We start from the raw sequence: 71,084 nt of genomic DNA, 5'->3' as shown, positions 1-71,084 counted from the left end.
TGTTTCAATTTGTATACTAAGGAGTTTCTATAGCTTTGTGCAGATTAGGTCATGTTTTGACAATGTAAATGTTTTAAGTTTTCGTATCAAATTAGTATATATTAGTATATATATATATATAGTATACAAATGACATTGTATACATTGCAGCAGCTTTTGGCTATAAGCAATAAACCTGACTTACAGACAGATATAGTCACACAGGAAAGCACACAAAATGTAGTTGCCCAGTATAGAAGAAGAGTTTTGGATTTGATACCCCGCCTTTCACTCCCTTTAAGGAGTCTCAAAGCGGCTAACATTCTCCTTTCCCTTCCTCCCCCACAACAAACACTCTGTGAGGTGAGTGGGGCTGAGAGACTTCAGAGAAGTGTGACTGGCCCAAGGTCACCCAGCAAGGACAGGTATGGTTAACATCAATAAAGCCGCTATTCACCTTATGTACTTCACGGGGTCACCATGGAGAGTTTGGCAGTTTCCTGGAAACACAAGCTAACTGGTGCGTTGGTACGTAAATCGGTCACAAGACAGGGAGGTTCAACAACTGTTAGTACAACGACACATTAGTGGGCAATTTTTAATGGGCATTTTCCAGGCGCCATAGGCCACACCAAGGTTTGATGGGCTGAGAAGATCTTGAGATCTTTAATGTAATGTGTAGTTTGTCCAAAAGACAAGAAGATGGCAACCGCCTGATCCATCTCAAATCTATTTGATATGTCCTATACCTGTTGCAGGACACACACACACCCCCATCATTCAGTTTGTACAAACATGACACACACATTCACACATGACATATGCGACGCTTCTGTTATAAATTCAAAGAAAATCACCCTGTGCTGGTCCAGGGGGGAGGTTACCGTGGGGCGAGGTCCTGGACCTGAGTTGAGGGTCGGCAGACAGTCCTCCACGGGCGAAGCGGGGTCCACAGTGAGAAGCCGGGCAAGGACAGGAACTCTGGGGAAACAGGACTGGATGCTGGCCGAAACAGCTCTTCAACGACGTTGCTCCCGCAACCTGGGACCGGGCTGACTGGCCTTTATCTTCTCTGAGGCCAGGGGTGGTCCCGGCCCCCAGGAGACCCGCCTCCCCTGGCCTTAAGGCGAGCACTCCTCCTGGGAGAAACCAGTTCCCTTCGCCTCTCTGCCCTGAGCCTCTGCAGTTCAGGAGAGGCTGAAGGGTTACTGGACCCAGGGGGAGACTCACCTGTAGGCACTGAGTCCTCAATCACCTCCGGAGCCAGAGTGGATTCACCTGGTGCCTGCTCCTGAGGACCCGGCACAGGTGCAGGCTCTTCAGAATCAAGGCCGTGCCCCAGTTCAGCTGGCCCTGGAGGCGGGGACTCCTGTGCAGGCTGGGATTCCTCCGGTTCAGCCTCTGAATCGGATTCCCAGGCAAGGTGATGGCTCTGCTTTTTGAGATGCTGTCTAGGTTTGTCATTGCTTTTCTCCCAAGAAGCAGGCGTCTTTTAATTTCGTGACTGCTGTCACCATCTGCTGCAATTTTCCAGTTCTGCTGTGCAGGGCCTGATCCGCAGGAAATGGCATACAGTTACTTGCCTGAAACTAGACAAGGAGCCAAAAAATTACTATGTGCAAGAGAAGGGAGTGCATGGGCCAAAGAACCAGGCAAAGCCCATGTCCTTAAGGCTACTTAAGGTAGGTGTGACGAACCTTTAGTCCTTCAGATGATGCTGAACTAGCTTCTCCTGGTACCCAACACCAATGTGTTGCTTTGATTGACTTCCAGTTGGACCTCTCACCATGGCATGCCCTCTCAACCAGGTGAATGGTCTCCTGGTAGCAATTTCCCACAAATATCCAGGAAAGGATGGAGATAAGAACACCCTCATTAAGAAGGGGTTGACGGACTTGGCCATTGCCATTTTTGAAGTGGAAAATCAAATCCACACCCTCGATCAGAAAGCAAATGATGGGTAATAATAATAATAATAATAATAATAATAATTTATTTGTACCCCGCCCATCTGGCTGGGTTTCCCCAGCCACTCTGGGCGGCTGCTTCCAACAAAGATTAAAAATACATTAAAATAATAAAATTTATATCTACGCACCAAAAGATATTTACTTTCTCAACTTCCCCATTTCCCGAGAAATTGAATGTTTGCACAACACCCTCCCTGACCACTTAGTAATGTTCAGTCACTTAAAAACCAGGAAAGAGAGGCATTTCCTTATTACCCAATATTTTTTTTACTTGATGACAATGCAAAATATTGTCATGTTGTCATGTTGCATGCTCATGGCAGTTTTATAATTACCCATTATAATGGTAAAAAAAAATCCTTTTTATATTATTCTTATTTTTATTATTAATCAGATTAATCTGATTTATCCCATGCATCACTTTGTGTACTTTGGTTAGAAGGGTGGTTTGGAAGACGCAGGAATTCAACCAATTATATTTATTACCATTTGCAAACCTTCCGTTTGACAATGAAACGGAGCCCGTTCCACTAGCAGCTCTTATTATCAGAAAGTTCTTCATGTTTAATCCGAATCTCCTTCACTGAAAATTGAACCCATTGGTTTGGGTCCTGCCCAAATATGGAGCAGGAGAAAAACAAGCTTCCTCCATCTTTAATAATAATAATAATAATAATAATAATAATAATAATTTTTATTTATATCCCGCCCTCCCCAGCCGAAGCTGGGCTCAGGGCGGCTAACAACAATCAAAATAATCCAGCATTCTAAAAACATTCATTATAAAATTAATTAAAATCAAATTGATGGCAACCATTGGGCTAGAGTTCTGTGCAGATTGCCAGAGGAGGGGGCCAGGCTGCGCCCTGACCAAAGGCCTGGTGGAACAGCTCTGTCTTGCAGGCTCTGCGGAAGGATGTCAGGTCCCGCAGGGCCCTAGTCTCTTGTGACAGAGCGTTCCACCAAGTCGGGGCCAGCACTGAAAAGGCCCTGGCTCTAGCTGAGACCAATCTAACCTCTCTGTGGCCTGGGATCTTCAGGATGTTTTTATTTGCATGTCTTTAGATGCCTGAATATGGCTAACATAGTCAGTCTCCGTCTCCTCTTTCCCAGGTTAAACATACCCAACTCAGCACGTAACGCAAAATTACAGTATACAGTGGTACCTCGGGTTAAGTACTTAATTCGTTCCGGAGGTCTGTTTTTAACCTGAAACTGTTCTTAACCTGAAGCACCACTTTAGCTAATGGGGCCTCCTGCTGCCGCCGCAACCACTGCTACGCGATTTCTGTTCTCATCCTGAAGCAAAGTTCTTAACCCGAGGTACTATTTATGGGTTAGCGGAGTCTGTAACCTGAACTGTATGTAACCTGAAGCATATGTAACCCGAGGTACCACTGTATAAGGGATAAAACGAGCTCAGTTTTCATACTGCCCAAGACAGGATCAAGACTGCTTGTTCTTCACTGCAGCCATAATTTCCTCTTCTACAATTTCCCTTTTTGTGTGTGCATGCCAAATGACCCAGCTAAGGTAGGCTGAGAAATTATTATTCATTTTATTATATATATAATTTTTAAAAAATTTCCCCATTTAATAATATACGTTTACATTTTGTACATTTTCCAATTCTAATTACGCTCATTACAAAACAACTCAAAATTTAAATAAACACCACCCTGCTAATGATGTTAATTGTTTACAATAATCTTTCAGATATCCTATAAATTTACTCCAGTCCTTTTGGAATATTTGATCTTGCTGGTTTTTTGGGGGGGGAATTATTATTCATTTTGATTTGTTTGTTGCCTCCTGCACGATCGGAGCGAGGCAATGCCCAAGAAATAAAATCAGTTACACACAGAACTCCGGTAGATAAAGCAAAATCTGGAGCCAGAATGAAAAACAGGCATTGATGAGGGGGATCAATTCACCCAGCTGGCAAAAAAAGGAAAGAGATAAAAAAATAAATCAAGGAATTATCTGTGGGATTAAGTGTAGGTATGTTTGAGCATTTTTAAGGATTGTATGAAATGTATGTTTGTATGCTTGTATATTTGCAATATGTGTGTATTAATGCTGAATTATTTTAATAATAAAAACTTTTCAAAAAACTAAAAAGCTAAAATAAAGCTCCCAGTTGGTTCCGCGGACAGCGACACCTGCTGCTTCCGAAGGGGAATTGCCCCTCGCAAGAACCGCTCCGTCGCATCTCTCACCCGACCAATGCCAAGGCGGTGCGCAGGGAAGGGGGCGGGACTCGTCCCTCAAGCGCCCCTCCGCGGCGGCGGCGGGGATCGCAGCAGCTAGGGACCATAAAAGACCGGCCGGCGCGATAGAGCAGCTCAGAGCGTCTCGGCGGCCGCTGCAGCATCACGTCGGGGATCTGAGCGCCTCCGCATCCGCTGCTGCAACAATGAATCCGTGCCGTCCAGTCCCCTGCGTGGCCGCCCTGCTGGTCTTCCTGCTGCTAGCCGGGAGCGCTTCGCACAGCCAGGGTATGTTAACCTCAGGTGCATCGACGGGGCGGTCCATTAGCATCCTTTCTGCGCCGATTTGCATTTCTGGGGGGTGGGCGATTGCATGCTGCGGGGCAGGTCCCGGGTTTTCCTGGAAGCTCTGCTAGGCTCCCAAATCCGTCCTTTTGGGCAGCCGTCAGGGGCCAGGAAACTCCGCAAGCTCCTGGAGGCACCGTCGGAGCCTCCGTTGCAAATTTAAAGCCGCATTCAGGGGAGGGGAACGAAACCAAAAAAGCCAGCTAGATGGTTGGTAGAGAGGCAGACTTCGCTGAAAGGTCCTAAACATGATTTTAAGATCTGCGACGGGTGGGACGCATCTTCTGAAACGCGAGGTGATGGGAGATAACAGATACCATGCTTTTTGGCTTGAAAATTTTGTAAACCCAGCTCCCAGTCCCCCCGTCGCCACTGTCTGTGGATTTGCTGTGTTTTGTGAGGCAGATGAACTCTGCTCATGCTCAGAGGAGCTCTTCACCTCTGGGCTGTTCACAATAAAGTTGCTTTTTTGCTGGATAAATGGGGGGCAGAGGGTTGAAGTTGTACCACTAAGGTGTGTCGTTTTAGGGGGTGAAACTTAGCTTTTGCAGATTTTTTGGGGGGGGAGGGTATTAAAAATATGCTTTCAGCTGTGAGGGATTCAAATCTGCTTTTTTGTGATTGGATAATATTTAGCTTGGTAGGACTCTGTTTGATGATGAACTGCTTTCAGAAACCCAAAGAATTTGTTATTTTACCTTCAGAAAATGTCAGGTCATCAGCATCATCGCTGCAAATAATTGGCTATCATTTGTTTATTATTCCTATGCAATTTTACATGCCTTTTTACTTGACGAGCAAAACTAAATTATATAGATTTCACCAAAATATCTTTTGCATTCCCAAGTCATGCTACAGCTTTTTAGAACCCTTGCGGTTTTTTTTAATTTGGAGAAGTTGAAAAATTTGACAGCCGCTGTCTCTGCTCCTGACTTCTGCGTATTTAGTAGCTAGTTAAGGCAAGTTGAGTGGGACGCGGGTGGCGCTGTGGGTAAAACCTCAGTGCCTAGGACTTGCCGATCGCATGGTCGGCGGTTCAAATCCCCACGGCGGGGTGCGCTCCCGTCGTTCGGTCCCAGCGCCTGCCAACCTAGCAGTTCGAAAGCACCCCCGGGTGCAAGTAGATAAATAGGGACCGCTTACCAGCGGGAAGGTAAACAGCGTTCCGTGTGGTGTGCTGGCTCGCCAGATGCAGCTTGTCACGCTGGCCACGTGACCCAGAAGTGTCTCCGGACAGCGCTGGCCCCCGGCCTCTAGAGTGAGATGGGCGCACAACCCTAGAGTCTGTCAAGACTGGCCCGTACGGGCAGGGGTACCTTTACCTTTACCTTTACTAAGGCAAGTTGATTGGATAGGCATGAAAGCTCGGATTTAGGCTATTTTCACACCATTATGAACACGTTGAGGTTGGGAGCAGAAGCCTCCCACCCCACTACCCATCCCCAGCGAATGTTTGAAGAGGGCTTTGCTAGACTTCTGCTCCAAGGCTGATTATGTAATGACCAGGTTCCAGAGACCTTCGGTCTTCATTGGTTGAAAATAACCATGCAGGGAACTTAGCTGTGCTAAAGCCCAAAGCTCTAAGACAGGGGTCAGCAACCTTTTTCAGCCATGGGCCGGTCCACCGTCCCTCAGACCATGTGGTGGGCCAGACTATATTTTGAAGAAGAAGAAAAATGAATGAATTCTTATGCCCCACAAATAACCCAGAGATGCATTTTAAATAGAAGCACAAATTATACTCATGTAAAAACACGCTGATTCCCAGACTGTTCGCGGGCTGGATTTAGAAGGCGAATGGGCTGGATTTGGGCCTTAGTTTGCCTATCCATGGGGACACGAGTGGTGCTGTGGGTTAAACCACAGAGCCTAGGACTTGCTGATCAGAAGGTCGTTGGTTATTTGAAAAAAATAATGAATGAATTCCTGTGCATTTTAAATAAAAGCACACATTCTACTCATGTAAAAACACCAGGCAGGCCCCACAAATAACCCAGAGATGCATTTTAAATAAAAGCACACATTCTACTCATGTAGAAACACGCTGATACCTGGACCGTCCGGGGGTCGGATTGAGAAGGCGATTGGGCTGCATCCGGCCCCCGGGCCTTAGGTTGCCTACCCCTGCTCTAAAACTAGGCATCTGAAATTCTAATACATGATCTAGCCAGAGCTGGGCATCTCAAGTCCAACAGCGGTGAAATTTTAAAAGCATCTATGATTGGATGGTGCCTATACTATTGAAAGGGACGCGGGTGGCGCTGTGGGTTAAACCAGAGCCTAGGACTTGCCGATCAGAAGGTCGTTGGTTCAAATCCCTGCCACGGGGTGAGCTCCCATTGCTTGGTCCCTGCTCCTGCCAACCTAGCAGTTTGAAAGCACATCAAAGTGCAAGTAGATAAATAGGTACCACTCCGGCGGGAAGGTAAAGGGCGTTTCCGTGCGCTGCTCTGGTTCACCTGAAGCGGCTTAGTCATGCTGGCCACACGACCCGGAAGCTGTAGGCCGGCTCCCTCGGTCAGTAAAGCAAGATGAGTGCTGCAACCCCAGAGTCTGTCACGACTGGACCTAACGGTCAGGGGTCCCTTTACCTTTACCTATAGCAGGGGTAGGCAACCTAAGGCCCGGGGGCTGACTGCGGCCCAATCTCCTTCTCAATCCGGCCCACGGACGGTCCAGGAATCAGCGTGTTTCTACATGAGTAGAATGTGCCCTTTTCTTTAAAATGCATCTCTAGGTTATTTGTGGGGCCTGCCTGGTGTTTTTACAAGAGTAGAATGTGTGCTTTTTAAAAAAATGCATCTCTGGGTTATTTGTGGGGCATAGGAATTCGTTCATTCCCCCCCTCCCCCAAAAAATATAGCCCAGCCCCCCACAAGGTCTGAGGGACAGTGGACCGGCCCCCTGCTGAAAAAGTTTGCTGATCCCTGTGTTAGAGGGAGGTTGGGTTAAGAGTTCGGTGTGGTTGCGTTAGGTATCTTTTCCTGGGCGGAAGCCGGGAAAAGGTACCTTTTGTCATTTGCTTCTCAGTAAATACACCTAGGGTTGCATTGTTAAGTTTCTGTGCTCTCCTTCCGCAGCTGCTCCTATGACCGGGGAGCTACGGTGCCAATGCATCCAAACAGTCTCCCGTGCGATTCCACGCAAGCAAATTGCTTCCGTCATTCTCCTTCCCGAGGGACCTCACTGCGTCGTTCCTGAAGTCATGTAAGTGTCCTGGCCTGGGCCCATGACCTCCTTTGTGACTGTGTGCTGTGCAAAAACCCCCTTCGCTCACCAGCTCAATTCTCTGCCTTCTCTCCCCTCCTTTGAACAGAGCCACCCTGAACAACGGAAGGAAAGTCTGCCTGGACCCCCAAGCGCCGTGGGTCAAGCTGATTGTCAACAAGATCATGGCAATGGTAACTACAGAAAAGTGCTGGGAAGGATGCGGCGTTTACAATATCATTTGGGATCCATGGTGGAAATCTCAGGGCTCGTCTCAGGGTTTCCTTTTTGGGCTACATTTCTAGGTGCAGGTCAGCGTTTTAAGCTGTGTGTCTGAGAACCTCCCCCCCCCTTTTATTGCTGAAAACAATTATGTGAGAAACCCTAATTAATGGCACCATTAATGGTACTCCCATATTATAAAAGGTATCAAGGTGAAATAATAATAATAATAATAATAATAATAATAATAATAATAATAATAATTTATTTATACCCCGCCCTTCCCAGTTCAGAAAACTGGGCTTTAAACAACAAATTTAAAACACTTAATTGATACAACAATAGACAGCATAAAAATGTGAATACAGTGGTGCCTCGCAAGACGAAATTAATTCGTTCTGCGAGTTTTTTCGTCTTGTGAATTTTTTCGTCTTGCGAAGCACCACTGTGTATTGACGGTTTCCCATAGGAATGCATTGGCGGTTTTAAAAAAAAGGCGTCTTGCGAAGCAAGCCCATAGGGAAATTCGTCTTGTGAAGCAACTTAGAAAACGAAAAACTCTTTCGTCTTGCGAGTTTTTCGTCTTGCGAGGCATTCTTCTTGCGAGGTACCACTGTAACAATAAATTCAGAATTCAAAAATCAATTGAGGGGGGAAATCCATCCAATAAACATTAGATGATCACCAGGGCTAGCTGGTTAAATTAGTCCTATTTGGGCCAGCAAGGAGACCAGGGGAGAATTAGCTGTGGGATCCCAGAGCGGGTAATCTTTATAAAAAGCGGAGGGGGGAGGGAAGGAAGGGGAATAAAAGATTAGGCTAAGTTCAAATTGAAAGCCAGGCGGAATAGCTCTGTGTTACAGGCCCTGCGGAAGGAAGTTAAATCCTGCTGGGCCCTGGTCTCGTGGGACAGAGCATTCCACCAGGTCGGAGCCATCACTGAAAAGGCCCTGGCCCTGGTGGAGGATAATTTGACTTAGGGCCCAGGACCTCTATGCTATGATTATTCATGGACCTTAAGGTCCTCTGCGGGGCATACCAGGAGAGACGGTCCTGTAAATACAGCCTCATTTGAAATTAAATAAGATAAATTAAATAAGAAATTAAATTAAATCATTCAGGCAGCTGACAATATGCAGCTCATGATGACATATACCTATTGGGTCTCAGCTTGAAGTGCTTTCAGAAGGTTAGGTGAGGCAACAAGCTTTGCAGTTTCTCACGTTCTCATTTGCATAAATATATTTCTTCCTTTTTCTGGTTTCAGCCCTAACATGACAAGCTGCGAAAAATGCTTTGGGCATGTTGTACGGAGCGGCTGTTAGAGAAGCTGGATGTTGAGCACCTTAAGAACTGAACCACTTTACAACTATCCACTCGTATTTATTATCGAAACTGATCGGAATGTATTTATTGCTACCTGTAGCTATAGCCGGCCGCCTAATGGATTCAGCACGCTAGATGCCACTGCTATGTATTCTGCGAAGCCAACTGAATATACACTGAGCACTGTTTCTGCAACGGGAGGGGGGTTAGAAATATTCTCTATTAAGTACAGTGGTACCTCGGGTTACATACGCTTCAGGTTACAGACGCTTCAGGTCACAGACTCCGCTTACCCAGAAATAATACCTCGGGTTAAGAACTCTGCTTCAGGATGAGAACAGAAATCGTGCAGCGGCAGCGGGAGGCCCCATTAGCTAAAATGGTGCCTCAGGTTAAGAACAGTTTCAGGTTAAGAACGGACCTCCAGAACGAATTAACCTAAGGTACCACTGTATATCGATAAAATGCCAAAGAGTGCCATTCAGCTAATAGTATTCTAGGCAGCCCCTGCTGAAATGAATGGGAGTAGCACAAGAGCCCTGGCACATTTTTGATTACACGTATATTCATAGAATTGTGGAGTTGGAAGGGACCCCGTGGGTCATCTAGTCCAGCCCGCTGGAATTCAGGAATCTTGCCCACAGCTGTCCATGGGTGGGCTTGAACCACTAACCTTCTGGTTTATAGCCAGACACACTGGCCCATTGCTGTGAAGGTACAACGCACGGATATTATTCTGTTATTATTGCTGAAAACCTGGCTATGAACCTATGGAATGAATTTTGCTTCATGAACTTTGCTTAATGAGTATATTTAAATAAGGATTTTTTATTTATTTAAAAAACCCTTGTAAAGAACAGTGATGTTCTATATACACTTGGATATTTCATGTCTTCAATGTATGGCATACTGCCATGTTTTTTTTTTAGGGAATGAGCATTTTAGCATTGTGTCTCTGGATTATAAATTCCTTTTCTTATCTGTTTAACTGTGGAATGCCACGCGTTCTGTATAAAAATAAATAAAATGGTTTTTTTTCTAATTATAGTGCATTGAACTACATTTTTCTTTCAGAGTCTGTTGTTGAATTTTTATTTATTTATATACTACCAATTAACTCAAAAGTTAAAACAAACAGGAAAAGTAAATTTTTTTTAAAAATGCAGTTGATAACCCTAAGAGCACTATTAATTCCTGACCTTAAGGAAACACAGGAAAAGATTGAGAGCACACATGTTTTTAACAAACACCAAAATAGAACCAAAGTTGGAGCTTATTAAAGTTCTGAGGAGAGGCTGCTTCATTAAGCAAGGGGCCACCACAGAAAAGCCTCTGCCCGGTTTCTGCTAACTTAAACAACATCCAAACCAAGAAAGCCTTCAGGGCTGAGCTCAATGCTCAGACCGAAAACACATTTATTTTTATTCTGGTCTGCCTTATGGCCTGTTTATATATAATGGAAATTAAAATTTTACATGGTAGCAGCAGACAATATAAAATAAGGAGATAAAAATGTTACAGTACAGCAAAAGTACCCTCCCGTTAAAAAAACAAAACAACCTCAGCACACACTACCTCCTACCTGAAAGGCTTTCTGAAATACAAAAGCCTTCACAAGCTTACCTAAAGGCCAAAAGGTCTGGCCTAGACTACTTCACGCAGCACAGTCATCAAGTTTATAACACTATGACGGCTTCATCCTGTGGCGTTTGGTAGCATTTTGCCTTGATAGGGCTGCAGTTTTTAACCTTGCTGTTTATGTACCGTATTTTTCGCTCTGTAGGACTCACTAGACAATAAGACACACCTAGTTTGGGGGGGTGGAAACAAGAAAAAAAAATTCTGAATCTCAGAAGCCAGAACAGCAAGAGGGATCTGGGATCTGGCTTCTGGGATAGCCTCTTGCTGTTCTGGCTTTTGGGATAGCCACTGAAGCCTCTCCTGGGCAGCAGGATGAAGGCTCCCCCTGCCTGGAAGAGGCTGTGCGCGGGTAAGCTGCCCCCTGTACCTTCCCCCATCTCCTGCAAGAACCGTGCGCTCTTTAAAGGGAGTGCGGTTCTTGGGGGGCTTTTCTGGGAGGTGGGGGAAGGGACGGAGCCCCCCACTTCCCACAAGAGCTGCGCAAAGCCTCCACAGGGCAGCGGGGAGCCTTTGTCCCGCTGCCCTACGGAGGCTTCGTGGGGGCTATCCAAAAGCCAGAATAGCTAGAGGGAGCGCTGCGCAGCGGTCCCTCTAGCTCGTCTAGCTTTGCGCGAAGCCTCCACAGGGCACAGGGAGCCTTCATCCCCATGTCCAACAGAGGCTTCTGGGATAGCCCGCAAAGCCTCTGCAGGGCAGCGAGGTGCCTTCATCCTGCACAGTGCTCCCTCTCCCTGTTCCGGCTTTTGAGAGCCAGTGTGGTGTAGTGGTTAAGAGCGGTAGTCTTGTAATCTGGGGAACCGGGTTCGATTCCCCGCACCTCCACCTGCAGCTGCTGGGTGACCTTGGGCCAGTCACGCTTCTCTGAAGTCTCTCAGCCCCACTCACCTCACAGAGTGTTTGTTGTGGGGGAGGAAGGGAAAGGAGAATGTTAGCCGCTTTGAGACTCCTGAAGGGGAGTGAAAGGCGGGATATCAAATCCAAACTCTTCTTCTTCTTCTTCTTCTTCTTAGCCGTGCAGCCTGCATTCGCCCCATAAGAAACACACACATTTCCCCTTACTTTTTAGGAGGGGAAAAGTGTGTCTTATAGAGCGAAAAATACGGTATATGGGAATGGGTACAAGGTGCAATTTTGTCCTTTGCCTTGGGAAACAAATTACCGTATTTTTCGCCCTATAAGACGCACTTTTCCCCCTCCAAAAATGAAGCGGAAATCTGGGTGCGTCCTATGGGGCGAATGCAGGCTTTCGCTGAAGCGTGGAGAGCGAGAGCGGTCGGTGCGCACCAACCCCTCTCGCTCTCCAGGCTTCAGGAAGACATCCGCAGCCTAGGCAGCCCTGTGGGAGGTCCCGCAGGGATGTCTAGGCTGCGGATAGCAGCCTGCCGCCCGGCGGGTGGGGCGCCCTGAAGCAGAGCGCCCCTCGCGCCGGGCAGACACCCGCAGCGTGGGGAGCCCTCCAGGAATTCCCTGCAGCGCTCCCCACGCTGCGGATAGCAGCCTGCTGCCTGGTGCGAGGGGCGCTCTGCTTCAGGGCGCCCCTCGCGCCAGGCAGACACCCGCAGCGTGGGGAGCCCTCCAGGAGTTCCCTGCAGCGCTCCCCACGCTGCGGATAGCAGCCTGCTGCCTGGTGCGAGGGGCGCTCTGCTTCAGGGCGCCCCTCACGCCAGGCAGACACCCGCAGCGTGGGGAGCCTTCCAGGAGCTCCCAGCAGCGCTCCCCACACTGCGAATAGCAGCCTGCCGCCTGGCGCGAGGGGCGCCCTGAAGCAGAGCGCCCCTCGCGCCAGGCAGACATCCGCAGCGTCGGGAGCCTTCCAGGAGCTCCCAGCAGCGCTCCCCACGCTGCGGATAGCAGCCTGCCGCCCGGCGGGCGGGGCGCCCTGGAGCAGAGCGCCCCTCGCGCCGGGCATACATCTGCAGCATGGGGAACGCTGCAGGAGGTCCCAGCAGCGCTCCCCACGCTGCGGATAGCAGCCTGCTGCCTGGCGCGAGGGGCGCTCTGCTTCAGGGCGCCCCTCACGCCAGGCAGACACCCGCAGCGTGGGGAGCCCTCCAGGAGTTCCCTGCAGCGCTCCCCACGCTGCAGATAGCAGCCTGCTGCCTGGCGCGAGGGGCGCTCTGCTTCAGGGCGCCCCTCACGCCAGGCAGACACCGGCAGCGTGGGGAGCCCTCCAGGAGCTCCCAGCAGCGCTCCCCACGCTGCAGATAGCAGCCTGCTGCCTGGCGCGAGGGGCGCTCTGCTTCAGGGCGCCCCTCACGCCAGGCAGACACCCGCAGCGTGGGGAGCCCTCCAGGAGCTCCCCGCAGCGCTCCCCACGCTGCAGATAGCAGCCTGCTGCCTGGCGCGAGGGGCGCTCTGCTTCAGGGCGCCCCTCACGCCAGGCAGACACCGGCAGCGTGGGGAGCCCTCCAGGAGTTCCCCGCAGCGCTCCCCACGCTGCGGATAGCAGCCTGCTGCCTGGCGCGAGGGGCGCTCTGCTTCAGGGCGCCCCTCACGCCGGGCAGACATTGGCCAGCCCCACAAGCTTGGGGGACAGCAGGGAGGCGCAGCGCCGCCACCCCGCTGTTCCTCGACCTGGTTGGGTTTCCCGGACCTGCTTTTGGGGGGAAAATAAAGGAAAAAATTTTTTCCTTTATTTCCCCCCCAAAAAACTAGGTGCGTCCTATGGGACGGAGCGTCCTATGGGACGAAAAATACGGTATCTGTTTGTTCCTCAGTCACATCTACACGATGTTTTGCAGTGCTGCTATAGTTATGTGGGGAGAAATTTGAGGAAGATTCACAAAGATCCCGATCCCTTTGCGTGTTTATTCAGGAAAAAAAGTCCTGTTTGCCTGGTTTGCACACAAAGCTAAGCCATAGTTTGTTTAACAAACAATAAGCTGTCTCGCTGATAATCAAGCACAGCATGGTTTTTCTCCAAAGTTTTTGTTTTCTTGCTGTTCCTGTCTTGTGCCTTTGTGGCTTAGAGAGTTTCGGGTGCAGCATGGCTGAACAAACTGTGGTAACTCCAATCCATAGTTGAGCCAAACCAAGGTTTCTAAGAAGCAACAAACCATGGCTTCAGATAATGGTTTCTTGGTTAAGTCACTGGGCAAGTTCATGCTATGGCATGATTTATTAAATGAGGAGTGAGATACAGAAACCACTGATGAGGTAAAGGGAAGAGAGCATGTAGGATGCAGCAGGAAAAAGCAGGGCATTTTTGATGGAAAATGTGTTTAAAAATAAAGACAGCACAATCTTTTGCATGTCTACTCACTAATCAAAAGTAAATCTGATTCAATCCAATGGGACTTTCTTCTAGGTATACGTGTATAGGATTGCAGCCTTAGATTAGCAAAAATATAAATGTGGCTGTTAAGAGTGATGAATTTTGCACTCCCTTTCTGTACTTTCTGAAGCATTCCCTCTAGTTTCAGCTATGATAGGAGCAGTGGCGTAGCGTGGGTTGTCAGCACCCGGGGCAAGGCAAGTAATTTGCGCCCCCCCCCCCGCTGCACTGTCCCTCCCCCAGATAGTCCCTCGCTCTCTCTCCGCACCGCACCGCATGCCTGGCACCCTCCCCTCCACAGTGGGCGGCGACCCGGCGGCTCGGATCGGATTCGCACAGCCAGCACTGCAGTGAGAGAGAGTGAGTGAGCCAGGTAGGGGCAGAGAGCTGCGAGTGCGAACGCGCGCCCCCCCCAGATGTTGCGCCCGGTGCGGCCGCCCCCCCCTGCACCCCCCACGCTACGCCACTGGATAGGAGAAGGGGAAGATTTCCTCGGCAGCTCTTACCGGATTTCCTCTACAGCTGTTGATAATGATTTGTCAAAAGTCTCCAGAGTAACAAAGCAAGGCTGCAATGCCAACCATGTCTACTCAGAAGGAAGTTCTATCAAATTCAATGGGGAGCACGCCCATATAATGGGGTGAGAATTGGAGTCATTCTTACTGTCAGGATACATCTGAGTCAGCTGACTAAATCCATATCCAGGTTGTGGTTAGGAATTGCATAATTTAAAAACAGGACCTGCATCAAAGTGTTGCAGTGTGGCAGTGGCGTAGCGTGGGGGGTGCAGGGGGGCCAGCCGCACCGGGCGCAACATCTGGGGGCGCGCGCGCTCACACTCACAGCTCTCTGCCCCTACCTGGCTCACTCTCTCTCTCTCTCACTGCAGTGCTGGCTGTGCGGATCCGATCCGAGCTGCTGGGTCGCCGCCCACTGTGGAAGGGAGGGTGCCAGGCGTGCGGTGCGGTGCGGAGAGAGAGAGAGGGACTATCTGGGGGAGGGACAGTGCAGCGGGGGGGGGGGCAAATTACTTGCCTTGCCCCGGGTTAGGGGGCGCAAATTACTTGCCTTGCCCCGGGTGCTGACAACCCACGCTACGCCACTGCAGTGTGGGTTGCTTCTGTTCAGGATACCAGCCAATCAGTCATGCCTACCACAATACCTGGTTTTCCATTCCCTGACACACACACACATCCCAGTTAGCATTTTATGGCCACTGAACACTTTTAATTCTCCTTGGGGACTGTTACTCAGGTTTTACTCCTGCAACAAAGAAGCTCTTTAGCGTCATTATGAGTTCTGTGAATGCAAGATGTTCAGAGGCTCTTTTTAAAACAATTCTAATTCACAGCATGACGTTCCTGATCAGTAAGTCATTGTGGGCTCTGAGAGATTGAAAACAGAGCACTCATGGGCTGAATCACCGCTGTTTGATCAAGCCACAACTCTTTGGCAATACTGGGAATTACACACTCAAAACAAAAGCCCAGGATATCAGTAGCTCAACCATGTTTTTAAAAAACGGGGGGGGGGGGGGGAGAGGCATAGCAATGACATAGACGTCTAAAATAGTCGCATTCCATTTCCTGAATTTTTGAACGTTGAGCAAATAAATGGATTTGGCACGTGTCATGATTTGTTCTATTTATTTTAATTCATCCTTTTAAACTTATTTTGCCAAAATGAGGTGTAATGGTTCTAGGGGCTGCTCGTGCGTAAATCGGCGCCACACCTGGGTGGGTTGCCTGAGTGAACCCTTTCTGTCTGGACAGCCACTCGCCCGTGCCTGTCTCAATCGCTGGCAGAATCCGTCAGTGGGCGTTTCTTGAACTTCTTCCAGCATAAAAGTTCTTTGACGCCTAGTCTCCGCCTACTCTCCCTGCGCGGAAGCCTTCTGCGCAGGGAGGGTGTGGGCATCGGAGGACCCGTGCTCTCCCCGCTGGTCCCCGGCGAAGAGTCTTGGAGCCACCTCGCCGATTCCCCCATCTGCCCCCCTCCTCCACTGGTGCTGCGCTGATTTCCTTCCCCAGAAGATGTGCTGCTTCTCTCCCTCCCGGGACGCTCTCCGGAATCCCTCTGGAGCCCTCCCACTCCCTCTGGCTCCGATGGCAGTTCCCTGACATGAGGCATGCAATGAGATAAGGTGAATCGTTTTTATTGCGTTAATGACATTTCAATCCTGCATTTTCTCGAAAGAGTTCAAGGTGCCGCACACGATTCTCTTCCCCACCGCCATTTTTGTCCTCCCAACAATCTGTAAAGGTAAAGTTACCTGCAAGGTGTGTTTGGCTGAGAGGTGGTGAGCTTCGTAGCCCCATGAGCTCCATAGCCAAGTAAAGGTTTGAATTTTTGGCTTTCCCTCCTGGCATTAGTCCAACACTCTTCACTACACCACACTGTGGACGAGGCAGAGCTTAACATGAAAAGCTGAACTCCATCAATTTTTATAGCTTAACGTCAGAATCACAGTAAGGAACATTGGGAGCTGCTTTATACTGGTATGTCCAGTATTCCGGTATGTCCCACTCAAATTGGGACCAGTGATGTAGTGTGGGGGGGGGGGTTGCCCCAGGTACAAAATTGTTAGGGGCGCAAAATTTCAACACCCGGTGCTGCCTCAATACAGCTCTGTGGGCCCCATTAAAAATGACTTCTCCATGCAAACCAGGAAGTGACTTCTCCAGATAACGGAACGACTCTTATTTTCTTATCTCTGAGGCTGTGATCTCCTGGGTGATGGAGATGCCGTTAGGCGGTTGAATGTGCATTCTTACTCCGTCCGTTACCCACCCACCCCCTTCGCACGGCCCCGGGCACTGGCAACCCGTGCTACATCACTGATAGGGAGGGTTGAGGGGTATGCTATAGCCCAGGGGTAGGCAACCTAACACCCAGGGCCTGGATGTGGCCCAATCGCCTTCTCAATCCGGCCTGCGAATGCTCCGGGAATCAGCGTGTTTTTACATGAGTAGAATGTGTCCTTTTATTTAAAATATTGAAATACTTTATTGTCACTTGCACAACTTGTATACAGTGAATATACACGGTGAAGTATTGGGAGCTCAGAGCCACAGTGCAGGAACGTGCCGCCATCTTGGAACTCATACATCTCTAGGTTATTTGTGGGGCCTGCCTGGTGTTTTTACATGAGTAGAATGTGTGCTTTTATTTGAAATCCATCACTGGGTTATTTGTGGGGCATAGGAATTCATTATTTATTTATTTATTTTCAAAATACACCCTGACCCCCCCCCCACAAGGTCTGAGGGACAGTGGACCCTGCTGAAAAAGGTTGCTAACCCCTGCTATAAAGGTAAAGGGACCCCTGACCATTAGGTCCAGTCGTGGCCGACTCTGGGGTTACGGCGCTCATCTCGCTTTATTGGCCAATGGAGCCAGCGTACAGCTTCCTGGTCATGTGGCCAGCATGACTAAGCCGCTTCTGGCAAACCAGAGCAGCGCACGGAAATGCCGTTTACCTTCCCGCCGGAGTCGTACCTATTTATCTACTTGCACTTTGACGTGCTTTTGAACTGCTAAGTTGGCAGGAGCAGGGACCGAGCAACGGGAGCTCACTCCGTCGCAGGGATTCGAACTGCCGACCTTCTACCGGCAAGCCCTAGGCTCTGTGGTTTAGACCAGAGCACCACCCGCGTCCCTGACCCCTGCTATAGCCTATCCTAAATTGCTTGGGCAGACCAGCTACATGAAATCACGCAAGGAGAAAGCCTACCCCTGGCCCGAGCTGCCTGGGGTTGATGGGAACTAGAGTCCACCAGCAAAGGAAGGTGCTATATCTAGCCAGACCCTTGGTCCATCTTGCACAGTCTACTGACCGACAACATCTCTCCAGGCAGGGGACATTCCATACCTATCTGAAGATTGAAACTGGCACTTTCTGCATGCAAGGCAAATGCTTTATCATGGAGCTATGGCTCTTCCGCAGTCTGGAAGCTCACTCCTTCCCCACAAGTTACCTTGCTGAGAAGCTTTTTATTGTGGCACTTTGGTGGCTGACGGACAAAGGAATTACCCATCACAATCAGCCTTTCTGAAGTTAGTATTTGCCCTGTTTAAAAAAAACGAGGACAGAGAGGGAATTATGGGGGGAGATTTCTGAAGCTTCTTAAAAATTACAAATACCTGTGTCTTAGATCCCAGGTTTCGCCATTCTGCCTAGGCTAGATGAGTAGTTAGCATTCGGATTTCAGCAAATTTATTCAGTGTTTGAGTGCACTGAGGAAACGCCTGTGTCTGAAGCAAAACAAATAAGTGCCAATTAGCCACAGGCTGCAGCAAACAATCCAAAGCCATCATTTTAAAAGCCTGCTAATAAATTAAATAAACACCTTGAATTATTGTATGAGCCCTCATCTCCATTTCCAGTCTTCTTGAAGGTCACAGAGGTCCTTCTGGAACTATCTGCGGCAGGGTTTGTGTAAGTGTCTCACGCTGACCCTCAAGAATTGTAGCAGCTGAAGCCAATTCAGACTAAATAGGGTTGTTGTCATGGCCTCGGACCCCAATCTCCTCCTTCTGCAGCACTGTCCCTGTTCCTCCAGGGCCAGGGACAACTGAGGCTTTTGTTGTTTAGTCATGTCCGACTCTTCGTGACCCCATGGACCAGAGCACACCAGGCACGCCTGTCTTCCACTGCCTCCCGCAGTTTGGTCAAACTCATGCTGGTACCTTCGAGAACAGTATCCAACCATCTCGTCCTCTGTCGTCCCCTTCTCTTTGTGCCCTCCATCTTTCCCAACATCAGGGTCTTTTCCAGGGAGTCTTCTCTTCTCATGAGGTGGCCAAAGTATTGGAGTCTCAGCTTCAGGATCTGTCCTTCCAGTGAGCACTCAGGGCTGATTTCCTTCAGAATGGAGAGGTTTGATCTTCTTGCAGTCCATGGGACTTTCAAGAGTCTCCTCCAGCACCATAATTCAAAACTGAGGCTATATACAGATTAATGGCCAGAAATGCAGTGCGGTTGTTCTCTCGCACCACCACCAACTGCATTTCAAGTCTCATTCTTATCTTGCTGTACAGACTGGAGAGGGGCAGGAATGTCTTCAACCGATGGCCATTACCTGATCTGTTTCCCAGCTTGGAACTCCAGTTCCCTGAAGCTTTCATCAGTGCAAACACGATGGCTGTCCGAAAAGTTGGTCTCAGGGACTGGCTGGTTGGCAAAGAGTGGTGGGAGGCTCCAGTTGAGGAACCCCCTAGGGAAGCCACAGAAGAAGAAGGCTTAGAGCTAGAGGAGTGGTGGTGGGACACAGAAGACAGATCAGAGAAGGGAGGAAGCTGGGAGGTGGAAGAACCAGAGGCAGGGAGCCCTCCAAGGACAGGGCTGGATGCAGAGGGACACACTATGGGCTCAGGATCTGAAGGAGAGGACAGGAAGGGGCCAGGCGTCAGCGACAGCTTCCCAGCAGCAGGTCGGTCCCTCTGCATTGAGTTCCCCTCCCACTTTGACTCCAAGGTCATGCAGAACTTTACACGTAGTTGAGCGGAAAGCTAGGAAAGCCCAAGGGAGGTGGGATGTCCTCCTCTCCAGAGCCAGTGTGGTGTAGTGGTTGAGAGCGGTAGTCTTGTAATCTGGTGAACCAGGTTTGATTCCCTGCTCCTCCACCTGCAGCTGCTGGGTGACCTTGGGCCAGTCACACTTCTCTGAAGTCTCTCAGCCCCACTCACCTCACAGAGTGTTTGTTGTGGGGGAGGAAGGGAAAGAGGAATGTTAGCCACTTTGAGACTCCTGAAGGGGAGTGATAAAGCAGGATATCAAATCCAAACTCCTCCTCCTCCTGTTCTTCTTCTTCTTCTTCTTCTTCTTCTTCTTCTTCTCCTTCTCCTTCTCCTTCTTCTTCTTCTCTGCCGGAGTTTGTGTCTGTTTGGAAGATCTCCAGAAGAGGATAGGTAGAAGGAAGAGGAGGTGTCAAGAGCCAGACTTGGCAAAGTCTTCATGGAGGCAACTGTGCCCAAGTGATCTCTGTTGTACAGTGGTACCTCGGGTTAAGTACTTCATTCGTTCCAGAGGTCCGTACTTAACCTGAAACTGTTCTTAACCTGAAGCACAACTTTAACTAATGGGGCCTCCTGCTGTTGCCGCGCCGCTGGAGCACAATTTCTGTTCTCATCCTGAAGCAAAGTTCTTAACCTAAAGCACTATTTCTGGGTTAGCAGAGTCTGTAACCTGAAGTGTATGTAACCTGAAGCATATGTAACCTGAGGTACCACTGTACTGTATACTAATTTCCTAAATAAAACAGCTGACTCTACTTCGAGTCTCCGAGTCTCCCTTCTGACCTGTTGATGAACCTGCTCCCTTGACAGTGGGCACCTCTTCCATTTTCAAACCCAGTTTAAGCTGGTCCACAGGGAAGCTAACTGAGCGGGGGCAGTGGCGTAGCGTGGGTTGTCAGCACACGGGGCAAGGCAAGTAATTTGCGCCCCCCCCCCCCGCTGCACTGTCCCTCCCCCAGATAGTCCCTCGCTCTCTCTCCGCACCGCACCGCACGCCTGGCACCCCCCCCCCTCTACAGTGGGCGGCGACCCGGCGGCTTGGATCGGATTCGCACAGCCAGCACTGCAGTGAGAGAGAGTGAGTGAGCCAGGTAGGGGCAGAGAGTTGCGAGTGTGAGCGCGCCCCTCCCAGATGTTGCGCCCGGTGCGGCCGGCCCCCCTGCACCCCCCACACTATGCCACTGAGCGGGGGTATTTCTCAAGAAGCCACAGGATCAAGAAGCCACAGGGTGCCTATGGATCATGTCCAATGTCATGCGTGCTTGGCTTCAGACACCAGCAGTCGGAGTGCACTGGAGCCACATCCAGTGGTGTTGTGTAGGCAGCCTAAGATTCTGAGTCACAACAGAAAGCTGTCGGCAAAGGGGTCATCTCTTATGACTAAACCAGGCCTTCTCTGATGGATTCTCCTGTCTGCCTACCACCCCCCTGAGCCTCCTTTTGGTCTTAGATGTTAAACCCAGACATGGCCTGTGCTGCATAGATCCTGGCCATTTTTGACATAACTATAGACAAGAAGAATTAGTATTTAAGTGGGGCCTGCAACAAAAATGTTGCAATGTGGAGTCTTCCAGCCAGCCACAACCCCTTCCAGGATACTGCATTCCAACCCCCCTCCAGCCTTGTTTTGTGCCCTGAGCAAAAGAAAGGTCCGCTACAATTCCATGGCAACTGAACACGCAGAATCCTCAGTGTATTGCTTTTGAGGTCTCTTTACCCTCTCCCAAGCTCCCAAAATATTAATTGGATTTAGGGTTCCCCCAAGTCTGCAGACTCCACCTTCTTGTGCGCAAGTGCTGCCTTTGGGGTTGTAGACACTTGGAAAATACAGATTTTCATTCACGGGGCATCCAGTGAAGCAGGATATTGGAAGACGGAGGTACAGAATGCCGTGGCCTGTTCTCAGCATATAATGTCACTTCTAAAGAAACTGCCAGTGGCATAGCGTGGGGGGTGCAGGGGGGGCCGGCCGCACCGGGCGCAACATCTGGGGGGGGGGGCGCTCGCACTCGCAGCTCTCTGCCCCTACCTGGCTCACTCACTCTCTCTCACTGCAGTGCTGGCTGTGCAAATCCGATCCGAGCCGCCGGGTCGCCGCCCACTGTGGAGGGGAGGGTGCCAGGCGTGCGGAGAGAGCGCGAGGGACTATCTGGGGGAGGGACAGTGCAGCGGGGGGGGGGGGCAAATTACTTGCCTTGCCCTGGGTGCTGACAACCCACGCTACGCCACTGGAAACTGCCAATATACAAAACAGGCTTAGTTTCAGGTCTCACTGGTAAAGACCTAAGCAACCTGGGACCAACCAATACTAATTTATAAGAATACTAATTTATTGTTTATACCCCACCCATCTGGCTAGGTTTTCCCAACTTGAAGGGCTATCTTATTCTCTATGTGCTTGCCCCAATCACTTTGGTCTTTGAAAGAAGCACATTTGACTGCACCACATGCCCATATCCCCCAACATTTCTCTGATGAAAATAGGGACATCCTATTCCATTATTATTATTATTATTATTATTATTATTATTATTATTACTACTACTACTACTACAGTGGTACCTTGGGTTACATACGCTTCAGGTTACATACATTTCAGGTTACAGACTCCGCGCTAACCCAGAAATAGTACCTCGGGTTAAGAACTTTGCTTCAGGATGAGAACGGAAATCATGTAGCAGCAGCGCGGCGGGAGTGGGAGGCCCCATTAGCTAAAGTGGTGCTTCAGGTTAAGAACAGTTTCAGGTTAAGAACAGACCTCTGGAACGAATTAAGTACTTAACCCGAGGTACCACTGTATACTATTTATACCCCACCCGTCTGACAGGATTTACCCAGCCACTCTGAGCAGCTTCCAACACATATAAAAACATAATTAAACATTTTTTAAAACTTCCCTATACAGGGCTGCCTTGAGATGTCTTCTAAAAGGTTGTACAGCTGCTTATCTCCTTGGCTCAGGGGTCGCTTAACTCCATAGCCTTCAACATTTTTCCGATGAAATTAGGGATCTCCTAAGGACGGCATTCCAGGACGGCTTCTGTAAATCCGGGGCTGATTTCATGTAATACATAATTTATTTATTTTGATTCTGTTATGGCTTTAGATACCGATTAGGTCCATAAATTACCATATAGCATCTATTCAACAAAATACAGCGACAATTTGCTGTTGACAAAGGACAGCTGGACATATAAAGGGCCCCATTACCTTCAGGAGCTTAAGGCCTCATCAAACCTAAATCCGGCCCTGCCAGTGGTGATGAAATCTGGAGTTCAGCAACATCTGGAAGGAATGCAGGAGAATACAGCCCTATCATACTGGAAGAGGACTTTGGATGCTAAGGGGACAATCCTCCCCCCCCCCCAGTGGCGTAGCGTGGGTTGTCAGCACCCGGGGCAAGGCAAGTAATTGGCGCCCCCTAACCCGGGGCAAGGCAAGTAATTTGCGCCCCCTAACCCGGGGCAAGGCAAGTAATTTGCGCCCCCCCCCCACTGCACTGTCCCTCCCCCAGATAGTCCCTCACTCTCTCTCCGCACCGCACCGCACGCCTGGCACCCTCCCCTCCACAGTGGGCGGCGACCCGGCGGCTCGGATCGGATTCACACAGCCAGCACTGCAGTGAGAGAGAGTGAGTGAGCCAGGTAGGGGCAGAGAGCTGCAAGTGCGAGCACGCCTCCCCCCCAGATGTTGCGCCCAGTGCGGCCAGCCCCCCCTGCACCCCCCACGCCACGCCACTGCTCCCCCCCCCTGCCAGATGATCTTTATTGAATTTTTAGTTCCAAACTGCACATACACATACATTATATTTCACATTTGTTCTTGCTCTCCCGAGCTGACTTCCCTCCTTCCTTCTTCTGGCTTTTTGGTGTCCTCTAATGACTTTTCGCATTGTCTTTGTCCATTTTCCACAAGATTGTTCTTCTTCATTTTTTCCATTAAATGTCCGTAAACAAATAAATCTTCCCATATATACAAATTCTTGCTGTCTGTCTATATTGATTTACAAATATTGTTCAATAATAATCCTAATATACATTTTTAATTCATTTTGATATTATTATCCAGTAAATTTCTTGTATTTTCCCGTTATGAGATATTATTTTAATTCTACTGGTTTCCCTATTTCACATCATCTTCTCTATATATAACATAAATTTCCCCCATTCTTTTTGATATGTTTCATCCCCCTGATGTCGAATTTTAATTTGGCTATTTCTGCATAGTCCAGGGATTAATTCAAGTCTTGTTGTTGAAATGTATGGGAGTTTTGCAAGAGCAGGGTATTGCTCTTAATTTGTGTCAGGGAAATTTCCTTGATCAATGAGACTTCAAAATTAGAGTTAGGCATCCTTTGACAGACATCTTCCTTTCGCTTCTTCCTCAACCATCCGCACCATGTTTCCACTTCCTTTCATTTGCATTCCGCCACATGTGAGGAGTCAAGCATTCCATTTCGCAACCATGGGGTTTTACCTTTTGGTCGGGAGTTGTGTACAGTTACTGGAAGACGCATTGTGTTTTCCTGAAAAGGCATGAACAAACAGCAGCCAGACATGCTTCAACCGGGCATGTCAGCAAAATAATCCATCTGGTGATGTTTGCAGCTTAGTAAATGATCAGGATGCTGTTTATCAGCAAAACAAGCAATTCTCCCCCTAGATAACGGCTGGAGTTTGTAAGCAAGATGATTATGTTTTGGGCAAAGAGAAGACTCCCTGGAAAAGACCCTGATGTTGGGAAAGATGGAGGGCACAAGGAGAAGGGGACGACAGAGGGTGAGATGGTTGGACACTGTTCTCGAAGCTACCAGCATGAGTTTGACCAAACTGCAGGAGGCAGTGGAAGACAGGAGTGCCTGGCATGCTCTGGTCCATGGGGTCACAAAGAGTCGGACACAACTAAACAACAACAACAACAATCTAGCTTAAGCTCACTTGCTCGGCATAGGCAGTCCTCTGCATGTGGTGGTGAATGAACGAACTTTATTACGGTCACAGACCAGGATAAAACAAACAAACAAAAAACCCCCATATAAATAAAATAACAGTTAGGATTTTTTTAAACTGATAAATGTTGGAGCAAAGAAGGACAAAGGGACAAGCATAGGATAAAACATCTGAATAAAATACAAGATTAAACACGGATAATGGATGGATAAAAACTAATAATTAAAACAGATAAAAACTAAAAACAAATAAAAACATGCAGTTAAATAACTGTAAGAGCGTAAGAACTAAAAGACTCGCAGTTAAAACAACTACAGTGGTACCTCGCAAGACGAATGCCTCAGAAGACGAAAAACTCGCAAGATGAAAGAGTTTTTCATTTTCTGAGTTGCTTCACAAGACGGATTTCCCTATGGGCTTGCTTCGCAAGATGAAACGTCTTGCGCCTTTTTTTTTAAAACCGCCAATGCATTCCTATGGGAAACCGTCAATACACAGTGGTGCTTCGCAAGACGAAAAAACTCACAGAACAAAAAAACTCGCAGAACGAATTAATTTCGTCTTGCGAGGCACCACTGTATAAGAGGATGCAGAGTAGAAACCTCTGAAATAGAGGACACTCGCAGCATTAGAAACTGATGTGCAAATATGGTTAAAACATACAATTAAAACAATGTACAACAATAAATTTAGAAACAATGTGCAACAGTAAACTATCCCAGGGAGTTGGTGGTGATGTGCATCTGAATGCAATGTAAGGCTCATCCAAGGCCTTTTCCATTGGCCGGAGGCATCTTTAGGTGTGAACAGAGATGCACATCTTCATCACTTGTTGCTAAAGGCAACTCACTGCCGTGTGGCTCCACCTGGATTGAGGCCAAAGGACAGGTACAAGGCAAGAGCATAGGATGGGTGAGGCTTGGCTTGGCAGCATTATATGTAAAAACGATCTAGGTATCTTGATGGATCACACACTGAGCCAGAATTGGGATGAGGCGGCTCAAAACCTTAAAGCTGCCATTGCAGAAGTATGGTGCTCATATCACAGGGCTTGAACAACAGAATCTCTCTCTGCCTCTCCACTGTGGCTTCGCTCTCCAGAGCGTTCTATGAGCATGCCTGATCTCGTGAAATAAAACGAATTTCTCTGGAAAGACACGGAATGCGTTTTATTTGCAGACTCCAGATCTCAGAGATATGCATGCAAATATGACAATCACCACACCCTCTGGCCTACTGCATAGCCAAAAGCATAGTTCCCAAAGAGTGCCACATTTTGGGAAACAACCGAATGGATTCATTAAAGGAAACATGAAGTGTATGGCCTACCCCGTTATTTATTTTAGTCACTGAGTAGTCATTCAGTTCAATCACTTTTCTGAAGAACTCATTGGCATAAAAGAAGCTAGGTGCAAGCTTTCATTGATATACGGTATCAAGCTAGTTGTCAATTCTCTCTGAGTGTTGAACATGTATCACTGAACTTAATAAATTCCTGTATAGCACTAGTGATCCACCTACCCAAGCTGCGACTCCTCAGGGTCTCAAATTGAGTGGGGGTCTTTTATAGCATTGCCACTTAAGGACCTTTTAACTAGAGATGCTGCAGACTGAGTTTAGTTTTGTATTCAGGTTATGGTCTCTGAGACTTGAATCCACCCGTTCCTTCTCCAAAAATCTCCTGAAAATACTGTGCGGTAAGCTAAGGCTTTGCTGGCTGCAGATATTGAGAGACTTGTTCTGTCACTTAAGATGATCAAGGCTGGAACCAAGCCCATTATTTTATGCATGCTCAGAGATCATCTTTTCTTTCTTAAAGCCTCAGTGGTTATGTCATGGATGGTGTTAAGTTGCGGGTGAACATATCAGACGACACAGCAATTCTTCAGACAGCTCTTGTTTATTCACAGGCCAGAACAGAACTGAACTGAAGGGTCCAGCCAACCTGCTTATATAGAGTTCAACTACAAAGCAACAGTAACAACTTTCTGTAACTATCCAATCACTGAACGTCACTTTCAATTCCTTATTTGCATATGCGGACCTGAGTGAAAACTATCTACAGTATCCCCCCGCTGGCCCAGGGTGAGAACTTCAGTACATAACAGATGGGTTGGAGACAGAGGAATGGAGACCAGCTGGGGAACCACCAAAGGAAGAAGGCTCAGAGCCCCTGATGGTGGAACTATGATGAGTGGTCAGAGGGAGGAGAGTGGTGTCGGAAGCTGAAGAGGTAGCAGGGTTTAGTGAGCAAGGAGAGTCTGTGGCAGACGGCAGTGCAGAATCAGAATCAGAATGGGAGGAGAGGGGCCAAGAGGCAGAGATGAGTCAGGCTGGTGTCTCTCCCTCCTGCTGTGACAAGCTCCCTTCCCACCTTGTCTCCCAGAACCAGAAGAGAGTGAAGAAGGTGGAGGAGAGATTAGTGATGTGCAGACCCAGTTTCCAATTGCTTGGGAAGGGGGAACCCTGGAGAGGGTAATTAGGCAGCTGTGGGGAGAAAGGGACCTTCAGTCCTTCACCTGCTTCATGGGGGCAAGACCTACTGGAGATGGGTTGCTGTGCCCATTAGGCCTGACACTCCAGTACAGGTTGTGTTTTTGCTAATAAAGAGTTAACTCCAACAGGCATGGAGTGATTTACTGCTAGCTCACTCCTGATACTTTATAGGTGTAGGATTTTGGCCTGCCAGTGGAAACAAATACTTCCCTTATGCTCTGCTCTAGCTAAGTTTTTAACTTCTGATCTCCACAACCATTTGATACCCTAGCACTCTCTGGGCATTCAAAAGGATTGCATGACTCAGACCTGGGGTGCCCCAACCCTCAATGTCCTTGCATGCATATCAGCTGTTTTGCAATGCTTCCCCAATGTTATTGCATGATTGCCACCACCTCCATAATGAGATGAGTCTCCTTCCTCATTCAAGGAGACATTCATTATTTGGACAAAACCCTTGCCACTCCAAGTGACTTTCACATGATGGACTGGAGAACAAGCTACATGTGGTACCCTTCACAATGCCAAGTGAGTCGGGTCAGGGGTCCTTTACCTTTATAGGTCTCATGGACAGTTGGACTGTAAAGAAAGAAGTGAAGTATTTTTTAAAAGGCAGTTCTGGGCCACTCCTAAGAGTGTGAGTAAGCCTCAGCTCCCTAGTACGAGCATCTTTTTTTATATACATTTTTATTGGGTTTTTTACATATCATTTTCAACAATCATTTAACATAACTTCTTATCTTATACAATAAGACCGTCACCACTCTGATATTATCACTTATTCTGCATTCTTAATTTCTCTATTGCTCTTAATTCTATGGCATGTCAGATTTTGCATAGGGATGCTCCTGGGTGGACTATGCAGAATTAGATAAATTAACAGGAAGGATTCGAAACCTGCGGGACCAGAGATTCTTAGAAGATTGGAGTAAATATATGAACTATTTGAAAAGCAATTGTAATGAACAGATTACGCTAGTAGGACTGCAAGAAGTTCTGTAAGGAGGGCTATTTGAAATATTGCAAGAAAGACCATGAAGAGAATTATTAGTTAATGATTAATTAAGAGCAATAGAGAAATTAAGAAATGCAGAATAAGTGATAAAGAACAGAAAATCATCAGAGGTGGTTGACGGAAGTCTAAAATATTGTATAAGATAAGAAGTTATGTTAAATGATTGTTGAAAATGATATGTAAAAAAACCCAATAAAAATGTATATAAAAAAAGGATGCTCCTGGAATAATGTGTGGATCAGTGTGTAATTATCCCTCAGATTGCTCAGTTCTGAGAAGGCAGGGGAAGGCTGAGGCTTACTCACACTCTTAGGAGGTGGCCCAAGAACTGCCTTTTAAAAAATACTTCACTTCTTTCTTTACAGTCCAACTGTCCATGAGACCTATAAAGGTAAAGGGACCCCTGACCATTAGGTCCAGTCGTGACCGACTCTGGGGTTGCGGCGCTCATCTCGCTTTATTGGCCAAGGGAGCCGGCGTACAGCTTCTGGGTCATGTGGCCAGCATGACTAAGCCGCTTCTGGCGAGCCAGAGCAGCGCACGGAAACGCCATTTATCTTCCTGCTGGAGCGGTATCTATTTATCTACTTGCACTTTGACGTGCTTTTGAACTGCTAGGTTGGCAGGAGCAGGGACCGAGCAATGGGAGCTCACCCCGTCACAGGGATTTGAACCACCGACCTTCTGATCGGCAAGTCCTAGGCTCTGTGGTTTAACCCACAGCACCACCCGTGTCCCTATTCTATATGAGACCTATACATGGACATTAAATATGTGGGCACAGATGCCCCTGCAGACAGTCACCTCTCCCCCACCCCAATACAATGTCCACGGGAGGGATAGATAGCAGGCCACCATGTCTTATTACTTCCAGGGGCATTTGCAGCCACATTTTGAACATCTGTGCACCACTCACAGGGCGTGTACACATCTGGGCACTACTTATATGTCAACGCACTTTCTCCCCATTTGAATTAGACTGGTGTAGTCTGCACCCACAGGTATCTGAATTTGCATATGAGGAGCAACTTCAGAAGGCATTCCCTTTTTTGTTTGTCTATGCCTTCTAATTTGTTGATTCTCTTATATGCACCGAGGCTTGTTTGTTTTCTAAAAGAAATTCCTCTCCCAAGAAGTGTGCAAAAGCACACAGTTAGGCAACTGTAAATTTGCTTCTTTTTATTTTCTGGTTTTGTGAAAATCTGAGGGATAGATAGATAGATCTCAAATCTCAGGGATCAAAAGCCGGAGGAGAATATTCATCTGTTCAGGAGCACAAATGAAAGCACTGAGGAAGTAGTGGGCATTGAAAGGAGAACAGCAAAAAGTGACAATTGATCCACCCACCCCAAAACCCTAAAATAAATTGTCTGCCACCTCAAATACCAACCCCAATCTTCCCCAGTTTATTGGGTTATCCCCATGTTGGGTAATCCCAAATATACAGGGGGAAACTTCTCATAAAACTGCAGGGAGCCAGGCTGTTTAGGTGGGAGTGTCAATTGCCCCAGTTAGCCTTCTGCTTCACATCTTCCTGGGGCAGCATCATTCCCAGAGAATTTTGGAATTCAAAGCGATCTTTCAGCTTCTATGGCCAGACCATCCTAGCCCACAGCAAAGGTGCGCAGCCAGATCCGCACATATGCCTTCAGCAGGTAGTGATCTTTCCATGGGAATAAAGGTAAAGGTAAAGGTACCCCTGCCCGTACGGGCCAGTCTTGCCAGACTATAGGGTTGTGCGCTCATCTCACTCTATAGGCCAGGAGCCAGCGCTGTCCGCAGACACTTCCGGGTCACGTGGCCAGCGTGACAAGCTGCATCTGGCGAGCCAGCGCAGCACACAGAACGCCGTTTACCTTCCCGCTGGTAAGCGGTCCCTATTTATCTACTTGCACCCGGGGGTGCTTTCGAACTGCTAGGTTGGCAGGCGCTGGGACCGAACGACGGGAGCGCACCCCGCCGCGGGGATTCGAACCGCCGACCATGCGATCGGCAAGTCCATGGGAATAGCTTCACACTAATACACATAACATGGCAACCTAGCAGTTCGAAAGCATGTCAAAGTGCAAGTAGATAAATAGGGACCGCTTACTAGCGGGAAGGTAAACGGCGTTTCCGTGTGCAGCTCTGGCTCGCCAGAGCAGCGATGTCACGCTGGCCACGTGACCTGGAAGTGTCTTCGGACAGCGCTGGCCCCCGGCCTCTTGAGTGAGATGGGCGCACAACCCTAGAGTCTGTTAAGACTGGCCCGTACGGGCAGGGGTACCTTTACCTTTACCTTTAATACACATATCTACCAAATAGTGGCATTCTGTAAGAAAATTGAAGGAATAACTTGAGGCAAAGTTATAATGAAGCTAGTAATTCTTCCAATTCCAGGAAACTACACTAAAGTTAATATGGCTCAGTCATTAGTACAAAATAAATTTAATCGTCATTCAGAAAGAAAGAAAGAAAGAAAGAAAGAGGGAGAGGTAGAGAGAGAGAGAGAGAGGTAGAGAGGTTGAGAGAGACAGAAAGAAAGAGATGTACAGATAGAAAGAGAGAGAGAGAGAGAGAGAGAGAGAAAGAAAGAAAGAAAGAAAGAGAGAGAGAGAGAGAAAGCGGTAGAGATAGAAAGATAGCGAGAGATAGACAGAGATAGATTGAAAGAGAGGGAGAAAAGCGAGAGGGGGTGGTGGAGAGAGAGAGAGAGAAAGAAAGAGAAAGAGAAAAATAGAGAAGACAGATCAGCTCCCCTCCCTGATACAGAGGAAGCCGGTCCCCCTTTCCTTCCTGCCTCTGAGCCACCCCGCTCGGCCTGCCGCACAGCGCCCCTGTCCCTCTCTCGGCGGCGGCGGCGGCGAGGCCTGCCTTTGGGCGGGCGCAGGGAGGAGCCAGAGGCGGAGCCGCCCCGAAGCCGGCCGGCGACCCGGACCGGCGCGAGAGGCCGGCGACGTCCACGGCCTTCGGATATGGCGGCGGCGACGGCGGCAGCGACCTGCGCCCCCGTTTGCCGCCGCCTCGTGCTGCTGCTGCTGCGGAGAAGGCGGCGCGGAGGCTCCCCGCGGCTGCCGTCGGCCGGCAAACGCCTCAGCAGCAGCAGCTCCCTCAGCAGCGGCGTCGTCAGGTGCTGAGGGGAAGAGAAGGGCGTCATGGGAGGCGGGGGCCGAGGGGGTCGTCGTCGGTGGGGCGGGGAGAGCCGAGCACCCCCCCCCAAGTCCTTAAGTGGGGATATTGGGGTCAGGGCCGGCCCACTCCTGAGGCAAGGGGAGGCGGCGGCCTCAGGCGGCAGGATTCGTAGGAGGGACGAGGCTCTCTTCCCTCACTCCATCATTCCAGGGCGCCCTCAGGTGGGCTCGCCTCCTTGGAAGTTACCCGCAGCTGCTGCCCAGATGGCTCGGCCGTGGGTCTTCCTCTCAGGGTTCGAGCTGGGAGAGCAACTCAGGGGGGGATGAGGTCCCTTCAGTGCCCCCCCTCAATAAAATATTTGAGGGAGCCGGTTCTCCCCCCCCCCCACCGCACAAAAAAGTAGATGGGTTTTGCCACTCAAATGGCGTACACATGCCGTGTTGTGTGATTGATTATGTGGGGCGGAGCTTACCTGATTGGTTATGTGATTGATTATTCGGAGCAGAGCTTACCTGATTGATTATGCGATTGATTATTCGGAGCAGAGCTTACCTGATTGGTTATGTGATTGATTATGCAGAGCGGAGCTTACCTGATAGATTATGCGATTGGTTATGGGGGCGGAGCTTACTTGATTGGTTATGTGATTGATTATGTGGGGCAGAGATTACCTGATTGGTTATGAGATTGATTATGCGGGGCAGAGATTATCTGATTGGTTATGTGATCGGTTATGCGGAGCAGAGCTTACCTGATTGGTTATGTGACTGATTATGCGGAACAGAGATTACCTGATTGGTTATGCGATTGGTTATGTGGGGCAGAGCTTACCTGATTGGTTATGAGATTGATTATGCGGGGCAGAGCTTACCTGATTGGTTATGTGATTGGTAATGTGGGGCGGAGCTTACTTGATTGGTGTGATTGATTATGTGGGGCAGAGCTTACTTCGGCCTCCCCAATATTTTATTCAAGTTGACACCCCACGTTGGGCAAAAGATTCTTGTGTTGCGGATGTGTGTGTGTAATTTCTATTATTAAATATTTTTAAAATCATGATTTAAATCGTAAATTTGATTTTAGTCAAATCCACCCTGATTTAACCCAAGCCATAATCCCTGGTTGGGATGTCACCCTTAGTTTGGGATGTGGGTTTGATTTTCTGTGTGTGAGCGGGGAGAAACAAATCAGGTGAAGTGGGCTTGTTCATGTGTAAAGGACCATTGAAAGCACTCCCAGCTTGCTTTCGGAAAGCCACTAGATCAGACTTCCTCGACCTCAGCCCTCCAGATGTTTTTGGCCTACAACTCCCATGATCCCTAGCTAGCAGGACCAGTGGTCAGGGATGTTGGGAATTGTAGTCTCAAAACATCTGGAGGGCCGAGGTTGAGGAAGCCTGCCCTAGATGCTATAGGAGCGAATGCAGGCTCCTTGGCTTCAGCGATAGCAACGCAAAGCCTCCGAAGCGCAGAGGGAGCACTCCCTCCGCGCTCCGGAGGCTTCGTGTTGCTTTCGCTGAAGCCTGGAGAGCGAGAGGGGTTGGTGTGCACCGACCCCTCTCGCTCTCCAGGCTTCAGGGATAGCCGCCTGAAGCCTTCAGAGCGCAGCGCGAGTTCCCGCTGTGTTCTGGAGGCTTCAGGTTCCTTTCGCTGAAGCCAGGAGAGTCTTGCTCTCCCGGCTTCAGCAAAAGGAACCCGAAGCCTTCGCAGCACAGCGGGAACTTGCGCTGCGCTCTGAAGGCTTCAGGGATAGTCGCATGCAGCCCCTTCGGCAGGGAGAGGCTGCACACGGCTATGGCTTCTTTAGCCCCGCGCAGCCTCTCCCGGCTGGAGATTTTTTTTCTTGATTTCCCCCTCTAAAAACTAGGTGCGCCTTATGGGCCAGTGCGCCTTATGGAGCGAAAAATACGGTAATTCCTTTCCGTGAGGTCTTCTCATGGAAACAATATTGACTTGATTGTCGGTAACTCTTTTAAGGCAAGAAGAGCGTAAGCCACGCATGCAGCCACCTGAATTCTGATATGGAAAGTAGCATTTCATAGTGCTGTGACACTGTATATTGGCTGTATGCATAACTCCATCCCTCTTCTTGCTTTAAAGGACCACTGACCCTTCAAGGAAAATGAGGATGACCACATGCACAAGCAACATGGGTATGTGTAGTATTTATAGAATAACCAGAGGTCAGAGAGGAGGGAGGGTGAGCCAGGCAATCTATTAGTTGTAGTTCCCCATTTAAGAGAAGGGTTAAGGAGCGATGGTTATTGGCATAGCTGTCAACTTACAGATTTGAAAATAAGAGACCAGCAGCCTCGAAAATAAGGGACCAGCAGCCAAAATAAGGGATCGACAATTACTTTGATGAAGTACATATTTTGTTGCGTGCAAATGGCTTTAGATACCTATTAGGTCCATAAATTACCATATAGCATATATTCAACACAAAAAAGCAACAATTTGTTGTTGACAAAGCACAGCTGGACATAGAAAGGGCCCCATTACCTTCAGTAGTTTATTTAAGGGACATCATCAATAAGGGACAGCAGCGGGACATGGCGCTGGGATAAGGGACTGTCCCGCCAAATAAGGGACGCTTGCCAGCTATGGTTATTGGACAAACGCCTATTTGCTGACGAGATGCTTCAATAGCAGTGAGAACTCACCAATGTGTACATTTTATTTATTTTAGATATTTTTTACCAACCTTCTGCCTCATACCAAAATCACCCAAGGTAACATACATCCTAAAAAGGTTTTAATTGAAGATAAATCAGATAAAATTAAAATAAGCAGGGAAAGAACAACAGAAAATGACAATGAAAAGTTATAGGATCTGTTACTTTGAGCTGCTGTCTTTGTGGAGGACTGGAATGTGTGGCTTTTTGTTGGCTGTGAATTTTGGTTCCTGGTAACTTACATCTTTTTTGGATATTTTGTGTTCTTTCTCAGAAGTTTTAATTTTAATTCCGACTAGCTTTCTCTATGAATGTGGAAAGTGGCAAATTTGGGAAACCACATGAAGAGTTTGTTCTTGAGCCCAGGAACCAATGCTAAGAAGACAAGATGATTTATTTTTAAACTCCCTCACAAATTTTGGGAAGTCATTTTGTTGGAGGGAAAAGGCCTTGTCTTTGCCTTTTTCTCTAAGGGTTAAAGCTGTGACAACAAATGATTTAAACAACCCTTCTGTGTGCGTTTTTAGCTTTCTTATGCCATATACTTTTTCCAGTTTACCATAATTAAATAACTTTCTCTCAAATGTTCTCCCTACCAGTATCCTGAAATATTTATGGAAGTGGCTGTTGTGTTCTCAAGGCATATATCTGGGCACCATTGATTACAGGCTTCATGGACATGTTTTTCATCAGTCTCAGTTGGCTGGAGGAAAAAATCCTGCTTTAAATTTGGGTGCTAGTGTTGCCGTTCAACCATGCAGAATGTAGGCACCCTATATATAGAAATGAGCGAACCAGTGATATTTTAGGGTGCAGGCTAGCAGGCGGGGCCCATTACTTACATCATAGGCGCCTACACAACACAAAACGCTGTTGCTGTAGGTAAGTTTTATTTTATTTGTTTTTTTATCTTATATTTTGGAAATGTACATCAAGTTTTCTTTTCCTTTTAATTTTTTGTGGGCCCCTAAGCTATAGTTTGTTTAGCTTATACGTAAATCCAGCACTGAGGGCAAGTCATGTCTTGCACGTTGCTCATGCCCCAAGAAAGCCGCAAAAATTAAGGCAGTGATGATAGAGACTTTGCATATAATAGCCAACTTTCATCCTGAGAAAAGTTATGGAAAGAGGAAATAAAACTGACTGCACGCTGCTCGTTGAAAGAAAATTATATGAAAATGATGTATCATTGGTATTTAACACCGAGTAAAATTGCTAAAATGTACAAAACAAGTTCTAAACTGTGTTGGAAATGTAAAGAGAAAGAGGGCATATTTTAGGGAGCAGGCTAGCAGGCGGGGCCCATGACTTACATCATAGGAGCCTACACAACACAAAACACTGTTGCTGTATGGGGGGGGGGTTCCCTTTAAATTTTTTGGTGGGCTCCCAAGAGAATGGGGCCCTAAGCTATAGCTTGTTTCGCTTATATGTAAATCCGGCACTACCTGTATGGGAGACACTGTTATTGGCTATCGAGGAAGGAAGGGTTGTTCAGCCAGTCCAGTTTCCATGCATTGCAAGGGGGTGGGGGCGGGAGAAGGAAATATTTACAATGGTAATACAATAAGGCATGAGATCCCTTCTTCCTTGATTAGCTCTGGAGGAGGAGGGAAGGTTTGCACCCCTAGTTGGAGGAACAGAGTGCAATTTTATGTTGGATGTTAATGTTCAAAGTTTCTGAGGTGAGAATTTTGGTAAGGATTTTTGACAGAATGAACTTTGGCTATACAGTGGTGCCCCGCAAGACGAATGCCTCGCAAGACGGAAAACCCGCTAGACGAAAGGGTTTTCCGTTTTGGAGGTGCTTCACAAAATGAATTTGCTATGGGCTTGCTTCGCAAGACAAAAATGTCTTGCGAGTTTCTGCGGGGTTTTTTTCCCTCCCCCCCCCTTTTCCCCAAGCCGCTTAACAGCTGATCCACTAAAGCCGCTAATAGCCTTTTAGCAGCTAATCCGCTAATCCCTTAAGCCTTTAATAGCCGCTAAACCGCTAATAGCGCTAATCCGCTAAGGTGCTAATGGGCTTGCTTCGCAAGACGAAAAAAACCGCAAGACGAAGAGACTCGCGGAACGGATTCCTTTCGTCTTGCAAGGCACCACTGTATGCCTTTTTGATACAGTCGTATTGGAACAGGATGCCATACTGTTGCATAAGGATTTGTATCATCAAACTCCCTCTGGGATACTGTATAAACCAGCATTTCCCAACCTTGGGTTTCCAGCTGTTTTTGGACTACAACTCCCATCATCCCTTGCTAGGAAGACCAGTGGTCATGGATGATGGGAACTGTGGTCCAAAAACTGCCAAAGACCAAAGGTTGGGAAACACTGATATAAACTCTCCTGGCTTCAGGTCAGAGTGATACACCTTTGTTCCACATTCTGTATTATGAGTTGTTGTGTTTCCTTCCTGGGGTTTGTCTGTTGCTATCGGTGTCGTGCGCTTTGTTGCAGAATTTGTGGATTAATTCACTGTGACTGACTGGAAGGAGATGAATGCAAATGTCTGGCTTTCCCTCTGTTTCAATATGGCAGCCATGTTGTGTTTGTGCTGCACCCACGTAACAGCTCTCGTGTGTTTTGTTATGCCCTACACAGCATTTAGGGACGCGGGTGGCGCTGTGGGTCAAACCACAGAGCCTAGGACTTGCTGACCAGAAGGTTGGCGCTTCGAATCCCCGCCACGGGGTGAGCTCCCGTTGCTCGGTCCCTGCTCCTGCCAACCTAGCAGTTCGAAAGCACATCAAAGTGCAAGTAGATAAATAGGTACCACTGCAGCGGGAAGCTAAGCAGTGTTTCCGTGTGCTGCTCCGGTTCGCCAGAAGTGGCTTAGTCGTGCTGGCCACATGACCCAGAAGCTGTACGCCGGCTCCCTCGGCCAATAAAGCGAGATGAGCGCCGCAACCCCAGAGTCGGCCACAACTGGACCTAATGGTCAGGGGTCCCTTTACCTTTACCTTTACCTTTACACAGCACTTTCTCAAATTCCCAAACCTGTCCACTGATCCAAACAGGTTGCTGATCCCTGTCCTAGGTGCGGTAGCCATATTGTGCTCATGCCATTTATACGCAGGTTAAGGTGTTATAACGGCAACGTTTCTTAATGCACACTTTAGGACGACATCTTTGCTGAGCGGTAAAGTGTTGGCCTTAAAACTTTAGCCTTTTAACGATTCGTTTTTATCCTTTGTATTTTATAGTACCGAAGCAACTATTATCTCAGGGAAAAAGCTGGCTGCCCAGGTCTGCGAGGAGATACGAAAGGATGTAGACTCCTGGCTTGCCCTTGGGAACAAGAGGCCTCATCTCACCGTTGTTTTAGTAGGAGACAACCCAGCCAGTCACACGTATGTGAGAAATAAAGTAAAAGCAGCGGCAGCCGTAGGTATGCCTTTTTCTTCAAACAGTTTTCCGAACAATGGCAGTTTTCTGGACACAATGTGTGTTTCCTTTCAGAGGCTGCATTTCCTGGGAGGTAATCTCCATGCTGGCAGAGGGCAGAATTTGTGGCGTTAATAATAATAATAATAATAATAATAATAATAATAATAATAATTTATTTATACCCCGCCCATCTGGCTAGGTGTCCCCAGCCACTCTGGGCAGCTTCCAACTGAATATTAAAAACAATACAGCATCAGACATTAAAAACTTCCCTGAACAGGGTCGCCTTCAGTTGTCTTTTGAAAATAAAATACTGTATTTTTTGCCCTATAAGACGCACCAGACCATAAGACGCACCTAGTTTTTGGAGGAGCAAAACAAGAAAAAAAATATTCTGAATCCCAGAAGCCAGAACAGCAAGAGGGATCGCTGCGCAGTGAAAGCAGTGATCCCACTTAACGTTCTGGCTTCTGGGATAGCTGCGCAGCCTGCATTCACTCCATTAGACGCACACACATTTCCCCTTACTTTTTAGGAGGGAAAAAGTGCATCATAGAGCGAAAAATATGGTAGTTGTTTATTGCCTTGACATCTGCTGGGAACTCTGTCAGTCTCTCTACTCCCCTTCCCACTCCCATCTCTCCATTTTGGCTCCCCGCTGTTCCCCATTAATTAACAAATCTTGGAACTGACGACTTGCAGAAGTCTCCTCCTCCAGGGCCAGACTTTGGTAATATGGCTCCCAGAGCGAGGACAAAATCGGGCAAACCCCCCACCCTCAAATATTTCTTATTTGTGTTCCCCCTTGCCCTCCCCTCTCTTTTCCCATCCAGGCTCCCCACCCTGAGCTCATTGCAAGGTTCTTTTTCCCAGGCTACTGCATTTTGCTCTCTCTGTCTCTCTGTCGCGCTCTCTCTCTCTCTCATACACACACACACACACACAGAGAGAGAGAGAGAGAGAGATACAGTGGTACCCCGCAAGACGAATGCCTCGGAAGACGAAAAATTCGCAAGACGAAAGGGTTTTTCGTTTTCTGAGGTGTTTCGCAAGACGGATTTTCCTAAGGGCTTGCTTCGCTAGACGAAACGGCCCTGCCTCTCGTGTCATGGCGACGCACACTGCACACACGCATGCTCGCTTCCCCGCTCCTCCGGCTCCCTCCCACCTTCCGGCTGACGGTTAGTGCCTCGCACCGCTGCCCACCCCCCTCGCGCGCTCCCCTCAGAGAGCCGTTGCCGCCAGCGCCTCTCTCTCCCTGGAGTCGCGCTCCTGAGTCCCGCCGCCCTCCAGCAGCCGCGTCGCACAGTGGTACCGGCTGCAGCAGCTGTCCTGCTTCTCCCCGCCCCTCCCCGCCGTTGTCAGTGTTTAAATGCAGTGGTGCTTCGCAAGGCGAAAAAACTCGCACAACGGAAAAACCCGCAGAACGAATTAATTTCGTCTTGCGAGGCACCACTGTACGTTACAAAAGAGTGATCCCGAGAAGGCTAGTAGCATCCCCATGGCTGTGGGTTCCTCACCCACTATCTGTAAGGAAAAATATATTAATAAAATAAACAAACGAATAATTAAATACTGAGTGTGAATTTATTTTAGTATTCTAATTAAAAATGCTACCGATAGATAGAATTGCACAATCTGGATTTTGTTGCATGTGACTAAACGGAACTAATGTTTTGCTGATGATATTGTTTGCTTCCTCTTTTTTACTTTAGGCATTTGCAGTGAAATAATACTGAGGCCCAAAGATATTTCTCAGGAAGAACTTTTAGATCTGACTGGCAGATTAAACAAGGATCCAAGAGTCAGTGGTATATTAATCCAGTTACCTCTGCCAGGTAATGTTATTTTATACAATGTCACAAAGTCGGGTGGTTTTAATAAATAATAATAATAAATTTTTATTTATATCCCGCCCTCCACAGCCGAAGCTGGGCTCAGGGCGGCTAACAACAATCAAAATAATCCAACATTCTAAAAACATTCATTATAAAATTAATTAAAATCAAATTGATGGCAACCATCAATTTTGAGGAATAAATGAGAAAAATCAAGTGCACTTAACTTAGTATAAACCTTGCAACGAGAGAAAAGGTTTATAAATAACCAAACTATTCAGTACCTTGACTGTATTGGTAATTATTTTTCCAACATACAGTGGGGGCATTTTCTGCCCTCGGTAGTAACTTTATTATGAAAGCTGAAAGAGATGATTCTCATCATTTATTTCAAACAACTGCTTCTGGGGGTAATGGCCATATTTTCAATACCACTTTTTATTAATGTGCTTGCAGGCTAGAATGCTGATTTTATTCAGCCGAATCAACCCTGGCGATCAATGGGGTGACAGATTTCGCAGCCAGATCGCCCTCACATCCACCCTGTCACCCCCCCCAACTGTATTACCTGGGTTATGAAGGCGCCCTAAAGACGTTAAAGCAAAGATTATGGGATAATGCACACAGTGACTTGTGATCTCGATCACACGCAGTCAGTCTGTAGTCCGCTGGCAGTAGGAGTACAATATGGGCATGTCTTTAAGTTAACATCTTACATTAAAAGCCTGACAGTACCAAATTATCGAAGGCTTTTCACCAAAGCCAGACTAAACGTCTTTCCTTCTGCAGTGTTGGATGGCAGGTTGAGAGGAGTTCCCTACCAGGACAGACTTTGCTCGTGTGCTCAAGACATCGATTCCATAAAACATATTTTGTTACACTGTGCAAAATATGAGCAAGCCAGGGCTGAACTGATATTACCCTTGCTGGTACCTTTCCCGGGAAAATCGGAGGCTCACTATGTCAGGTTCCTATTGGAAGACCGGACAAACACTAAAACATTAGCAGTGGCAAAGTTTTTATCGGTGGTTGCAAGAACCAGTGATCCCTATATTCTGAACAAAATGCTTGTTTAACCTGGAGGTAGGCTGTATGAATTGTGTAACGATTTGTTGGGTCTCTGGACCGTAAAAAAGATTGATGATGATGATGATTTTATTCACCTGCTTGCAGTTTCTACCCCAGAACTACTCGGTAAGGGCAAATTATACATTTCATAAATAAATGAGAATGAAAGATTGACCACATGGTGGCAGTGTAATATAAACTGAACCAGGCTCAACACTGTTCTTTGACTCTTTGCATCATAGACAAACTTAAAACTTGTGTGGTGAATGCAGGTTAGGCTGTTCTCTTATGTACTGCAAAGGCAAGGCTATGAATTCTTGTGCATGGAGGTAGCTCTAAAGACAAGCTTTAAAGCCTCAGCAGTATTGCTCAGAGCATCAGTTGCCAACTTGATGTTTGCAAGGGCAGTCGATGTGTGACCTGTGTATCTGACATAATTGAACCTGATTACTCAAAGGTTGGGATGCGGGTGGGTTAAACCACAGAGCCTAGGACTTGCCAATCAGAAGGTCGGCGGCTCGAATCCCCGCGACGGGGTGAGCTCCCGTTGCTCAGTCCCAGCTCCTGCCAACCTAGCAGTTTGAAAGCATGTCAAAGTGCAAGTAGATAAATAGGTACCACTCTGGCGGGAAGGTAAACGGCATTTCCGTGCGCTGCTCTGGTTCGCCAGAAGCGGCTTAGTCATGCGGGCCACATGACCCGGAAGCTGTACACCGGCTCCCTCGGCCAGTAAAGCGAGATGAGTGCCGCAACCCCAGAGTCGGCCACGACTGGACCGAATTGTCAGGGGTCCCTTTACCTTTACCTTACTCCAAAGGCAGTAAAAGATGTCTTGAGGAAAAACTATTTGTATGCTGCACTGTTGACAGATTTGTCCTTGGAAATGATCAGATTTAACTCCAAACTCATGATTTCCAAGGTCATAGCCAGAATGCACATATGGCTCTCGTCACTGGATTGTGGACCTAGAATTGTAATAAAAGGGTGCCCCTTTTCCATCACCAAGTTCTTTGGCTTGGTGAATTTTGAAACCAAAAATAAGAAGGCAGGTCAAACCTCAGCAGTCCTTTTGGACAGCCGAAAAACATTCGTTGTTCTCCCATTCAACCATGAGCCCAAATTGCCACAGTCCAGGTTATTGACCAGAAGTTCTGCATGAAACGTCCACCAGAGCCTCTTCATCCTCTAAAGGCAGCTCAAACAGTCGGATAGGTTTTGCTTTTGTGGATGGTCTGTAGGAGGAGATCATCCGTCCAGATCAGGTTGACAGTAATGCTAAGGATATGTGCTGGTGATCTCCAGAAACCCACAGAACAGATTGTGGACATCAAAAATCTAGGAGTACAGTGGTACCTTGGTTGTCGAACTTTTTTTTTTAAGAAAAGTTTTTATTGTTAAAATAATTCAGCATTAATACACACATATTGTGAATATACAAACATACATTTCATACAATCCTTAAAAATGTTCAAACATACCTACACTCAATCCCACAGATAATTCCTTTTCCCATCACCATCCACCACCTTTGTGTTAGGCTTCCAATCTACTCAATTGCAGTTTCTTTCCACTTCTATTACTTTCTTTCACACGCCTTTAACCTAATTTCATGCTTTTTTCCTATTACAACAAACAAGTTCCATTTTAAATACTAAATAAGATGGATAACAATGTGTAATAGAAAAAAAAGCTTGGGTGTCGAACTTAATCCATTCCGGGAGTCTGTTCGACTACTGAAACCTTTCGAAAACCAAAGCACGGATTCCAGTTGGCTGCACGAGCTTCCTGCACTCAATTGGAAGCTGTGTCGGACGTTCAACTTCCAAAAAACATTCACAAACTGGAACAGTTCCTTCCAGGTTTGCGGCGTTCAGGAGCCAATTTGTTCGGGAGCCAAGCCGTTCAACTACCAAGGTACCACTGTTTTGTTGCTGTTGTTGTTTAGTTGTTTAGTCGTGTCCGACTCTTCCTGACCCCATGGACTAGAATACACCAGGCACTCCTGTCTTCCACTGCCTCCCGCAGTTTGGTCAAACTCATGCTGGCAGCTTCGAGAACACTGTCCAACCATCTCGTCCTCTGTCATCCCCTTCTCCTTGTGCCCTCCATCTTTCCCAACATCAGGGTCTTTTCCAGGGAATCTTCTCTTCTCATGAGGTAGCCAAAGTATTGGAGCCTCAGCTTCAGGATCTGTCCTTCCAGTGAGCACTCAGGGCTGATTTCCTTCAGAATGGATACGTTTGATCTTCTTGCAGTCCATGGGACTCTCAAGAGTCTCCTCCAGCACCATAATTCAAAAGCATCCATTCTTCGGCGATCAGCCTTCTTTATGATCCAGCTCTCACTTCCATACATCACCACTGGGAAAACCATAGCTTTAACTATACGGACCTTTGTTGGCAAGGTGATGTTTCTGCTTTTTAAGACGCTGTCTAGGTTTGCCATCGCCTTTCTCCCAAGGAGCAGGCGTCTTTTAATTTCGTGACTGCTGTCACGAAATTCAGGTACCACTGTAGTGGTAAATATATCCTCGTAGAATCCTAGAAACATCCTCCTGCTCAACCCTGTTTGTTATCCGCTGAACATAAAGCCCATCAGACAAGTTCCAAATAACAAAAAGGACATGAAATTGTATTTTCCAGGTCACATTGATGAAAGAACTGTGTGTAACACTGTTGCCCCTGAAAAGGATGTGGATGGTTTTCATATTTTCAATATAGGACAACTGTGTCTTGACCAACCTTCTGTTATACCTGCCACTGCTGCTGCTGTCTGGGAAATAATAAAAAGAACAGGTAGGAGAAATGAGGTGTTTCAGAGAAATATAGGGTATCAAGTTATACGATCCTGCGGTGCTTAGATCCTAAATGAAATAGGAGATGCTATAAAATTTGGATTTGCACTGTGGTTTGTTTCATTGGATATGCTTAGCCCATCTTTTTGTTTTAAGGAGTGCACCAACATATTTTTGGTTAATATTTAGCAGTGGGGTACAAGGTGCAGAAAAACCACAGTTTTCTCTCTTTTTTGATCCCTGTTGCTTTCAGGCAACCAGTGTGGTATAGCGGTTAGAGTGGTCAGCTAGATATGGGGAAACTTGTTTTCAAATGGGAGACTGGATTAGTCACTATTTTTCAGCTTAAACTAGAAGAAGAGAAGAAGAAGAGTTTGGATTTGATACCCCGCCTTTCACTCCCTTTAAGGAGTCTCAAAGCGGCTAACATTCTCCTTTCCCTTCCTCCCCCACAACAAACACCCTGTGAGGTGAGTGGGTCTGAAAAACTTCAGAGAAGTGTGACTAGCCCAAGGTCACCCAGCAGCTGCATGTGGAGGAGCGGAGACGCGAACCCGGTTCCCCAGATTACGAGACTACCGCTCTTAACCACTACACCACACTGGCTCTCAACTACCTTGCAGAGTCCTTATGAGGATAAGATGGCAGGTGAACCCTGCACATCACCTTGAGGTCATTGGAGGAAAGACAGGACATAAATGTAACAATTTAATAATAATTTCCCAAAAAGGTAGCGATTGTAATATATTTTTTTTTATGTGTAATACAGTCACTCTGGCTGGACCAGTCAAAATTTGGGCAGCTGAGTTGTGCACTAATTTTTTGGGTTGTTTTTAGCAGCAGCCCCCAAGGCAGTGCATTACTTTAACCCAGCCCAGGATGTTTCCAGAACTTAATTCTTACCAGAGTGTAAATCAAGAGTAGGCACCTCATCTAATAATAATAATAATAATAATAATAATAATAATAATAATAATAATAATTTATACCCCGCCCATCTGGCTGGGTTTCCCCAGCCACTCTGGGCAGCTTCCAACAAAACACTGAAATACAATAACCTATTAAACATTAAAAGCTTCCCTAAACAGGGCTGCCTTCAGATGTCTTCTAAAAGTTTGGTAGTTATTGTTCTCTTTGACATCTGGTGGGAGGGCGTTCCACAGGGTGGGTGCCACTACCAAGAAGGCCCTCTGCCTGGTTTCCTGTAACTTGGCTTCTCACAGCGAGGGAACTGCCAGAAGGCCCTCGGCGCTGGACCTTAGTGTCCAGGCAGAACGATGGGGGTGGAGACGCTCCTTCTATATAGAGCTACATAAATATGTAAGCTCTGGTTTAAAGTCTGGCTTTGATCTAAGATGTGGTATTTCAAGATGGAACTATCTAGCGAGCTATTACCTCCGAAAGGGATACAGCTTTGCTGTATTGTAGTACCTTGGATCCTGAACCCCTTGGTACTCGGACGTTTTGGCTCCTGAATGCCTCAAACCCGGAAGTGAGTGTTCCAGTTTGCGAACGTCTTTGGAACCTGAATGTCCAGCGGGGCTTCTGCAGCTTCTGATTGGCTGTAGGAGCTTCCTGCAGCCAATCAAAAACCACACTTTGGTTTCCGAACGTTTTGGAAGTTGAACGGACTTCCGGAACGGATTCCATTCGACTTCCAAGGTACAACTGTAAGGTCAGTCACATAATGGTTAATTCAGCAAAAAAGGAGCACTTAACTATGGTACCCTACCACAGTTTCTATACTAGAAAAAGAACAAATGTTTCCAAAAGGAAAATTATGTTCAATAGCTAGATCTGGTTTTCCTGTCGCAAGGACGGCCACTCGCCACATGAACCAAACTGGGCTCTGAATGTGGCATTCAAGGACCTTCTCTTTGTGCCCCCTCTGAAGGAGGTACAGAGAGTGGCAACATGAGAACGTTTTAGTGGTAGCTCCCAGATTATGGAATACTCTCCCCAGAGAGATAATTCTGTTGACATCACTATCTACTTTTAGGTGCCGGGGGGGGGGGAAATCTTCTTTTTTTAAATAATATTTTTATTAAGGTTTTTACATAAAAAAAAACAGAAAAATACAAAAATACAAAACGACAAAAAACAACAACGCAACAGAAAAAAAGAGAAGGAAAAAGACAAATAAAAACAATTCCATCTTCATAATATTCCTTGCATTTACTTATTTCCCAGACTTCCCCACACCTCCCCTCGCTGTATTCCAGTTCATATATTTGATCAGCAAATCCCTTCCCTCTGTCTTAACTGATCTTTATCTTAATTTTGATATCTTAATCTGTCTTGATCTCAATATCTTAAAATATTAAGTCTTTTAATTTTACACCTTTTTACTAATAACCTTTTACTTTCAATCTGATGTCATCCTAACATTCATTAATCTTATAATATTTTTGTAAATAATCTTTGAATTTCTTCCAATCTTCTTCCACCGTCTCTTCTCCCTGGTCTCTGATTCTGCCAGTCATTTCTGCCAATTCCATATAGTCCATTACTTTCATCTGCCATTGCAAAAAATCTTCTTTTACCCAGACCTTCTTTACCCAAGCCCTTAATTTGGAGGATTTCAGATATTTGTGCCCTCTTTCAACTGGTGGGGTGCGTTAGACCTGCCTTTTATATGTATGGATTTCTTAAAGGTTTTATTCTGCTTTGACACTACGTTGGTTTTAATCTTCGTACTATTTTGTTAGACGTTTTGGGTGATGTTTTGTAAAGAAAAGCCACTGATGGCAATTCATAATAATCCAACATTTCAAATCTGTACGATCGAAGGCCTTTCATTCCATAGGAATGAGTCACTCTCTTCGATATTATTTTTCTCCTTCTGAAAGGAATACAGACATTTGGAAGGAACGTCGTTGTCGTTGGGAGATCAAAGAATGTTGGAATGCCTATTTCCATGCTTTTACATACCGACGGAGGACATGAAAGGCCCGGAGGTATGTTGAATAACATTCTGTTTTGTTGAAACCCTCAGCACAGAGAAAAGGGAAGGTTCAAAGGAAGAAAAAATAGTTCGTAAGCATCTAAATGCATAACAGGATTTAGAATGTCTGATTTTCAAAATAATGTTTTAGATCCTTAGCTTTTAGAGACATAACCCATTTTGCTATTTGTATACTCTTACCTGCCCATATAGTATGATGAATGCCAGCTGTCCTTAAGAGAATCTGCTGGACATTTGGCACTGAGTAATTTTGACCTTCCAAACTGTGATCTTTCGGACTACTCTAGAGTTTGAGTTTGAGATAAGATGAGGATATTTTCGGATGTCAGTGTTTCTTTTTAATGTTTGTAGGGGAAAAGAAGGCCACGGTTACAAAGTTCTCTTGCACACGCCCCATTTATTTCAATGGGCCTCGCACAGAATAATTTTCCAGTGGACTGTGCCAAAAGTGCATTCTAGAATGAAAACCTTGTGTGATAAGACATTTGTATTACTTTTGAGGCTTCCAGAAATAGAATTTATTTTACAGGGTCTGATACTGTACTTCCAACATAATGGCAAACTAAAGAAAGTGCTATAAACAGTGTGCTAACACTAGGACGATCATTTCAATCATTACTGCATTGTAGTAAATGTAAATGATCAGTATTTGGGACTAATACATATGTATTTCAGGTGATGCTACAGTTACAATTGCTCACAGATATACACCCAAAGATCAACTGAAGATCCATACGCAGCTTGCTGATATTGTAATAGTTGCTGCAGGTAACGTAGCACTGCCAATGTTTTAAAATACAATAAAATTCAAATATACACACACATCCCGCTTTACAAATGTTCATTATGGAAAAATTCTCATGTCCAAATATGAGGAATTAGTACCCAAACCTTGCTATACACACGGCAGATTCAGATATCTGCAAGGAGCAGGGAGCGATTGAACAAATAAGAGAGCATTTCTTCTAGGTGTTCCCAAGGGTTTGTTTGGTCTTTTTGCTTTTGGGTGAGGGTGTGGTAGGGAATGCCAGGAGCTCGTCCTACACTCGAGTAGGACCCTGGCAGAGACACATGCCCGACTGGCATGTTCTCTCCCTCCTGGTCTTTTGTTTGGGAGATTCAAAAGCTTTCTTCAGCCCGAACATCACAGCAACCGATGCCAACAGACACCGGGACACTTAGGGATCCGCAGAGTGTTCGCAGTTTGCGTAACAGACCTCAGCAACACCGCATTTTGGCTAATCTACTTTAAAGGTAAAGGGTAAAGGGACCCCTGACCATTAGGTCCAGTTGCGGCTCATCTCGCTTTATTGGCCGAGGGAGCCAGCGTACAGCTTCCGGGTCATGTGGCCAGCATGACTAAGCCACTTCTGGCGAACCAGAGCAGTGCATGGAAACGCTGTTTACCTTCCTGCCAGAGCGGTACCTATTTATCTACTTGCACTTTGACGTGCTTTTGAACTGCTAGGTTGGCAGGAGCAGGGACCGAGCAACGGGAGCTCACCCCGTGGCGGGGATTTGAACCGCCGACCTTCTGATCGGCAAGTCCTAGGCTCTGTGGTTTAACCCCCAGCGCCACCCACGTCCCTCTTTATTTACGCGTCTACTTTATTTACTTTATTTACATATAAATATACACGGAGCACTGCAACATGGCTCCCTCTCTAGCATCAGACAGCAAAGAGAGAAAGAACAAAGGACAATAGTCCCACTTCACAGAACACAGTAACACAAACATCCTGTCTCCGTCACTTCCCACACTGTGGAATCAAAACATACACCGTCATGTGATAGACAACAATCCCATGACTGCAATCACAGAGCAGGAATTCTAACAGGGAACACATTAGAGAATTTCCCATAGGAATCAGTTGCAATCATCAACTCATATGCGAACCCTTGCCTAGTTAACAATTTCCAAGGAATGCATTATGTTTTGTAAGTGGGGCCTGTGTGTAGGTCTGAAAGTCACTATTATGTTGTCTCTGTGACCGCAAACTTCGCATGTTTCATGCTTGTGCCGCAGTAAAGTGAAAATTGCATGGATTTTATGGGTGCAAGCTATGGCGCAGGCTCACTTTCGCACTGAAGAGTTCACATTTTCACTAGCAGCTATTTATGCAAAGCAGCCCAGCATTTACTTAACTTGCCTAGAATTTGGCAAGAGCTTGGGAACAATGGCATTTTAGGAATAAAAAATTTCAGAGTGTCTAGCATTTACAAGAATAGTACAGAATTAATAAATAGGGAGATGGAAAACTTTGGTCCTGGGTTCTACCGTCCTTATATCCAAATTACAGCCAGGTTTACAGTTGCAGTATTGGAATTGTAAAAATGCTGTATTTATTATGCAATAGGTTTAAGTTATATAAGCAAGAGGTTTTATTTTGAAATCCTTGGGGGTGAGGAGGAGCTGATAGCTCATGGTAGCCCAAAATGTCTGTGGAAAAAATCAACCTCAAACTTAGAAATGCCTTAGTTGCCTAATTACACCTGAGTATTTGCAGAATTCTTGGTACGCCAATATAATTATAGGCCTGTTTAATTCTACAAATACCAACATTTTCTGAGGATTATTTTCCCCCTCCCTTCCTCCAGAGGTCTGTAATTCTTCTTCGTAACTTGCCCTTGAAGGTTGTAGTGGCAGTGCTGGCCTTTTTTGCTATTCTGCTAGTCTATAAGGTTCGAGGGACTTATGGTTTCTAAATATTTGTTTCCAGCCATGCCCAATGCTATAAACACACCACTACACACCTTCCCAACATTTCTCTGATGACAATAGTGATGTCCTATTATTATTATTATTATTATTATTATTATTATTATTATTATTATTATTTATACCCCACTCACCTGACTGAGTTGCCCCAGCCACTTTGGGCAGCTTCCAACATATATAAAAACATAATAAAGCGTTAAACATTTTAAAAACTCCCCTATACGGAGCTGCCTTCAGATGTCTTCTAAAGCAGGGGTCAGCAAACTTTTTCAGCAGGGGGTCGGTCCACTGTCCCTCAGACCTCCATATTTTGAAGGGGGGGAAATGACCGAATTCCTATGCCCCACAAATAACCCAGAGATGCATTTTAAATAAAAGCACACATTCTACTCATGTAAAAACACCAGGCAGGCCCCACAAATAATCCAGAGATGTATTTTAAATAAAAGGGCACATTCTACTCATGTAAAAACATGCTGATTCCCAGACCGTCCGCAGGCCGGATTTAGAAGGCGAGTGGGCCGGATCCGGCCCCCAGACCTTAGTTTGCCTACCCAAGTTCTAAAGGCTGTATAGTTACTCGTCTCCTTGGCTCGCATAACCATACCATCTATAATTTCTCCGATGAAACTATGGACGTAATGACTGAGGTATTAGTATCCCTCATCAAATATAAAGTGCTTAAAAGCTTAAGTATTCACATTTCTCCCCCCCCCCCCGCCCCTCAGGATCTGTGAATCCTAATTGGATTGGTGGTTTCAGGTGTCCCCAAGCTGATTACTTCTGATATGGTTAAAGAAGGGGCAGCAGTGATCGATGTCGGGATCAACCATATCCACGATCCTCTCACAGGAAGGACCAACTTAGTCGGGGATGTGGACTTTGAAGGTAAGCAAAATGGCAGTGGGTTTTTTTTGGGGGGGGGGAGTAGGAATCTGTTCCAGTTACAACTGCTCTTGAAGCAGCGAGTTTAAATAACACATTATTTTTCCCTTGGCCAAAAGAGAAATATTAAGAGCCATACTGAAAGTTAACCCACATATTTAGAGGAATTGGACACCCTAGAGAATCTGAAGGGTGCTTTACCCAGCTATTTCCTTGAGTAACCTTTGAGAAAGTTCATCTCATGGGGCTTATCAGTACTTCCATTTTCTCTTGTAATTTTCTTTTATGTTAAGCATTTTAATAGTGTTGTGTGTGTGCATATATTCATATGATTTAAACATTAACCAACAGTGTTCTGCTAATATAGTTCTTTCACACACAAAAAAACCCCCCAGTACCTAATGTAAAATGTGTCCCAGGTTTGCAAATACTTTGTTCAAAGAACTATGTATTTTCTCCTTACATGGCTCTTGCTAACTAAAGGGAGATGAGTATTCTGGCCTAATATATCCTATTTGGCCTGAACTTCTCCACTGTAAAAAAGCCCCAAGAATGAGGGCTTCCAAAGCTGAGGATCCAGTTTGTCAAGGATGGATTTTGTTGCTTTTACAAGCTGAAAAAACATTGAAAGTACCGAAGGCATTGCAAAATGTTGATACTGTTCCACCAAGTTTAGCTGTATTTAGAGAATTAAAACACACCACCTAAAATAGATGCTTTGATGTATTTGTGGACAACCTTCCCCAAACTTGATTTGGAATGGACCCTTCTAAAATGGCCTTACGGTGACACTTTTCAGATCAGGCCTAATTTACACTATCAGCTCAGACCTGCTCCAGTCTCTTGTGTTCCCATAAATTTCAATGAAAACATGACAGTTGCTTGAGAAACAACAAACCTTTAGCTCTTCCCACCTCCTTGTGAGGTCCCCCCCCCCCCCCCCGCACCGAGAACAGGAGTTATACTTTCAAGATTTATGAGCATCCCTTGATTTCTTCTGAAATAAACATGGCTTTAATTTTAGGACTCAAGTACAGAACTTAGCGGGACGTGGGTGGCGCTGTGGGTTAAACCACAGAGCCTAGGGCTTGCCGATCAGAAGGTCGGCGGTTCAAATCCCCGCGACGGGGTGAGCTCCCGTTGCTCGGTCCCTGCTCCTGCCAACCTAGCAGTTTGAAAGCACGTCAAAGTACAAGTTTACCTTCCGGTAGGAAGGTAAACGGTGTTTCTGAGCGCTGCTCTGGTTTGCCAGAAGCGGCCTAGTCATGCTGGCCACATGACCTGGAAGCTGTACGCCGGCTCCCTCGGCCAGTAAAGCGAGATGAGCGCCGCAACCGCAGAGTCTGTCACGACTGGACCTAATGTTGAGGGGTCCCTTTACCTTTTAAAGTACTTAGCACAAATAAATTCTTGTTCTCAGTGTATAGATTGGGGGGTGGAGACTGATTTGGCCAAGGCCTCATAATGAATCTGTAACAAAGGAAGACTTCAACCCATCTTTGGAGTTGATTCGCAGATATCAACTGCGATTAATCTTATGAAATAATAAATTCGATGATCAGACTCTAAAATCCTGGGATTGGAAAAAAAACAAACCATTTTGAAATGTATTGCCTATTGGCATCTGTAATTTGACCAGCAAACAGAAATGTTGTTCCTCACACCGTTGTTTGTGGATTGCTTTGTCTGATGACCAGCATATTAACTTAAGTTTTATTTGCATTTTCTATTGCTCCCCACCCCCCCAGAGGTAAAGAAGAAAGCTGGTTTCATCACGCCAGTCCCGGGAGGCGTAGGACCAATGACAGTTGCTATGGTTTTGAAGAATACATTAATTGCAGCCAAGAAGCTTATTTATTAATACCTATGAATTCAAGCCATTCTATTTATTGATACATATACATTTATTTTTCTGACAAATATATTTATTTCTAAATTGTATTTATTCATGTCAGAATATGGACAATGGGTTTCTTTGCATACTTACAAAAATGTTTATTACTTCTGCTGCTGAATATGCACCTACTCTCTTCATGTCCCGATGTGTGTGATTTCTCTATGTAATTCCAGTCTAAGAACCTGGTCCAAGTTTGAGGTGTGCAGTTTTTGCAAAACATCCCTCGCCAATGCAAGTCTCTTTTGCAACAGAGAAGGAGATCTGGGCCTGAGCTTTAACTGCATGCCACACTCTAGCCAAGGATAATAAAGGGCTCATACTTTGAACTACATTATGCATAAGGGGGGAAACTCCCAGAACCCGGTATGCTCGATAGAAATAAATCAGGAATTTGAAAAGCCAGGTATTGATAACTGAACATGTATGAAAACACTAAAAACAAAGTGAATTGTGTGTGGTTTTTGAAAGCATGCTTAGTATTTGCTATTGCTGTAATCCCAAGTCAGAGGTGAAAAAGTCGTTCCAAAGGGAGTTAATATACTTCATTGCAATCCGCTTCTATGTCTAGTTTTGCCCTCGCGTCCCAAAATACAGTATCAGTATCATTCCTATTTAGATTAATAGATGTGAGCTGACCAATTTCGTTCTCATTGAAGAAGCATCATTTCCGTCAAGAAGGGACAGGAGAACATCTGTAAAATTAATTGATTCTGTATTGGAGAATTCAAAATATTTTTAAAATGACTACATTATTGATCATCAACTTTAAAAAAATCCTTCTGAATTGTATTTCCATTCCAGTGAACTGTAATATTAAAACAATACCCATGATTGCTGAAACTAAACCATACGGATGAAGGACCTGATTATTATTTTTTCATTGACTCATTGTAGAAGCTGGTGCAAGACCAGCTAGGTGTCTGTCGGTCTTTATTCCAGTTGGAGGAGGGGCTTGAATCTAAAGACTCATTCAGTAGTAGTTGCTATAATTCCAAGCAAGTGCTTGAATGAAGAAAGATTTTCTTCAAATGAATGGATAAATCCACAGTAAATCAATTGAGGGAAATGTGATCTTTTTGCTGCTTCATATGTTGAAAAATGTAAGATGGGAACATTTAAGAATTAAAGTTTAACTACCATATTTTTTGCCCACAGGACGCACCTAGATTTTTTTTTGGGGGGGGGGGAAATAAAGAAAAAAAATTTATTTCCCCCCCAGGCGCGGGGCTGGCGAGGGGGAAGCCCGAGCTTCCCCAGCCCCTAGAACAGGCTGCTGCCTGCAAGCCTTGCAAGCCCGGTGGGACCTCCCGCTGGGCGCGCGAGGCTTGCGGACATCTGCCCGAAGCACGGGGCGTGCTCCGCAGCGTGCCCCGTGCTTCGGGCTGCAGGCTGCCGCCCGCAAGCCTTGCGCGCTCGGTGGGACCTCCCGCCGGGCGCGCGAGGCTTGCAGATAGCTTCCTGAAGCCTTCAGCGAAAGCCTGCATTCGCCCCATAAGACGCACACACATTTCCCCTTCATTTTTGGAGGGGGAAAAGTGCGTCCTATGGGGCGAAAAATCTGGTATATTTGCCTTGCCATTTAGATTCGGCTACACTAAGATGTGGCAGAAGATCGCAATGACTATTTTATAAGTTACAGTATGAAAGCCTACATCATAGTGGAGCTGAGCTTTACAGACCAAGAACCTTTGTGGCTTGAATTAACATCTTAACTGGAAAAGAATTCTCACCTTTCCCTTCCCCTTCCCCTTCCCCTTCTCTGCCAGCTCCCCTGACCTTCCAGATATTATTATTATTATTATTATTATTATTATTATTATTATTATTATTTTATCATTTATACCCTGCTCATCTGGCTGGGTTTCCCCTGCCACTCTGGGCGGCTCCCAACAGAATATTAAAAACATGATAAAACATCAAACATTAAAAACTTCCCTAAAAAGGGTTGCTTTCAGATGTCCTCCAAAAGTCAGATAGTTGTTTATCTCCTTGACATCTGACAGGAGGGTGTTCCACAGGGCGGGTGCCACTACCAAGAAGGCCCTCTGCCTGGTTGCCTGCAACCTCACTTATCGCAGGGAGGAAACTGCCAGAAAGCCCTCTGAGCTGGACCTCAGTGTCCGGGCAGAACAGTGGGGGTGGAGACGCTCCTTCAGGTACTCTTCTCATCCACCTGAGGCAGGGGTGTCTTAATTTGTGGCCTCAGAAATTATGCTGGATTGCAACTCCAACCCGCATAGTGATTAATGAAGAGACAGGTGTGATAACTGTCAGTACGGTAAGTGTTTACAATGTGGAAGATAATAGCTGTGGCACAGTTATTTGTGATGACGCTTTCACAAAATGAGCAATTGCCAATATCGGAACGAGAATAATGATGAACAAAGCCATCATACTTCCTACCCACACATGATTTGCTAGGTTGTGATTCCACTGCCTCCCGCAGGAATTCCTGAAAATTGATATCTGTCAATGTGCTTAAAAATATATATATTTTTTAATTTATACCCTGCCCACCTGGCTGGGTTTCCCCAGCCACTCTGGGCGGCTTACAGCACATAAAAAATTGTAAAACATTAGACATATAAACTTTCCTGATACAGTGGTACCTCTGGCTAAAACCAGGAGATAAAAATGTCTGCAAGAGTGAGAAACCACCTCCAGTTTCATTTGCCTTTCAGGAAAAGGTTAAAAATAGTACACATCCATTTGCAGAGTAAGATCCTCCAGATACAGATACTGCTTTGGGCAGAAAAATTAAAAGATACAGCAAAATCCTCCAGCCAAAATGGGCTGACCCAGCACCTAAGAGGCTTTCAGAAAGTTTGGATATAATTATGTGACTGAACATGCTTGAGCAGAAAATGCCGAGTTGTATCTCAATTAACCTGCATATTCCATTTTTTAGAATGCAAGGGGACTTACAAGTACAGTAGTACCTTGGAAGTCGGACAGTATCCATTCCAGAAATCCATTCGACTTCCAAAACGCTCAACTTACAAAGCGCGGCTTTTGATTGGCTGCAAGAAGCTCCTGCAGCCAATCGGAAGCCCCGTCGGATGTTCGGCTTCCAAAAGAACGTTCAATTCAAGAACTCTGGAATTTACTGCGTCATAAAACTTCAAATGGCAGGCTTGGACAACAGCCCGGACTGAAGATAAGAGTGAGTCAGGAAAAAGCTGCGCTGACAAACTGTCAAGGGAATATACACACAAACACACACAAATCTGAAAAGCAGGGGGGTCAATAAGGGTCAGTTGGGGGGAGTGAGAACTCCAGGGCAGGTGTGGTGGGGGTGGCAGAAATACAGAAGCCAAAGGGGGAGCATACCTCCAACATTCCTCAGTTGAAAATGTCTGTCTTGTTATCTGAGGAATGTTGCAGAGTGTGAAATTTCAGCAGTTCTCAAAGCTTAATTTGGTAAAAAGGTAAAGGACCCCTGACAGTTAAGTCCAGTCACGAACGACTCTGGGGTTGCAGAGCTCATCTCGCTTTACTGGTTGAGGGAGCTGACGTTTGTCCGCAGACAGTTTCTCCAGGTCATGTGTCCAGCATGGCTAAGCCGCTTCTCGCGAATCAGAGCAGCGCACAGAAACACCGTTTACCTTCCCGCTGGAGCGGTACCTATTTATCCACTTGCACTTTGATGTGCTTTCGAACTGCTAGGTTGGCAGGAGCAGGGACCGAGCAACGGGAGCTCATCCCATCGTGGGGATTCAAACCGCTGACATTCCAATTGGCAAGCCCAAGGCTCAGTGGTTTACACCACAGCGCCACCCACGTCCCCTTAATCTGGTAAGGTAAAGGTAAAGGGACCCCTGACCATTAGGTCCAGTCGTGAACGACTCTGGGGTTGCGGTGCTCATCTCGCTTTAATGGCCGATGGATCCGGTGTACAGCTTCCGGGTCATGTGGCTGGCATGACTAAGCCGCTTCTGGTGAAACCAGAGCAGCGCATGGAAACGTCGTTTACCTTCCCGCCGGAGTGGTACCTATTTATCTACTTGCACTTTGATGTGCTTTCAAACTGCTAGGTTGGCAGGAGCAGGGACCGAGCAACGGGAGCTCACCCCGTCACGGGGATTCAAACTACCGACCTTCTGATCGGCAAGCCCTAGGCTCAGTGGTTTAACCCACAGCCCCACCCGCGTCCCCTTAATCTGGTAGTGGGGCACAATTTGGCTTTTGACAATATTTCTGCAAATTATCCTCCTTTAATCTTTTGCGACAAAATGGAGATTGCAGAATGCACACAAATATACATTTCCTACAAAAGATACACAAAACTTTTGATTCCTGAGTCTGCGACTAAAATTTCTAAAAGTTAAGAATTGGTTACAGCAAATGTCACGGCGCTGTCCCTTGGATCGCTCCCTCTCTTGTGAGCAACTGGATCACAAACGTGTGTCTGGCTTGTTCCATATGTGCACATCCAGCAAAGTCAGTTTTGCACCTTCTTTCTCCTATCGCAAAGCACGTTTCCCCCTCAAGCAGTGTCCTTGAATGCACAACGATGCCTGCAGGTAACAGGAAGCGAGTGCTTTAAAAAGAAATCCCACCTGATCCCTTTGCAAGATAGCGGCTTCCTAAATCAATGTCTAGGCGCTTTGGGGCTTCGCTCCTGTTGCCAGATGCACAATTCTCTTCAGTTGCAAAGAACAGAAGACGGCAATTTGTGCTCTATAAATGTGCGAGAGGCAAAAGAACACAAACAGAAAGAACAGAAATATTTGGGGAAAAGAGCCCACAAGCACGGATGACTGGTATGACTTTTGAGTTTTATAGAGACAGGAATAAAGATTGCTAAAAGGTTCTAAAATGCATGATTTTGTGACTAAACCAGGGTGGAAAACTCTTACGGGTTTTGTTGATTAGATAGTGAGAGAGTAAATTTCTGTTGAGCCTGTTGAAGGGCACATCTTTATTTTTAAAGGCATTTTGGTGTTGATGTGTTACTGTGGTAGGAAAGAAATATACCAAATATCCCTTTCCTTTCTAATAATGGGGTAGCTCTTGCTTATTAAATTCCAAGTTCTCTTACATGCCGTTCAGTATCTCAAAAAGACACCTGCATTCTAGTTTTGCTCATGGGCAAAGGTAATTTACAACCAGGCTGAAATCGGATGCCCGCTTGCCTGGGAGTAAGTCCCTTGAACTCTGTGGGACTCTGTGGGACTCTGCAGACATGCAAATATTTAAAAAGTAGGTGATTCACAAAAAAAAAATAAAAAAATTGAGGCTATTTTCCAGTAGTTTAAATGGAATTAAGTAATATATCACTTTCCCTACTACGTTTTGGGATGAACATTTATGATTTAAGTGAGAACTTTTTTTCTTTCTTTCAAGAATCCGTATAGTCCAAAGGCATGTTAAGTGTGTACCAGCATGTTTGTCCATCCTTTTACAGGAACCTGTCTGATGAGGAAGGTATTGCAATTAACATTCTAGACAGTCCATCAAAGGACTTTCAAATATCCCCCCCCTTCAAATATTTTCCTTTCAAATATTTTCCAAAGCAATTCATCATCATCATGGGTTAAAAAGCTAAAGGTAAAGGGACCCCTGACCATTGGGTCCAGTCGTGACCGACTCTGGGGTTGCGGCGCTCTTCTCGCTTTATTGACTGAGGGAGCCGGCGTACAGCTTCCGGGTCATGTGGCCGACATGACTAGGCTGCTTCTGGCGAACCAGAGCAGCACACGGAAACGCCGTTTACCTTCCCGCCGGAGCGGTACCTATTTCTCTACTTGCACTTTGACGTGCTTTCGAACTGCTAGGTTGGCAGGAGCAGGGACCGAGCAACGGGAGCTCACCCCGTCGCAGGGATTCGAACTGCCAACCTTCTTATTGGCAAGCCCTAGGCTCTGTGGTTTATCCCACAGCACCACCCGCATCATCATGGGTTACATCAAAACAAATACCGAATCATTAAAATTAGCAGGAGTTCATTTCATTTCAAAAAGGATGTTTCGACAAATGAAATCTCTGCAACTTTCTGTCTCAAGTTACCTGCTGCTTGAGTTATACCGTGATGATGTCACTGGGTGAAGTGATGGCTGTTGTCACATAGTCACCCCTCCAGTTTCCTCAAACACAGCTGAAGAAGCAGCAAGGGCAATTGGTGCTTTGAAGCCGCTTAATCAGGAAGACACGAAGAATCATAGAATTGGAAGGGACCCGAGGGTCATCTAGACCAACCCCCTGCAAAGCAGGAGTCTCAGCTAAAGCATCCATGACAGATGGCCGTACAACCTCTGTTTAAAAACCTCCAAGGAAGGAGAGTCCACCACCTTTGGTGGGAATCTGTTCCGCCTCCGAACAGCTCTTACTGTCAAAAAAATTGGACGAATGTTTCGTCTTGGACTACTGCAATGCGCTCTATGTGGGGCTACCTTTGAAGGTGACCCGGAACTACAACTAATCCAGAATGCGGCAGCTAGACTGGGGATGGGGGCGGCCGCCAAGACCACATAACACCGGTCTTGAAATACCTCCATTGGCTCCCAGTACATTTCTGAGCACAATTCAAAGTGTTGGTGCTGACCTTTAAAGCCCTAAACGGCCTCAGTCCAGTATACCTGAAGGAGCGTCTCCACCCCCATCGTTCTGCCCAGACACTGAGATCCAGTGCCGAGGGCCTTCTGGCGGTTCCCTCACTGAGAGAAGTGAGGTGACAGGGAACCAGACAGAGGGCCTTCTAGGTGGTGGCACCCGCCCTGTGGAACGCCCTCCCTTCAGATGTCAAAGAGATAAACATTCTGACATACCTGACATTCAGAAGCCATCTGAAGGCAGCCCTGTTCAGGGAAGTTTTTAATGTGTGACATTTTAATGTATTTTTAATCTTTGTTGGAAGTCGCCCAGAGTGGCTGGGGAAACCCAGCCAGATAGGCGGGGTACAAATATTATTATTGTTGTTGTTGTTGTTGTTGTTGTTGTTGTTGTCGGAATCTCCTTTCCTGTAACGTGAAGCCATTGGTTCAAATCCTACCCTCCAGAGCAGGAGAAAACAAGCATGCTCCCTCTTCCATGTGACAGCCCTTAAGATATTTGAAGATGCCTATTGTATCTTCTCTCAGTCTCCTCTTTTCCAGGCTAAACATTCCCAGCTCCTTCAAGTGCTCCTCGTAAGGCTTAGTTTCCAGAACCTTGATCATCTTGGTTGCCCTCCTCTGCGCACGTTCCAGCTTGTCAACATCCTTCTTAAATTGTGGTGCCCAGAATTGGACACAGTATTCCAGGTGTGGTCTGACCAAGGCAGAATAAAGTGGAACTTCCCTTGATCTGGGACGCGGGTGGCGCTGTGGGTTAAACCACAGAGCCTAGGACTTGCCGATCTGAAGGTCGGTGGTTCGAATCCCCACGACGGGGTGAGCTCCCGTTGCTCGGTCCCTGCTCCTGCCAACCTAGCAGTTCGAATACACCTCAAAGTGCAAGTAGATAAATAGGTACCACTCCAGCAGGAAGGTAACCGTCATTTCCATGCGCTGTTCTGGTTCGCCAGAAGTGGCTTAGTCATGCTGGCCACATGACCCGGAAGCTGTACGCCAGCTCCCTCAGCCAATAAAGCGAGATGAGCGCTGCAACCCCAGAGTCGTTCACGACTGGACCTAATGGTCAGGGCTCCCTTTACCCTTTACCTCCCTTGATCTGGACACTAGACTTCTGTTGCTGCAGCCTAGAATAGCATTTTTTGCTGCTACATCGCACTGTTGACTCATGTTAAACTTGTGGTCCACCAGACCCCTAGATCATTTTCACATCTACAGCAAGCTGCAGGTCTCTGTTCTTATTTATCCTCTTTGTGCACAAGCAGAATGCTGGAATTTCCCCCAAAATAATACAGATGCGAACTCCTTTAAGTTCTGTTTCTGTGGAGGATTTAAAATGCAATGTTTCACATGCAAAAGTGTATCAGGCTGGCTTTATTTAACAACCTCTCTCGTAGGCAAGAGTTAACAAAGAAGAAATAAATGCCCTGTGCCCCAGACATTTCAAGGTAACATAATATTCTGGACATTTGTTGTCCACGTTAATTTTTCTTATCTATTCCTCCCTTCCAGCAGGACATCTGGCCAGTTCTACGTACCAGGAAAACATACAGTCCTGTCTTGAAGATCAACACAGCTATTGTATTAATGGTATCTGCATATTTAATAAGGAACTACAGGTGCCCACCTGCAGGTAAACAAGTATACAAAATAAAAGGGAAAAAAATTATTATTATTATTATTAGTTGTGCAGCAATCTCGATGTTATGATGTACCTGAAAAAGCTCTTTTGGGGCACAGGACTGCAGAAGCCATCTTGACCAGTGATTTGGCTATTAATTGATGCCCCTTTGGTTATGACTACTGCAAGCTAGGTTTTATCTTCCAGGCAGCCTTTCCTTAGGAATTTTATTATATTTCCCCCACTCTAGGTGCCTCGCAGGTTACAGCGGCGAGAGATGTGAACATTTGATGTTGAACTCCCACGCGCAGGATCCTTATGACCATTACATTGCTGTCGGGATTGGGGCTGGAATATTGCTAATAGGTATTTTTGCTGCCATCTACTGCTGCCTAAGAAAAAGGTACGAAAGAGAAGACAATAGTACCGTATTTTTCGCTCTATAACACGCCCCATGTCCATAACACGCACATAGTTTTTAGAGGAGGAAAACAAGAAAAAAAAATATTCTAAACGAAACAGTGGGTGTATGATTTTTGTGGTTCATGCTGTGGCCACAGACATGTGATCTGACGGTGAGTTTGGGGTAGCCCAATGCAAAAATCCTGAGGATCCATGTGGATCCATGCTTTGTAACCACGTTTTTGCGCCATTGCGGCCCCATGAAACAGTGGGTGCGTGTGTGTTTTTTGGTGTAGGCTGTAGGCACGGACATGCTATGTGATCTGATGGTGAATTTGGGGTGACCAAGTGCAAAAATCCTGAGGATCCATGTGGATCCGTTCTTTGTAACCACGTTTTAAGTGGGGAGGGAAGGAAAAGAACTCAAGGGACAAGGAGCACACGTGGGGTGTGTGGAGAAGGATGCTGCTAATAATGCAGGAGAGGGGTATAAGGGGAGAAGGCTCCTCTCCTCTCCCGCTTTGCTCCTTTAAAACAAGCAGGCTCTGCTTCTCTCCCTCCTCCCCGGCTTGGCTCACTGAAAAGCTTTGCTGCTATTTAGCGAGCTGAGTGGGGAGGAGAGAGGGACAGAGAGCACAGTTGCTTTAAAGCAGCCAACCAGACAGGAGCCGCTTACACCTGTGTAAGCGGCTCCTCTCCAACTTTGCTGTTTCAAAGCGAGCCATGGAGGAGGGAAGGAAGGGGAACCATGGATCCTCTGCTCACGACTGCAGCAGATCCCCCCGCCATCCGTAGGCATTCGCTCCATAACACGCACAGACATTTCCCCTTACTTTCTAGGAGGAAAAAAGTGTGTTTTATGGTGCGAAAAATACGGGTATTTGTCTTGCCTGTTGCATTTTGTAGGGGATGTTCCACTGGTGGTGCGGATGTGTCTTGTTTTTGGGTGTACAGTTCCAGTTCCCTTATCCAGTGCTTTTCCCCCTAAAAAAATGCTTAGGGGTACTCTCAGTGTGACTCAAGAAAACCACCATTTTATAGTTCAAATCGGGGGAAATAAAGTAAATGGACAAAAGTACAAAGATTCACATAAATATATCCATAACTGACACAGAAATAGGCTAATCCATCCATTCCTTGTTTGGGGAGGCAGGCAGTAAGGTGTGTCATGATCACACTTGCACCGACATTGCAAGTTGGAAAAGGATTCTCAGAAAACAGATAAGATTTCTGTGTACGCTTCCCAGGACTGCTTTGTATACTGAGTCGCTTCCATATGTAGCCAAGGTGTTGTTGTTTAGTCGTTTAGTTGTGTACAACTCTTTGTGACCCCATGGGCCAGAGCACGCCAGGCACTCCTGTCTTCCACTGCCTCCCGCAGTTTGGTCAAAATCATGCTGGTAGCTTCGAGAACACTGTCCAACCATCTCGTCCTCTGTCATCCCCTTCTCCTTGTGCCCTCCATCTTTCCCAACATCAGGGTCTTTTCCAAGGAGTCTTCTCTTCTCATGAGGTGGCCAAAGGATTGGAGCCTCAGCTTCCGGATCTGTCCTTCCAGTGAGCACTCAGGGCTGATTTCCTTCAGAATGGAGAGGTTTGATCTTCTTGCAGTCCATGGGACTCTCAAGAGTCTCCTCCAGCACCATAATTCAAAAGCATCAATTCTTTGGCGATCAGCCTTCTTAATGGTCCAGCTCTCACTTCCATACATCACTACTGGGAAAACCATAGCTTTTACTATACGGACCTTTGTTGGCAAATTGATGTCTCTATGCTCACTCATTCACTAGTACAGGGGTCAGCAACGTGCAGCCTGTGGGCCGGATGCGGCCCACGAAGACCGTTTTACCAGCCCCCAATCTGCCCCCGAACTGAGTGACCTGCTCAGAGAGTCCCCCGTGTGCTGCGTTAAACCAGCGCGGCATGGCACGGGGACTCGCCGAGTGGCACCGGAAATCGCTTCTGCACACACGCAGATACCGGAAATCGCTTCTGCACATGCCCAGATGCCCAAAATTGCTTCTGCACAGGCGCGATTTCCGGTGTCTGGGCATGCACAGAAGCGATTTCTGGCGCCGTGGACATGCGCAGACGCGATTTTCGGCGTCGCTCTGTGCCTGACTGGCCCACGGATTATCTCCGCGGGGGTGAACCAGCCCATGGCTGGTAAGCCTTGCCGACCCCTGCACTAGTACATTTACTACAAAACATGACCCCCTTTTCCCTAAACTTTTCTAGTACTTTGACAATGATACCCGATGACAATGCATTGCAAACTCTTCTTGCCAGCGTTCCATGTACAGTGGTACCTCGGGTTACAGACACTTCAGGTTACAGACTCCGCTAACCCAGAAATAGTACATTGGGTTAAGAACTTTGCTTCAGGATGAGAACAGAAATCACGCAGCGGCAGCATAGCAGCAGCAGCAGCGGGAGGCTCCATTAGCTAAAGTGGTGCTTCAGGTTAAGAACAGTTTCAGGTTAAGAGCGGACCTCCGGAACGAATTAAGTATGTAACTGTTATATACTGAAGTTCTCATCCTGGGCCAGCAGGGGGATACTGTAGATAGTTTTCACTCAAGTCCACATATGCAAATAAGGGATTGAAAGTGACGTTCAGTGTTGCGTTCTAGTGGAGCTCTATATAAGCAGGCTGGCTGAACCCTTCAGTTCAGTTCTGTTCTGTCCTATGAATAAACAAGAGCTGTTTGAAGAATCGTTGTGTCATCTGATACTTTCCCCCACAACTTAACAGTAACCAGAGGTACCACTGTAATCAGAAATGACTGCGGGGGCCTAGATCTCAAATCCATTCATGCTGCCTTTTCTTCCCTAGGTACAGAAAGACCACGCTCCTACAAAGTCTGCCGTGAGGAGACAGCACTGTGAAGGTCTTCTGGGTGGTGTATGAGTTTCCTGATGAACTAGGTGTGGTGGCCAAAGAAAACCAGAGTCGGCAAAAGACTTTGCAGGCTGCTAGCTGCAAGAACCCTTCTTGCCTGTCTTGTCCTTAGCTTCTGAGCAGAATGCTACAGAGGCCTTGCACCATGGACCAGGAGAAATATGTGCTCTCTCCTCCTGATTGGCACTGTTGATCTATGTGGTTCAATGTTGTCTCCTCCGAGTGGTAGTTTTCTGCAGAGTCTTGGGTCTCTTTTTTTGCATCTAGAGATGTGGGGGACTGAATTTGGCTTGCTGATTGGAAGGTCGGTGGTTCAAATCCCCACGACGGGGTGAGCTCCCGTTGCTGTGTCCCAGCTCCTGCCAACCTAGCAGTTCGAAAGCACACCAGTGCAAGTAGATAAATAGGTACCACTGCAGCGGGAAGGTAAACGGTGTTTCCACGCGCTCTGGTTTCCATCATGGTGTCCATAAATAACAACACTTTGGAGGTCCCGAGCCTCAAGGAGGTTAGAGTAGTCTCATCTAGGGCCAGGGCCTTTTCAGCACTGCCCCCGACTTGGTGGAACGCTCTAACACAAGAGACCAGGGCCCTGTGGGATTTGACATCTTTCTGCAGGGCCTGCAAGATGGAGCTGTTCTGCCTGGCCTCCGGCTTGGGCTCACTCTGACCCCTTATATGGGATTTGGCATATAAATTTTCGCTTGGCTTTTTTGCTGGCCCATGTAGGACCAGCATGGATAGCTGGCTCAGGTGAAAATCTGATGTTTCCTCCCTTTATGGTCTTGATTTACTACTAAAAGGAGGCTGCATTTTAAGCCGTATTTTAAGCCATATTTTAATTAACTGTTTTGGGGGTTCCCCCCTTTTTTTCTATTACGTTTTGTTGTAATTTATATTCGGTGTTAGCCGCCCTGAGCCCGGCCCTGGCTGGGAAGGGCAGGGTATAAATAAAATGCCATTATTATTATTATTATTATTATTATTATTATTATTATCAAATGTGGTGGGTGCCAGCGCCCTGCCACTCCTTCTGAGCAGCAGCGGCAGCAGGCACCGCAACCTTCCAACAGTTTGACTTCACCCCCAAAAGCGCACTCCTCCATTGTCTCGCGAGCAGACGGATGCTGACGTTACAATGTGTGAAATTCTACAGAGTCAAAATAAATGCAAAATGAAAGGGGAAAAAAAAACATTAGACCCAGATGTTGATGGCAAAGCACACGCTTGCAGAAGACTTGCAGAAGCCCTGCACCCCACTTCCCAGATGCCCATACATTCGGATTTCATCAGAAGGCGTTCAACTCACAGCCCAATGCATGTGTTATTGTAATATACAGTAGCTGACTCACACTTGCATGCATGAAAGAGTTAACCTGAGCCCAGAGCTCAGGTTGCAAGTGGGTGTGGCCTACCAGCCTCTCAGCAGCCTCTGCTGTCCTCCGCTTCTCAGTCTTCTTTTAATGCTTCCAGGGGCAAGCGAAGAAGGAGTCGTGCGGCCAATGGCTCCCAGCTGCAATGATAACCAAGTGAACTGAATCTCTCCAAAGGGAGATTTTGCAGCCTGCATCTTTGCTAACCCAAAGATTGCATGATCCTTTTTGTGAGGAAACCAAGTTCTTTTGTTTTTAAGTTGTTTGGAACTATTTTTTTCCACATCTTTGTTTCACTACCTGCAGATGGAGACTTATTTGATGCAACTTCTGGAAATTCTATGAGTAAAATGTTCACTTGTTTGCAAAGCTAAGTGTCTCTGATTTATTCTAGCCTAAGCATTTTCATGGGGAACGTTTATTTAAAGGTGGGTGAGAGCAGATGTAAATCTAAGCAACTTCCAATGTGCTTGGAGCAATTGCCATTGTGCAGTTGACCTTCTAAACCTCTCTCTCCAACATGTGTTCCTTTTGCTATCATTTCACTCACAGATCTACTACTTGCCTTCCTGAATGGCTCCCAGGGAATGCATGTAGAGCTCCTCCATGTGAGGACCAGGACCCCTGATTGGTCCAGGGTCCCTCCTCACAGGAAGGAGCTGTGTGTTCATCCGTTAGCAAATGAATAGAATTGCTTCTGACATAGCTTGAATACACAGACACTGGGGAAACTGGGCCACGTCAAAGGCTAGGGCTTGCTCATGTGTTCCCACAAATGCCATTTCTTTATTTACAGATTTATCCATCGCTTCATAACCAGAGATGTACAGTAAGATGGGGTAAAATACAAAAGAGCCAAATTCTGAAAACGATAGAACAATGACTACAATTGTATAATTCACATTCTGTAAATATTATGGAAGAATGAAGCTGAGGAGGGCGGGGTCATATGAGCCCCAATATCATAGCTGTCAACTTTTCCCTTTTCTTGCGAGGAATCCTATTTGGAATAAGGGAATTTCCCTTAAAAAGGGGGGAAAGTTGACAGCTATTCCCAATATATGATCAGCATTCTAAGCTCTGTTATGATGGTTTGGGTGGAATGAGGAGAGGGACAGAATGATGCTATTTGGCTCCCAGTTGAGTTCTGCAGGAATGATTTAACATTCACTATTCTTTTGCTATTCTTTTAACATTCACTATTCTTTTGGGACGCAGGTGGCGCTGTGGGTAAAACCTCAGCGCCTAGGACTTGCCGATCGCATGGTCGGCGGTTCAAATCCCCGCGGCGGGGTGAGCTCCCATCGTTCTGTCCCAGCTCCTGTCCACCTAGCAGTTCGAAAGCACTCTTAAGTGCAAGTAGATAAATAGGTACCGCTTTAAAGCGGGAAGGTAAACGGTGTTTCCGTGTGCTGCGCTGGTGCCGGCTCGCCAGAGCAGCTTCGTCAGGCTGGCCACGTGACCAGGAAGTGTCTCCGGACAGCGCTGGCCCCCGGCCTCTAGAGTGAGATGAGCGCACAACCCTAGAGTCTGTCAAGACTGGCCCGTATGGGCAGGGGTACCTTTACCTTTTTTACCTTATTCTTTTGCTGCATAAAATTAAATTTCAAGATTGATGGAAGGGTGGAGTGGGGTGTAACTGAGGTCTCAGTAACCTTAGAATCCTAAGTACCACTGCTCCCATGCTGTAACCTAATCACCACCCATTTTTTGGCCCCTGTTGCATCAGTGTAACCCAGGCACAGGCACACTTGGCCCTCCAGATGTTTTGGGACTACAACTCCCATCATCCCTGACCACCTGTTAGCAAGGAATGATGGGAGTTGTAGTCCCAAAACATCTGGCGGGCCGAGTTTGCCTATGCCTGGTGTAACCCCATGCTGGCATAATGGGGTGATGCACCAATATAGAATTTTCAAAGGTGGTATAGTTGCAAGATCTGCTAGAAGAAGAAAATCAGTTTGGATGTCCAGCCAGCGTAACTCGATCAGACGAGTGGACCACAAATCGCTTTGCGCATGAAAAACAACTTTTTTATTCATATAAAATGTGCAGAAGGGTTCAGTCATGTGCCATTCAGAAACCAGAGCACACGCCTCTAGAGGCCACTGTTGCACCATGAATCAGCTTCGGAGGCTTGCTGCTTTTTCCAGTTGCTACGCAGATTTCCGAAACGATGGCTCATTTTTAGTTTGCGCTGAACTAACCATTTTCGTTATGCCTGCAAATAAAAACTGCTGAACAGAAAGGCTAAGCTCCACGTTTCCACTCCCACTGAAATTAATGGAAGATTTTGAATCTGCAGACATATAGCATGCCAAAATTAAAGCTAAATGTATGTCTTATTAATTGATTGATTGATTGATTGATTGATTGATTGATTGAATTTATATACCACCCTATACCTGGGGGTCTCAGAGCAAAATACCTAATAAAAATAAAATAACCCAATACCCCCCCCCCAAAAAAACACATTTTAAAATGGCATAGGATGTAAATCAGATGAACCAAAGGCCTGGTTAAAAAGGAACGTTTTTGCCTGGCGCCTAAAGGTGTATAATGAAGCATGACTAAGCTGCTTCTGGCGAACCAGAGCAGTGCACGGAAACACCGTTTACCTTCCCGCTGGAGCGGTACCTATTTATCTACTTGCACTTTGTGCTTTCGAACTGCTAGGTTAGCAGGAGCTGGGACTGAGCAACGGGAGCTCACCCCGTCGCAGGGATTCGAACCGCTGACCTTCTGATCGGCATGCCGAAGAGGCTCAGTGGTTTTAGACCACAGCGCCACCCACGTCCCTCCGAAATGCTCCTAGTGACTAACTTATTGCTGTAGCTGCCTCTGCCTTTAACGTACAGCTGCAATGGATTCACCCAGCTTCCTCACCTGCAGCTAACATGAAAAAAGAACTGGAACCCCAATGGCCTCGCCTGAATCCACGCACACACACAAACACACACACACATTGGCAGGGTTGCTGCGCCAGCTTCTATGTTGCTGGCTCAACACGGAACTGAGGGCCAAGCAGGCAACATTTATCGGATCTATTTAAAGCTGTGTGCATACTGCTTAATCATTTGCATTTCTAAGTACTGTACCTGAAAAGAAAACGTACGGAGAATTAAGCCATAAAAAGCCGCCATAAAACCCAGCACTTCCTTAAAAGGCATAAGGAAGCTTCCGTCAAGAGCCTAAAGTTCAGCAAGGACTTGGGTAGACAACGTAAGGCCTGTGGGCCAGATCCGGCCCAATTGCCTTCTCAATCCAGCCCGCGGACGGTCCTGGAATCAGTGTCTTTTTACATGAGTAGAATGTGTCCTTTTATTTAAAATGCATCTCTGGTTTATTTGTGGGCCATAGGAATTTGTTCATTTTTTCCCCTTCCAAAATATAGTCCGGCCCCCCACAAGGTCTGAAGGACAGTGGACTGGCCCCCGGCTGAAAAAGTTTGCTGAGCCCTGAGCAAGGAGGATGCATTTGTGATCTCCGTCAGGCTTGGGACTACTTCTGAATGTACTGTACTATAAAATACCGTATTTTTTGCTCTATAAGACTCACTTTTTCCCTCCTAGAAAGTAAGGGGAAATGTGTGTGCGTCTTATGGAGCGAATGCAGGCTGCGCAGCTATCCCAGAAGCCAGAACAGCAAGAGGGATTGCTGCTTTCATTGTGCAGCGATCCCTCTTGCTGTTCTGGTTTCTGGGATTCAGAATATTTTTTTTCTTGTTTTCCTCCTCCAAAAACTAGGTGCGTCTTGTCGTCTGGTGCGTCTTATAGAGCGAAAAATACGGTAAATGGCTTCTGAATGGATCCTGGGGTCTCCCTATTTCCCTTGCCCACGCTGCTACCCCCAAGCTCAAGGAAGGCAAAAAGGTAAAGGACCCTTGGACGGTCAAGTCCAGTCAAAGGTGACTTTGAGGTTGTGGCACTCATCTCGCTTTCAGGACGAGAGAGCTGGTCTTTGTCCACAGACAGTTTTCCGGATCATGTGGCCAGCAGGACTAAATCACCTCTGGTGTAGCGGGACACCAGACGGAAACCAGAGCACACAGAAACGCCTTTTACCTTCCCTCCACGGTGGTACCTATTTATCTACTTGCACTGGTGTGCTTTTGAACTGCTAGGTTGGCAGGAGCTGGGACAGAGCAATGGGAGCTCACCCTGTTGCAGGGATTTGAACTGCCAACCTCCTGACCGGCAAGCCCAAGAGGCTCAGTGGTTTAGACCATAGTACCACCCGTGTTCTCTAGAGCAGTGTTTCCCAACCTTGGGCCTCCAGCTGTTTTTGAACTACAATTCCCATCATCCCTGACCACTGGTCTTGCTAGCTAGGGATGATGGGAGTTGTAGTCCAAAAACAGCTGGAGGCCCAAGGTTGGGGAACACTGCTCTAGAGGACTGTGAAATTTTGTGTCTTGGGCTTTTGTCTCAACAAATAAAACTGATTTGTAAAAATGTTACATGAGGGGGGGGGAATATGAGAGAGAGAGACATTGCAAACACTTTTGTAAATCAAGAAAATCTTTAATAATAATAATAAAATAGCACCGGGAATTCCTGAGTGAAAGCTTCCACACTGCGCGGCCCCGGACTTCACCACCTGCCCTTTAACTTGAGAGACCCCTCCCCCACTTCCTAGGCCTGTCCCTTCCGAGTCCCCATTGTAGCTTGCGTCAGAATGTTCCTGGATCTAGCAAGACTCTTCAAAAGATCCGTAGGTCCTGCTTCTTAGAATTAGATGACTAAAGGCCGGGCAGGGGAGGAAGAGGATGTATGTAGAAGCAGTCACCTGGAGATAAGGAACCAGAGGGCAGTGGATTTGCATCTGTGTTGACAGCAGTTTAGCGCAGTCTACGGTAAACGTCAAGCCCAGGCCTTGCACAGTAATGAGAATTGGTCTGGGGACCCTTCGAAAGCCAAGAAATTCAGGAGAGAGTTGAGGTGAACACGTTGAACATTACTCAAGTGTTTTTGAAATCATAGAATCATAGAGTTGGAAGAGACCACAAGGGCCATCGAGTCCAACCCCCTGCCAAGCAGGAAACACCATCAGAGCACTCCTGACATATGGTTGTCAAGCCTCTGCTTAAAGACCTCCAAAGAAAGAGACTCCACCACACTCCTTGGCAGCAAATTCCACTGTCGAACAGCTCTTACTGTCAGGAAGTTCTTCCTAATGTTTAGGTGGAATCTTCTTTCGTGTAGTTTGGATCCATTGCTCCGTGTCCGCTTCTCTGGAGCAGCAGAAAACAACCTTTCTCCCTCCTCTATGTGACATCCTTTTATATATTTGAACATGGCTATCATATCACCCCTTAACCTCCTCTTCTCCAGGCTAAACATGCCCAGCTCCCTTAGCCGTTCCTCCTAAGGCATCGTTTCCAGGCCTTTGACCATTTTGGTTGCCCTCCTCTGGACACGTTCCAGTTTGTCAGTGTCCTTCTTGAACTGTGGTGCCCAGAACTGGACACAGTACTCCAGGTGAGGTCTGACCAGAGCAGAATACAGTGGCACTATTACTTCCCTTGATCTAGATGCTATACTCCTATTAATGCAGCCCAGAATTGCATTGGCTTTTTAAGCTGCCATTTCTGTCAAGACTTTAAATTTTTAGGTTTTAAATTTTGGAGGTTTTGTTCATTGTTTGAAATTTGCTTAGTACAGTGGAACCTCTACTTACGGACATACAGCGGTACCTCAGGTTAAGTACTTAATTCGTTCCGGAGGTCTGTTTTTAACCTGAAACTGTTCTTAACCTGAAGCACCACTTTAGCTAATGGGGCCTCCTGCTGCTGCCATGCCACCGGAGCACAATTTCTGTTCTCATCCTGAAGGAAAGTTCTTAACCTGAAGCGTATGTCTGGGTTAGCGGAGTCTGTAACCTGAAGAGTATGTAACCTGAAGTGTATGTAACCCAAGGTACCACTGTAATCTGTTCCGGAGGTCCGTCTGCTGGTCGAAACGGGACGCCAGAAGAGGCATCTTGTGCGCGTGCGCATTTGGCTGTAGTGCGCTTCTGCACATGCGCAGACAGCGGCAGCTGCTTCTATGCATGCGCAGATGGCAGAAGCCACTTCTGCACATGCGCGAATCGCGGCAAACCCGGTGTTTCCTTCCGGGTTTGCCACAGACGCAACTTGGAACATCCGCAAGATGAGGCATATGTAAGTCGAGGTTCCACTGTATTGCATATTTTATTGTTCTAATCTGCTTTGAGAGCAACTTGGTGGGATATAATTTTTAAAACAAAAAGGGGTAAATATTTTTTTAAAAAACAATGCTACCTGCTTGCCTCATGTCTCCACTCTGTACTTCAGTCTTTCCTTTGGAAGAGCATGTTTGTTCACATAGCACCCAAAGGCTGGCACCAGATGAGGTTGAGCTTCTGAACATAGCATGGGGGACCCACAGGGGTGGTTGTCCCAGACGCAAAACTGTTAGGGGTGCAAAATTTCAGCACCTGGTGCTGCCTCCATACAGCTGTGCGCTTTTGTTGCTGGACTCTATTGAAAGCAGCTTTTCCACGCAAACCTGGAGGAGATATTTCCAGACAACGGAATGACGCTTCTTTTCTTATCTCTGCGGCTGCGATCTCCTGGGTGACCTGGACACCATTAGGCAGTTGAATGCACATGAATGTGTTCATTTCCCTCCCGCCATCCAACCACCACCCTCCACGAGGCCCTTGGTGGTGGCAACCCACGCCACACCACTGCTTCTGAGTACCAGTTGCTGGAAATTACGGGG

The 71,084-nt window shown here is 46.6% G+C and overlaps 2 protein-coding genes across 8 annotated transcripts; both read left to right on the top strand.

Moving 5' to 3' along the window:
* The first annotated feature begins 4,302 nt into the window (after positions 1–4,302).
* LOC310661657 (growth-regulated alpha protein-like) lies at positions 4,303–10,306 on the top strand. Its single transcript, XM_083408072.1, has 4 exons — positions 4,303–4,447; positions 7,585–7,711; positions 7,821–7,905; positions 9,201–10,306. The coding sequence occupies exons 1-4, from the start codon at positions 4,366–4,368 to the stop codon at positions 9,204–9,206; spliced, it is 300 nt and encodes a 99-aa protein (XP_083264198.1). The 5' UTR covers positions 4,303–4,365; the 3' UTR covers positions 9,207–10,306.
* A 20,721-nt stretch (positions 10,307–31,027) lies between these two features.
* On the top strand, positions 31,028–52,334 carry LOC310661563 (bifunctional methylenetetrahydrofolate dehydrogenase/cyclohydrolase 2, mitochondrial-like). 7 transcript variants are annotated; one of them, XR_014503990.1, is made up of 10 exons: positions 31,028–31,260; positions 33,362–33,414; positions 33,951–33,993; positions 37,140–37,324; positions 39,039–39,161; positions 42,872–43,024; positions 45,873–45,980; positions 46,664–46,756; positions 49,436–49,595; positions 51,341–52,334. XR_014503990.1 is itself a non-coding variant. In XM_083407901.1 (10 exons), exons 1-10 carry the CDS (start codon positions 31,106–31,108, stop codon positions 51,451–51,453), a joined length of 1,152 nt encoding a protein of 383 aa, XP_083264027.1. In that variant the 5' UTR covers positions 31,050–31,105; the 3' UTR covers positions 51,454–52,334. The 7 variants fall into 7 exon arrangements, 5 of the variants coding, with proteins under 5 accessions (XP_083264027.1, XP_083264028.1, XP_083264030.1 ...); XM_083407901.1 differs by having other exon boundaries at positions 31,050–31,260; positions 49,470–49,595; XM_083407903.1 differs by having other exon boundaries at positions 31,250–31,483; positions 49,470–49,595.
* The last annotated feature ends 18,750 nt before the right edge of the window (positions 52,335–71,084 follow it).

This window comes from Podarcis tiliguerta, assembly GCF_965153285.1.
Source record: "Podarcis tiliguerta genome assembly, chromosome: 13".
NCBI lineage: Eukaryota > Metazoa > Chordata > Lepidosauria > Squamata > Lacertidae > Podarcis > Podarcis tiliguerta.
Note: the sequence above shows the minus strand (reverse complement) of the source record. Positions and strands in the feature narration are given on the sequence as shown.

What these genes read in the sequence shown, in the direction of transcription:
- LOC310661563 (XM_083407901.1), top strand. Translation starts at nt 31,106, where the DNA reads ATGGCGGCGGCGACGGCGGCAGCGACCTGCGCCCCCGTTTGCCGCCGC. An exon ending in CTCAGCAGCGGCGTCGTCAG is followed by an intron (nt 31,261 to 33,361) that starts GTGCTGAGGGGA and finishes CTTGCTTTAAAG; the next exon opens with GACCACTGACCCTTCAAGGA. An exon ending in GGAAATAATAAAAAGAACAG is followed by an intron (nt 43,025 to 45,872) that starts GTAGGAGAAATG and finishes TCCTTCTGAAAG; the next exon opens with GAATACAGACATTTGGAAGG.
- LOC310661657 (XM_083408072.1), top strand. Translation starts at nt 4,366, where the DNA reads ATGAATCCGTGCCGTCCAGTCCCCTGCGTGGCCGCCCTGCTGGTCTTC. An exon ending in GAGCGCTTCGCACAGCCAGG is followed by an intron (nt 4,448 to 7,584) that starts GTATGTTAACCT and finishes CTCCTTCCGCAG; the next exon opens with CTGCTCCTATGACCGGGGAG. An exon ending in TGCGTCGTTCCTGAAGTCAT is followed by an intron (nt 7,712 to 7,820) that starts GTAAGTGTCCTG and finishes TCCTTTGAACAG; the next exon opens with AGCCACCCTGAACAACGGAA.